Consider the following 72,089-nt stretch of genomic DNA (forward strand, 5'->3'; position numbering starts at 1 on the left):
ATATGAGAGGAAATAGGTGTTTTGCACGGTGCCCCTTCTCTCAAGGTTGTCCCCAAGGCACCTGCTGGTTCTGGTGAGTCTTGAAGAATACCCCCTCAGCCCAAGGCAGCTTCGCGAGGTTTGGTTGTAGTAAGGATCCCTAGTCCAATGCGACCTCAGGGCATGTGTAGGTTATTTGATCAGTTGGTCGACTGATGCTGGATCCCTCGGTGGTTGGGCTTTTATCTGTCCTCTTCGGGTTCTTCCGTGAGGTCCGCCTTCTTTCGGCGTTCGTCGGTGTCTTTCGTGTTGGCTTCTCGTCTGCTAGGCTGTTTACAATTAATAGCACGTGTTGTGTTGACATGTGCTTTTGTCGTGATGTGGAGATCCTTACAATATATTGGATTGTCTAATAAGAGTGATTTAAGTTTACTTTTAAAAGTATCATTGTATAAAAGCAGGGTTGAAAAAACATATTAAAAAAACAAAAAGAACGTTGTTAATGTTCAAAGCACGTTTTTTTGTATAAACGTTTTTAACGTTTAAAACAAAGTACTTTGTTTTTAACAAAAACATGTTTAAAATGTTTATTTTGTTTAAAACAATAATCTAAATAAGCATATATATTACATTTTTACACTCTTAGGTATTGCTTGTCATCTATATTCAACCACTAGATCAAATTTCGGTAACTTCCCTAATCTCGATCCGCCCAAATGTTCAATTTCGGAGAAAGAAATCGGGATTTTCCCGATCTCCGTTCACAGAATATGTAGTTTAGTTTCTTTGTGTTGTGTTCTACTGGTTGTCTGCATTCTTAGTCTTTAAACGCGCATTGATGCAATTGCTGTATCAGGGCTTTAAACCCCAATGGCTCAATCTTAAACCTCAAATTAAGGCTGGAAGATGGTTTTGGTACCAATTTATTCCTGAAAGATGCAGCTTTGCTGGTGTGCATTTTATGTATGTGGGAGGAGGGTAAATATCGTTTTTTTTCAACAGTTTTTTGGGGGCCATTCCCTCTCTTGGGGGATAGATTCATAAAAATTGTTACGTGAAGCAATGAAGTAGTCCCCTACACGATAGTAACCTGTATGTGTACTTGTTGTTTATAGAGGAAGAGGGGGTTAAATTTGGTTAATTTACATTTATTTTCGGGACGGTCCCATATAACACAAGATATATTTCACTGAAGTGGTCTGGAAGCATAATTCTTGTTCGTATACATGATGTGTGCAGCAAAAATGACTCGCATATGGACGTGGCACTATAGTGGGGGAGGGGAGAGAATGTCTAATTCAATGAATGTTTTTCTGTGCATAATTTTAAAAAAAAATATTTCCTACATAAAACGAATTCATTACGGAATGGCAGCAATAGCTACCATTTCTTATATTATTGTCACAAGTATGTGGCCTACACATTAGCATCATTTTGTCAGCGTAGGGTGACTGCAAGGGCCCCGCAAAGTCAATATTTTCATATTTTTAATGATTTTTTGTCTGTTCTTTCTCTATGAATACGGCGGGAATTTCACTAATGTTACTTCGTTGGAATTTGTGGTCTATTGTGATAATTAGGGGGTCACCAGAGTCCCGAAAGAGAGAGTCTACCATTTTGTTAAAATCCCTGGCGGGTGTCTAGAATTAATTGTGTTGTTGTGCCGTAGACACTAATCATTATTAGCTACCTATGTTACAGATAGAGATGTGTCTTGAAAACTGTTTAGTTAAAATGTCATTTGCTCCTTGTGGGCTAGTCACTGCTCTTTTCCATGTGTTGTATTGAATTTGTCAGAGCATTTCTTCTAGCTTATGATGGGAGAAGTGTTGATTATTATGCAAATGATAGTGACCAAAAAATATCCAAGTTTTGAATTTGTGAATTTGGATCTTAGAATAGTGTATAGTGTGTTGAACCTCCGTTATTCTTGCAAATTAAGAAATGTTCAATACTTGACTTGAATTTCTGTTGGTTTAGTTATACGCACACTGAAGTGCAGAATTTCGTTCAGTAATTGCTGTTATAATAAGTAATTTACTCCATGCACAAATCCTGCGGATACAAAGGAGGGGAAGATACATTTTCGGGGGGGGGGGGCGGTTATTTGCCATACCAAATATGACATATTTATTACGTTTGCCTTATTTTACATTGTATTGTGTATTTCGTTGCTGTGTTCATATTAGACCTATATGATTATAAATTAAACTTATTTCAAGTAAAATTTGTAACTAACAAATAAGTAACGTCTGCAGATGAAGTATTTTTCAATGAAACTTTTGAAGCCTAAACTTAAATTGAATTACTTTCGCATATGCTAATAGTAACACATTCGTCTAGTACTATATGCTACGTATCTCTCTCTCTCTCTCTCTCTCTCTCTCTCTCTCTCTATATATATATATATATATATATATATATATATATATATATATATATATATATATAGAGAGAGAGAGAGAGAGAGAGAGAGAGAATTTACGAGGAGCTGCTGAAAATGTCATAGTCCAATCCAGAAGGAGTGTAGGGTACTAGGTAGACAAATGAAACCGTAGTTTACAAAAACATATATCTGTATGTACAAATACAAATTTTCATATTAATAATGAAATCCTTATTGTTTCTCAGGCCTCTGAAGTGATTATGTGTTCCCAAAGAGATAATTTCACGAACATCCACATCCTAACTGTTATAACATTTTTGTTCCACCAAGGAAAGTCACCGAAGTAAATTAATTAGGAAATCAGTGAAACATCACGGGACACTCCTCCGTTATATACAGTGGTGAAGAAGTAAGTGGCTTAGTATAAACGTGGCGATTTCTCAATAAATTACGCTTTACATCCAGGATGATTAAAAGCAACGAAATCACTTTTGCTATTGCTCTTCCCGAAATCACGGATGCAATTTGTGACATTATTCTTGAAAATTGCAGCATTTCAGCCGATGGTGGATATAGCCCGGGGCCAGCCTAGGCCACCCCAGTTTTTGAGTGACAAAAATAATTTAAGCTATTATTTATATAGTTTTTAAAGTGTATAGTAAACTCACGATATACTTATTATAGTCTGAGGTCTGGCTGTACCCCGCTTTCTCAGTTTTTACCTTCTCAGCAAAACTTGTGTCAAGAGGTTCTGGGCATTTCTTTGGAAATCGTCGGTAGCATGATTCAGAATGGCTTGGGTATGCGCAAGTTCTCGGCATATTGGGTTCCCAAAACATCTGTCAGGAGAAGAAAGGAGTGACGGCATTAAGAGAAGTCTTCTTCCAATTTGACCGTAATGCTGATCAATTTCGCTGACGAATAGTAACCATAGATGAAATATGGTTGTACCACTATGATCCTGAATCGAAAGAACAGTTAATGGAGTAGTAGGACTCATTTCCCCATCGCCGCAAGAAGTGCAAAACACAGAAGTGGGTTGAGAAACTGTTTGCAACATTCTTCTGGGATAAGTATGGAGTCGTACTCATAGACTACCTCCGCAACGGTCAGATATTTAATCCAGGATCTCTATATTACTTACAAAACTGAAAGAAAAATTCAAATTTCAACGCCGCGGAAAATGAAAAGAAAGGAATTCTGTTCCTTCAGGAGAATACACGTCCATCAAGCCCCTGCGAACACAACTGACATTGCATAATCTAGGATTTCAATGTCTAGATCATCATTCTTATTCCGCAGATTTAGATCCGTCTAACTATTACGTGTGCTTATTTCCCAAACCTAAATAACACTTGAAAGGAGGCCATTTTAGACCTAATAGGGGTAGTGCTATTAACAGTGGTGCGAGGAAATCTTCAGATTTTTTAACTTTTCTACAAAATCTGGAGCACTGTACAAGGTAGTATATTGACTCTCGGGGGAAGTGTAGAAGAAGTAAAAATTTACCATTCCACGTGCACTCCTGGGTTGGGCTACGAATTTTTAAGCAGTTCCTAATCAATATGGTACACGTCACGTCAGTACTTTGAAACAAAATAAGTAAGGGAGCACTAGTATATACCAATTACTAACTAAAGATCAGCACTCTGACAATATGTTTCATTGGGAGTCAATTTAACACGTTGGCCGCCATGTGCATAATTCTGATGCACAAATAGTAGGGTGCAAAATACCCCCAAAATATGGCTTGGCGGCTAACGTGTTTCCATAAATTTATTATTATCATTTGCAGGAAGGGAAAATACAACTCTTTTTATCCCCTTCAAAAAATTAAGCCCTAGTAGTCGAAACTAAGCTGTTATAAGCACATCCTCTGAATATTAAATGCCGAGAATAATGTTTTAGAAAAGAGAAGTATAGAACCTTTAAATAAAACAAAATATGAAACTGAAAACTTCAAACCTGGATAAATACAAACAAGTTACGTAACTGGTTTTACCTTTTTTTTTTTGTTTCCAATCCAAGTTGATGCACTGAGAAGAAAACAAGTCGACCAAATCTACTATTGTTCGCTAGGCACAATAATTAAAAATCATAAGAAAGGAGTATAACCAAAAATTACCTCAAAAGGCGCTAAATTAGAAAACAGAAATATGCGTGCATACCCAGACGCTCAAAGAAGAAAGCTTGAGGACTAATCTACCACATAAAAAATGCATGGAAAGTAGACTAGAATTTGACAATGAGATTGGTTTTGATATTGATATAAAATACTACATGTAGAATGTTTAAAAATTGTAGGAGTCTCGGGGGGGCAGTCTAGGTGGCCGTCAGGGGGCGGAAGTAACTACTAGGGGGGCGCTCGCCCCCTTGCCCCCCTCTGGCGTCGTCACTGCTCATCATCACCGTCTCCTTTAGCCTAACCGGTATAACCGCGGGACGTAACACTCAAAGATTTCATTTACAGAGAAACTCTCCAATGGTTTTTAGTTAGTATGTAAATTGAAATGATTTTATTTAGGTAACGTACCCTCACTGTATCTCAGCATTTAGATAGACGGTATGTCGAGTGAAAATCGAAACAAAACATACTGCCTCTGCTTCTTTTCCACTTCGAACACTGCTCCTACGGGAATCGAACTCGGAAGAACGTGCAGAAAGACGCACGCTTTAACCAGTACCCAGTAGATCAACAGCAGGACTGAAGAGAATACAGAATAGTTTGCTAAATACTTAATAATTGATTTTCGTTCATTTTTCTACGCTTTTAACAATCTAAACGAGAATGACCTACTAGTGAGTTCGTAATGTATATATATCTCCTTCTCTGTATTTACTGTCAATAAAAGCCGAATTCATTTTCTTTCATAATGTTAGAGGCTAATATACAGCGAGAACTCATTGTTCCTTTACAGTCACAAAATTTGCATGACCTGGTCGCAGTGTGTACACACAAAGTTTTTGTTTACATGCTCCAGGTCACGTGACAAATGATCTTAAGTGTTTCCATAACAAGAAGCAAGGTCAAAATTAAGAAGAATGTCCTCCAAGGCTAAATGTTACGGATGTTTTTTCACTTCCTTTGTGGCAAGCAAACAGCTGCCTGTCTTTTCGTAAATGTGATTTAAGAAACAATAGCTGGACAGGAACTTTCGAAATGAAATAGATAAGATATGGCTGACGAATTAACTTGTTTCTCAGAACATTCATTAGTGCCTTTTTGAAATATTGTGTATATCCGTGTTACATTTTATTGACATGTCAAACACTACCGAGTATTTCGCTGTAAGAGGTAAGTGAGATGAAATATAATGATATTTCCTTATCCGAACGTTCAAATTGAGTAGTCCAGATTTTGATTAGCCGGAAGTAATCGATCCAGTAACTACACCTTACATTTAAATCACTATGTAATTGCTTATCGTATAATACTGTTAAAGAAAATTAATACACTATCATTCTGCTGTAATATCTAGTAATACTAGTAAAGAAAGAAAGTTACTACAGATTAACAAATAAAACGTAATGTGTAGTAGTTGATGTCCGTAAAATACTAAAGTAATACACGTAATTGAAAACCTGTTACGGATGACAGATTAGTGTGATACAATTAACTATGATCTAGTAATGTTACTAGTCGTCGTGCAGATTGATTATACGGATCCATACATAAATTCATAAAATATATACTTCTTTCTCTGTGCATTAACGTTTTTGTACCTTAAGCAACCATTTTTGAGGTGTGCACTTCCAATTCCCGGTGCAGATTCACTTTAAGAGGTCTTGTGCAAAAACACCAACCAAGTTGTGCATGATGGACACTATAATCCGCGTCACCCGAAGTAGCGTGTGATATTAGCTTATAATCTCGCAGTGCCATGTTGCTAAACCTTCAGGGAGGAATCTAATCTAATCATTCATAATTGATTTTGTTCGTATTTGTGGACAATTATGAATGGTTAGATTCCTCCCTGCAGGTTTAGTAACAGGGCACTGGGAGTTTATTGACTGATGCCACACACCTATTCGGGTGACTCAGACTATAAAAAGCACGAATGCTATGTAACCGAGTCAGGCCAGGAGGGCCCGAGCGAAAGCGAAGGGGTGCGTGCATACGGAGTGGGTAAATCAGCGATGGTGGGGATACGCTGAAACGAGGATTGTGGAAGACAACTGCTTTCACGATACAATGATATGTGATTGGTCCCTTCATTTACACTTTCACTTATTATTAAGTACTTACCTTTTGGCGGGTCCTAGGACTAATGAGTTTTTTTATTATTATTATTATTATTATTATTATTATTTTTCTTCTTAATTTTCAGTTTGGGCCTGGAAATATTTCTTCCATGTTTCTCGATTTTCAGCTTCTTTTAACTCCAAATATTTTCTTCTATTTTTCAAATCATCGATCATTTGTGTTCTTATTCCTATTCCTCGCTTTCCTTCCATCTTTCCTTCTCTGGTGATATGTATCCAATCCAATAGGCCTTTCTACGAAGGATGGTGGCTAGAAGCATCCTCTTCTCTTCTATCCGTTTTAAAACGTCATTGGTTACGCTTTCTGTCTATTTTATCTTCCCCACCTTCCTCCAACACCACATTTCGAAGCTCTCTAAATATTTCTTCTCTAACTTCCGTAATGTCCAAGTCTCTGAACCATAAAGTCCAATGCTCCAAATATAGCACTTGACCTTTCTCCTTTAGTCTAATATTAAGGCTGCTAGTTAGGCGTGGCCTTTTCTTGTTGAATTCTTCTTTGACTATGGCGATTCTCGACCTGATCTCTCTGATGCACTACGCGTCTTCCGTCAAAATACTTCCCAAATGTTTCAAATGGTCGGCCTCTTCAAGTATTCTTTGTTGTACTCTAACCCGTAAGGGCGCTTATAAACAGGAAAATTAGTTACCTTATACTATTCTCCACATCTTCAGATCATACCACTCTTTCGTGCTGGCGGTTTGTAACAACTTTATAAATTTGGAAGAACATCATCAATACCTGAATGGATCCGCTTCTTTATTTCTTCACCTTAGTATACCTTGAATAACTTTGGATTAACTGCTGTATCGCCGGACCAATTTTAAAAAATTTACCAGATGAATTGGAGGATTTATTTTGGTTCCTGAGGCAGAGGAAATGAAAGTAAGGTGAAGGGAACAGTTGAAGTTAAGAAAATACTTGTTGTTTGTTGTTTTTGATGTTGTAAGCGGAAGGGACTATTTGGCGGAGAGGTACACTTGTGATTTATGGCAAAACCAGTGTGGAAATGGTGCCTAAGTGACAAGATTGCATCATATCGTATTTGAGTTTTATCGAGTTGTACAAAAATATAGAGTGTTAATTGTTGAAATTGCGTATCATAAGTGTGGAAACGAATTGAAACTACAAAAAAGAAGATAAAGTTCTAACCAAACCTGATCGAATCTAACCTTATTTAGTACATTTTGGTACTTTTGGGTGGCATTTAATATCTCTCCCAAAGCTATGCAACACATAAACCATGCATTTTATGACATGTAAAGGGTTTTCCCACTATGCGTATTCCCACCACTGCTCATGCGCCTGCACCCTACGGACGTAAACCTCGCTGCCGCTCGCGCTCCCCTGACTCGGTTAGATAGCATTCGTGTTTTTTAGTGGGCGCCTAGCACAAAGTAGTTCGTGTTTTATGCCGTATATCTACATTGTATTTCGAATAATAATCACTATGAAATGAATCGGGGTTACAACCTAGTATTTTTGGGGGGAAACTCAATAATAATATTGTTTCCCCCTCGATTTTCGTGTGGTACGGCAATATAAAGATAATGCCATAACTTTAGTCAATGGTTCCGCTTTTTAGCACTTTATCTTCTTATACCTTGAATCAATCTTCCTTTACTTTATACACTCTAGTCAATTGCTATGTAAAAGAGAATGTGTGCAACAAGTTACATTTCAATTTTTGTTTTTCTGCGTACAAATCCTTGTCAGGTGTCACAACACAGCGTACTTCGATTATCCAAATACTGGTCTATTAGGATATTATTACTAATTTATTCCGTAAGTTTTAAAAATTGTCCATATGCCAGGACTTACTTTATGCGCGAAAGCATCAGTGGTTCAGAAATTATTGCATTTCAAAAATGAGAAGAAAATCAATTTTTAACAGTCGCGACACGACATTTCCCCGTTTTGGAAGAACACTAAAACAGTCATATTTCGGTTCCTATTAATGCCAGAAACATAATTCTTTTTCTATTCAGATTGTCTTTAAGTTGTTTAGAAAACTTTCGTTAGAGCTGATAGAAAATTTCTATAGTCATTTGAAAGGTAACATTTTGAGAAAAAAACTAGAACACCATTTTGTAAACATCAAACCTTTATTTTTCAAAATTCCCATCATGGATTTCAATCAATTTGTTTTTGTTTGAAAGCTTATTACATCTAGTTTCAATATACAAAAATTGTGACGGGCCATCCAAGCACTGAGGAGATATCCCAGTCAGTGCTGCCAACTGATTGTGAAATAAACATCTTCCAATAATTTCCATACGATTTAACATATCCACCCCAAAATTGGTATAAGTACTCTTCGGTATCTTAGAAACACGTCTGTGAGCATTACCATTCCTCCCAAACAACCCAGCTGTCAGGGTTGCCAACCAATTTCATGGTTCCCTGTCACAGCGTTAGACGTATCTGTGCCACATTTTGCAGTAATCATATTACATCTATTTTCACTATAGAAAAATTGTGATGGGTAATCCAAGCACGGAGGAGAAATAGGGAGTTTCGAAAATTTATAGGTAAGGAGAAAAAAACAATAATCTGAACAATAAATGAGCATTAGAATTTTTAAATGTTAATCAGAATAACTACCAAAGAAGCAAATATAATAATCTTGACAGTATTATAAGGCCTACATGTTATGGCACATAAAATGAACATTCGGTTTTGCTATAATTAGATTTTAACATCAAATAATTTTTGAAAACGTTTCCCACATTGAAGTAACTACTTGCAGAGACTTTCGAGATAACTTGTATGTTCTGCCAGTAGCAGTTGTTATATCCACTTTACATAAGATGTGAGTAAACGAAACGCAACAGGAATCATTTTCAGCCCAATAAAATTAGGGAGATGGACCATGCGGATGTAGGAAATTTACTAATGCATCACCTTCATCACTATTCACCAACTAAAATCTTCATTCAGACTTGTACGCTTCGATCCAATCTTAATGGACCAGTTTTTACAATGCATTGCTCGTGTTCCCGAAATTGTTTTTGCTCTCAGAAGTCTTTGTTGAGCCTTTCCTGAGCTGGCCCTCAATTATCCTTGTTTCAGTGTATTGGGTAATGGTCCAATGCTCGAACATCGTGCTGATATTCAGCTTTCTCAGGGTTTTAAAACGTACGATAGTGATTTGCCAACTTTTAGACAGTACGACTGTGCCACCCGGTTCTCGTTTATATCCCACTTTATTCGACTCGTATTGCAATTCACGTTTTCGCTACCACAATCACACAATGATACTGGTTGAAATTTGCTCAAATATTGTGGGCTTATCTTGACAATCAGTGTACCATCCCTTTCTAAACTTTCTAACAGAATTTATGAGTAAAATGTTAAAAGTGCTCACAAATGTTCCAGAATTTATAATTCAGCTTAATATTTCCGATAGAGTAAGGAATGCTACCATCTAAATCCTTATTATACTGGATATAATTAATAAATTTGTAAGAAATTAGAGCGTTGAACTTAAATGTGCGTGGTTCCGGATTTGATTCAGGCGTTCGCTCAGCGTCATGAGGCAAGTTAGAGAATCACATGAATAAAGACGTGACTCGGAAGACACTCGGCCTCCAAATATAAACTACTAACTTCGAATTCAGGCATTGTCTTTTTGATATACAACTGCATTTTCTTTGGTATGTTGTAGAACAAGACGTCGGTAACTAAATCCTATTTATGAACGACAAACGTGTCATTGCGTCACTCTAATTCCTAATAGTAAACAGTAACGCTAATAGATATCGTTATCGGAAACTGTGCGGGCAGTTTGCCAACTTAAGACTTTGTGACGAATTAAAGAACTGTATTGTTTCAATTTAATTATTTGAGAAAAGGACAAGGACTGTAATCATGTTCAGATCTGAGCAATAATATTTGTGTGATCGCGTATTAGTAGATGAGGAAACCGAAAAATAACCAAACCAAAGGCGTGACAGACGTTCGGAGGCCTGAGCCTGCTCTGTCACCATCTGTTAGCGACCGATGGAACTATGTCCAGTCTAGCGACCAACACGGGGTCAACGCTACACATTGCCCTGCCTCTAACAGCCGTATCGTATGTGGACCTAAAGTATATTCAAGGAACGTTCAGTACCTCATGTAAACAAATACACGTGGCGATTGTTTGATTTTATTGGTTAGAGAGCCTTAGAACACCCATGCGGCAGAAGAAAATAGTCCTTGCTTATAAGGCTCATTACCAGAATTTCTTAGAATTAAACAACACTTTATCTAAGAATTAAATTGAAATAATGCAATAAAAGAGAATACGCATGCATTGAAAGTGGTTTTGACCCAACTTTAGCGTGAATCACAATTAACAATATGGTCACATGCGGGAATAAGTAAAACATCGACAGGGTACAAGCACGTGCTTCTCGAAAGAAGCGCTGACCGATAGCCAATCATCCGATGACTGGCGGAGTAATACAATTCTGCAATGTTTACATCAGGATCAGAAGGTTCGTTGAATGAACTTTAGTGATCGTCACGTCTTTATTCATGTGACTCCCTAACTTGCATCATGGCGCTGAGTGAACGCCTGAATCGAATCCGGAACCACGCACATTTAAGTTCAACGCTCTAATTACTAGACTATGGAGTCCCGTAAAAACAATACTTAAATATTAGATGTAAAGAATTAAAACTTTTAATTAAGCACGATTAGTTATAGTGTACAGCGAGTCGAAGGGTCAGACGGAACAACTGGCATTGCTTTAAAAAAAAAAAAAATGTGTCTTCACTTATAAATGCTATGGAATATATACTGCATTGAATATATGAATAGATTTTTTCTTACTTTTGGCATCCAGGTCAACAAATTATTAAATCATTTCAACGTAATGTAGTATGTTCTTCAGTTTAAGTTACGGATTGCTAAAGAAGACACCAGATGTAATGATTTAATGATTTATGTTGTAATGATTTAATAATCGTTGTATCGGATACTAAAGGGTAAGACATTCTATTTGTTCTTTAGTATTATTGAATGTACTTTTTCAGTTATAACGTTATTAATTAGTGCCTCCTTACACTAGTTAGTAGTACACTACTTTCTGGAAGTATTTTCGCTTTAATAGAAAAAAAATACCCGAAGCAGCTCTACAGGTAGCTGGAGAATCTGGTATTATTTGACTCCTTGTAAAGTAAGATAATGATAACTAATACATAAATAATAATGGTAACATAGTGTCGATGTTACGTGCTAAACGGCGAAGACTTGTCGCGTATACTAGTTAAAAAAAATAAAATAAAAAAAAGTGGGGAAGGCTAATTCAAATGACTAATTTGCAATTTTTGTATTATTTGCATGCAGTAAATATGTTTTTTATATATATATATATATATATATATATATATATATATATATATATATGGTAAAACATCCAAAATCTGCGAGTAGCGATTCCAAGGCACTACTCACTGTTCAGTGTTCAAGCCACTTGTCCATCATAAAAGTGATAGGATGAGTTTTTAATCTGGTAGTAAGATTTCCTTCACATTCTACGATATGGATAATGAATGCAGATTTTGTGCTTTTGGATGTTGTAATGTAAGAATTTTTATGCACTGTTAATAGATATGCAACCGACCGTATCAATTGGTCATAATTTGCATAAAGATTGGTCAATAGTACATATACGGAACCCTTAGAACAAAGTGTGATGGAAATGTCTCAATGTGTTGTATCTTCGATAAATTTGTACGAACAGTTATGACTGACAGACGGAGATCTGCTTCATTGAATTTAATCACACTTTTATTTAGGAGTCATATTCTGTCACTAGTAAACACAAGCATTCTTGGCCTAGTTATGTGTTCTTGTATTATTTTATGTATTTATTTATTTGCTTATTATATAATTATTATTATTTTTTATTTCAGATGAGTTCAAACAAGCACCAGAATCACCAATTCATCCTGTTTGGAAAACAAATTGTAAGTTCCAAATTTAATGTTATTCTCTATAACAACATTCAACGATTTAGTTTCTATACCATGCCACAGTATTCTCAAACACATATTAATCTGTATATTATTTGTTTAAAAAGAATTAATACTTTTGGGATCGCATCCTACTAACACACCTGATGTAATTTGTTCCTACCCACATAGACGTGACTCGGAAAAAAAATAAAAAAGGTAGTAACAAAAACTGTTTTGATCCAAAATTCAGATTTAATTCAAAATCTGGATATCGGATTTCCTCTGATATCTAATTTCCTCCGAAATCGGAAAAGTAAATAGTATTTTTTCTGAAAATAAAATATTTTTTTTTCATCCCTGTTACATATGTATATATTTTTTATTTTAAAAATTTCAGAAGCTACAGCGCGGGAACTTGAACATACATTTCCAAACGGAAGATATAATTTTAAAGTCAATTATTATCTTTTTTAAAAAAGAAAATCTTCAACCGTTCCAGGGATAGAGTATTTTAATATTTTGCCGAAATTCACACATGAGAAAGGGCGCCCGAGACGCCATTTTGGCGACCCGTATCTAGAGCAAGGGATTTTTTGTACAAAAAAAAAAAAAAAAAAGTTTTCTTACTTTCTCCTGAATTTTAACGTCATTAAATTCAGTAACATCTGAGACTATCAAAGTAAGATTTTTTTTCTTTGCCTGCCTGATCTCATCTGTATCTTAGAACTTAATATCTTCTGATATAAGATTTGAAATATGTCCCTGTAAGAAAAGTTAGGTCTCAACGTGACCCATGATGTATAAATTATGTTCTCTTAAAATCTTAGGACTCGCCAATCTGAAGGAAACGAATATTTTTTAATCAAAATTTTCGTTTACCTTTATAGTTTGTATATTCTGTGGGCGAACTGTAAAGCTGGCTGATTTATAATTATTCAACATTGGTTTGAAATCTTACTTGTTATACTTGTGTTATCATTTTCACTTCATAGTGAACGTACTTAGGTTAACAAAAATTTTAATCTGTGTCTTGAAAGACTTTGGAAACATTGAAATGAATAGAAACAAATGAGAAAAGTGAATTGAGAATAACAGGTTAAAGAACTTTTCAGAAAGTACCATTTGAAAACGAGTATAAAACCTTCCATTAACGTAGAGAAATGTTTAACAGGTTAAAGAAAAAGTACCTTCAAGAGGTAAAGGAGCAATCAGATGTACGAAGCAATGTGGAAGTACAATGGAACCGACTAAGCATGACAAGAAAAATAACATGAATTAAGGAATGCACCATCATCATCATAGTCAACAATTCTCAGTCCATTGCTGAATGAAGGTCTCTCCAACTTTTCTTCACAACTACTTATCTGGCTCAATTCTTTTCGAAGTTACTTCCAAGTGCTTCTTGATTTCGTCACACCACCTTGTATGAGACCGTTTCTAGACTTTTGATATTCAGACCAGAATTATTATGTGCATCGATCATTATTTCTTCTTACAATATGTCTTAACTCATTGCCACTTCAGTGCCTCTATTTTCATGATAATATCCGTCATTCCTGACATGTCTTTTGATCCAAGTGAGTATTTTGTATCTTTGTGTTAATTCCTAACATACATTTTTCCATGTATCGCTATGTACTCTGCAGACGGTGAATGTCTGATTTTGTTAGTCTCCGATCCACTGTGAAACAGGCAGAATACATTCATTGAAAATTGTGTGCTTTAAATTTGATTCGTTTTAGTACAAAGCTAATGCTTCTGAATGCACTCCAGTCCAACTTAATACACCTTCAAATCTTCTTTAAGGTTGCAAAGACTACACAAAAACTGTAAAAGAATAGGCATGAGTGTGTGATTTTAATGTTCGTAAATAAATATGTAGGCCGTATTTCCAGTAAGTTCTTCACAGGTCACAGTTTTACCACAAGGAGATTTAGTAACATATTTCACTCACCTTTTACAGTAAAATAAATAGATACAAGAAACGGACGTGAACGTGTCATCCGGACATCCGAATCAAACCTAGTCCATTCGATAAGCATAACTAAGATATGTTCATGCACAAAAAATTAGGTGCCATAGGCAATAGAGAAAGTCCCTGGGGCCCATTAACCGTGTTTAAATAAAATCGTAGACTCGCAATGAAACAGCTATTGTATCAACACTGTTCATTTGAAAATCATCGTTTATAGTTCATTCTCTTCTGCATGAAGCAACCTTTCTAGAGATACTGTGTATTGGGGCTCATAAGGTACTTGAACAGGGAAAATCTGGATAATGTAAGGACATTTCCTTCCGAAAGTCCCTCCCATCAACTTTGGTGCCCTGTGGAGCGGCCCCAGGGAGAAGCACACAATCCAAATGTATTTCAAAAATACAATAGGAGATAAGAAATGTGTGTACCATGTTTTGTATTGATAACCAGATTAGGTATGAGGGGAAAACGTGTATTGCTCTGGAAAGCTTGTTTCATGCTGAAGAGAATGAACTATAAAACACGACTTTCCAATGAACACTGTTGATGCAATAGCTATTTTACTGCGAGTCTACGATATTCTTTAGGGTTAATGGACCGTAGGGACTTACTCCGTTGTCCATGGCATCTAATTTTTTGTGCATGAACTTATCTTTGTTACGTTTATCGAATGGACTAGGTTTGATTCGGACGTCCGGATGGCAGGTTCATGTCCGTTCCTTGTCAGAAAAGTACATATGTTTACATTCCCGTTACACTGTGAAAATTCATTCTGAGTATAGAAAATTATAGAAGAAGAAATAAGCTATATACCTTGCGAGTATCCAAAGTCACTGCAACTGTGTGATATCTGGCCTAACAGAAAACTGTTTTAAAGTAGTAGTGAACGTATAGATACATCTCACGAGAACGTCACGTAACCGGAACTCGGATATTAATAACTCTAGTGTGTACATGTTCGAATAACGTAAGAAAGTGTGCTTTCTAATTCCGTGTTTTTGAACAGATGAATTTACATTCGGCCTATACACGAAACCCAATTTCAGTTTTTAGGATAAGGAAAGCGCTTAGAAAGACCTGTAAACTAGAAATAATTCAGTAATATGTCGCATTTTCACAAAGATTAAAAATCGCTGCAACGATCAATAACAAATAGGAAAAAAACGTAACAGCAACAAGCAATACTAAAGATACACTATGTGATCAAAAGTATCCGGACACCTGGCTGAAAATGACTTACAAGTTCGTGGCGCCCTCCATCAGTAATGCTGGAATTCAATACGGTGTTGGCCCACTCTTAATCTTGATGACAGCTTCCACTCTCGCAGGCATACTTTCAATCAGGTGCTGGAAGGTTTCTTGGGGAATGGCAGCCCATTCTTCACGGAGTGCTGAACTGAGGGAATGTATCGATATAGGTCGATGAGGCCTGGCACGAAGTCGGCGTTCCGAAACATCCCAAAGGTGTTCTATAGGATTCAAGTCAGGACTCTGTGTAGGCCAGTCCATTATAGGGATGTTATGGTCGTGTAACCACACCGCCATAGGCCGTGCAGTATGAACAGGTGCTCGATCGTGTTGAAAGATGCAATCGCCATCCTCGGATTGCTCTTCAACAGTGAGAAGCAAGAAGGTGCTTAAAACATCAATGTAGGCCTGCGCTGTGAGGTTCCACGCAAAACAAAAAGGGGTTCAAGCCCCTCCAAGAAAAACACGACCACACCATAACATCACCACCTCCGAATATTACTGTTGGCACTACACATGCTGACAGATGACGTTCACCGGGCTTTCGCCATACCCACACCCTGCCATCGGATCGCCATATTGTGTACCGTGATTCGTCACTCCACACAACGTTTTCCCACTGTTCAAATTGTTCAATGTTTACGCTCCTTACACCAAGCGAGGCGTCGTTTGGCATTTACCTGCGTGATGTGAGGCGAGCAGCCACTCGACCATGAAATCCAAGTTTTCTCACCTCACGCCTAACTGTCATAGCACTTGGAGTGGATCCTGATGCAGTTTGGAATTCCTGTGTGGTGGTCTGGATAGATGTCTGCCTAATATACTTTACGACCCTCTTCAACTGTTGGCAGTCTCTGTCAGTCAACAGACGAGGTCGGCCTGTACGCTTTTATGCTGTACGTGTCCCTTCACGCTTCCATTTCACTATCACATCAGATACAGTGGACCTAGGGATGTTTAGGAGTGTGGAAATTTTGCTTACAGACTTCTGATACAAGTGACACCCAATCACCTGACCACGTTCGAAGTCCGTGAGTTCCACGGAGCACCCCATTCTACTTTCTCACGATGTCTAATGACTACTGAGGTCGCTGATAATGAGTACCTGGCAGTAGGTGACAGCACAATGCACCTAATATAAAAAACGTATGTTTTGGAGAGTGTCCGGATACTTTTGATCACAGTGTACATTAAATCTTGAAATAAGTATCTTCTTTGGAAAGAAAGAAAGAAAACAGCATTGAAATCAATCTCTTCTGCTTGACTTTCGTTTCTACAGTCCGAAGAAGCCGTGTAAACTTTTGAATCAGGAGTTATAATTTCGACTTCTGAACGTGGAATAATATTTAAAGGCAAATAAATAAATACTCCCTATAATAGTACAATAGCTATAATAGTTGTGTAGTCACCTTATAAACCGCCAATTTCTTTTGTATGTGCCACCCACCCCACTTGTTTAATAGTTAATGCGCGCGCCTGTAGCACAAAGGGTCCCGATTCGATTCCTGATGGGAAAGCTTTGATATTTAAACATATTACGATGGTTTAGATTCCACAAAATCCACGTCTCATGTTGCCTTGGTGCTGAGAGGGTCGCTAAACACTAATCAAAGTAATCTTAGTATTGACATACAAAAACTACATATCTTATCTATAGGCTTGGAAAGAAACTTTTTTTCTTTTTCTGGTGGGAAAGCTTCAGCCTCTTTTTAAAATCAGATTTTTAAGTGAAAAATAATAATTCATTTAACACACTTATATATGTAGGAAGTACATAAACTTTGTACTTAATGGGGCATGACTGATGAGAATCTCTTGTAAGAAAGATTTGGATTATTCTACACTTCTACCCCTCCTGAAAATGAACTAAAATCTTTACTCTTTCAAATTACAACGATTTGTAGTTGATTCTAAAAAAAATAGCATGTACAGCTGTAGTACTTAATTTCTAGTTGTACAACAGAACACCAGTAAAAGTAAATACATATTGAAAATTTGAAGTAGATTTTGTTAGAAATTGTGGTGCTTTGTAGAAGTGGATGTGTCTTTTGAGTTTCAAATATGTACTCCAAAAATTGTCTCCATATCAAACTTTTTGACAAAAGAGATTTTATAGATAGATATTAATTATTTGCTTTAGCAGCTGTACCTGCTGTCCAATCATTGGAAAATTACTTCATCTGCAGCACTAATTTAATTCAATTCCTGTACTCGCTAGACTCTTTGTAGTAAAATATGATAGTTCAATGTTAAATATAGTTCCATTTGGTTTGTTTTCAGTGTTCTCTTCTTATTACTTTGCAGTATATAAGCTTCAACAAGAAGCTCCAAAACCACATCCGGTTGTTTGTGAGAAGGACATATTCTACTGCCGTCCCGAATATGGACCCATATTTCACGGTTCAATTTCACATACCGAAGCGGCAACTCTCCTGACACAAGAAGGATCTTACCTCGTGAGAAAAAGTGGATGTGGAAGTGACTTCTACACTTTGTCTTTGAGGTAGATACATGTTTTGTTATAATTTGTTTAAGATGTAATAAATGTAGCAGATCCATGACTGTGAGGGCTAATTATTAGACTGTGAACCATACAATAGTTTTATATTCATTTCATTCAAAATGTATTTGCGTTTGTAAGTTCTTCGTTCCCCATTTATAATTCAAAGTATTTATCGAGAAACTAATGTTAATTCTGATCAATCTCGAACGTATAACTCTTTAATATTAAATTTTAGAAAAGTAATTCGTAGTCTAAATAATTTAAGATACTCTCATTTTTTCTGACATTAAGGATTGAACGAATCTTGGGAATCTGTAGTTCGGAGACCTGTTTGTGCAAGAGTAATCTACTAGCCACTTTAAACCTGATTTAATTCAAATACAAGGTGAAACTTTTGCTCAAATAAAGTAGTCTTCACTGTTTTATAGAAAATTTTGTTTTCTTCAACTTACAAAATACCTTCAGACCGTCAGTTTCTATATCGCAATGATTTTATAGGTAGAGTATAAATGATGGTCCGGGCGACTTTTCCCTTCACCAAATTTTATTACAAAATAAAATAAATATAAATGTCTTTGATTTAGTGTCTCTTTCTTAATGACCAAGTGAAGGAATATTGGTGTTTTGCCGGGTGCCCCTTCCACTCATGGCAGTTTCCAGAACACAGCAGGTTGTAGGTGAGATTGGGATAACCCCCTCAGCTCACGGCGACCTCGCAAGGTTTTCAGTTGAAGATGGGATCCCTAGTCCGGTGCGACATAGGGTAAGGGAAGAGGTGTGCTCCTAGTCCACAGTGAGATAGGAAGGTAATCAGTTGATTGACTGATACCAGGTCCCTCGGTGGTTGGGCTTTTATCTGTCCTCTTCGGGTCCTTTCGTGAGGTCCGTCTTCTTTCGGCGTTCCTCGGTGTCTTCCGTGTCGGATTCTCGTCTGCTACACTGTTTACAATCAATAATACGTGTTGTGTTGACATGTGCTTTTGTCATGATGTGGGGATCCTTACAATATGGTTACTCTTAGATTGTAGAAGTGAACTAATAGCTTAATTTTAAGTTGGAGAACTCATCCTACCCTTGGCCGATATCAACTACAAATAATACTTAAACCTTAAAAGAAGTACACGCTTATAAAAAGTTACTTTTTATTTTTTTAATTTAATTTTTTTTTATTTTTATTTATTTATTTTTGAAAGTTGGTGAATTTACCTTTGTTAATAATATAGTTTCGGAAAGAAAATCGCGCTGTGGGTAATGAGAATTGGATAATTAGTAGAAAAGCTGTCATATTTATAAGATGTTTGTGTATCATATTTTGTAGATAGGAAAACTTTCAAGTTTGAGATGAATTTACCCCCATTTTATCTTTTCTTCCTAACTGATTTCAGCGCCAAGTAATGGGGTTGAATACCAAGCCCCGATTAAAATTAATAGCCCATACTTGATGCAAATCGAACTTTTTTTTTCAACGTCATTGTGGGAAATTGTTTTACCTTATTAGGTGTATTATCTAACTTTCAAGTTGAGAGTGAATTTATCAGTTTTTTACCCCTAGTTCTTGACCTTTCAACCCCAAAAAATAGAGTTACAGTATTTCTGAAACTACAAAGAATGTACATATTAAGTTTCATTACAATTGTACAAATATTACAAAGGTTATTGTGGAACATATAGACGGACAAAAATACAAATCCATTTTGTGTCAAATGTTAAAAGCTCAATAACGTTTGCTTCAATGACAAAGCATGCAGCTTCCATTTCAGCGGATAAACGTAAGTCCTTAGCCATTAAATAATTACAATAAAACTTGTGCAACTCCTGTGGCCACCTACTTCAATGAAGAATGCCTGCATACAAATTACGAACAAACTTTTTCCGTTGGTCTAGTGCCTGGCGCAAGTGCGCCTGTGGTACTCGAGATCCTTGGTTCAATTTTCGATAGAAGAACCTCGAAATTTGAACGAATTACATTGCTTTAGATTCTACCTTAAACTATTGTTCCAAATCTCGTATTGTCTTGATGCTGAACTTCACGCTAAACTTCAACAAACAAACAACAAAACATAAATTACGAATGTTTCTGTGCGTACAAATGGGAATTATTTTGAACATTTGCCATAATTGTATGTGCTAACGGTACAATATATGTAAAAGAAACGAGGTGCACGTTATTTTGTTTGTTTGTTTCTTTTTTTTTAGCGTTTTTGTATTCTTTAATACAGTGGATTACGGGAAGAAACAATGCATATTACAAAAGCCTTTTCCTTTTATATTGACTTTTAGTTGTATTTTGCGTACTGATGCAGCGATGAGATCTACGTGGGTGATTTAGTAAGTAAAGCCTCCAAGCCCACTACTTGACCAAGAGTACTGCAAATATTGAGAACTGTTTATCATTAATGCACTGATGGTAAGCTATAGAGTAACTTGTTTCACCATCCTATCTCTTCTCGTTCCGGAGTAATGGAGCAGTCCGTGGCATCCAGTGGTGACGTCCAGTTGAAATAGCGGGCTGTCATTAAATTTCTGAGTGCGAAAAGTTGTGCGTTCGGAACATTCATCGCCGGCGACGAGTCATGGATACACCATTACGACCTTGAAACGAAGCGGCAGTCGATGGAGTACCGCCACAGTCCTCTTCTCCGCCAAAAAAAAAAAAAAAAAATCAAAGTTGTCTTTCTGCTAGCAAAGTGTTGTTAACATTTTGCCTCATCCTGTCTATAGTCCAGATCTTGCACCCTGCAACTTTTTGCTCTTCTCCAAACTTAAGGACCAACGCTAGAGTTGTGACGCGGAGGTGGAAGCAGCAATTAAGCAATGGTGTCGCCAGCAGCCACCACATCGCCGACGGCATGAAAAAACGTGTTTCGCGTTAGCGCAAGTTTGTTCCCCGTAATAGGGACTATGTTGAAAATTGATGCCACCATTTGTAGCTGACATTGCAAGCTTTCCACTGATACCTGTATGGATGCTGTCTGTCAAACACAAATAAAGGTATGACCTTGGAGAGCATTACTTTCTGAATCACCCTCGTACCATTAACGTGGGCTTCGAGCCATGACCGGGTTTGAATCCGATGTAGTGGGTGCACAGATCATCATATAAGATCAACTCTCACTATAATTCGTTCCACATTATACTATCTCGCCTCTAAGAGAGCAGGAATAGAGGAATACGAAACAAGCCGCTTCATTTATTTTGATTTAACGATTCTGTACATACAATATTTATTAACTTTTAAGGGAAACTATGTGTTTGAAAGAATAAGGCTTAATTCAAATATGAAACATTTTATAAACAGATGCAGTGAACTAACTTCGGTATGAAGTAACACATTATGATTTCAGCGTTAACTTCAGTTCATTGGCTTTAATTGAGAACATAACAAGGTACAGCTGCGCTTGTTTACAACAACATCTTTATAACAACTTCTTTCTCTCTCCTTTCCTGTTCTTTTTGTTTTTGATATGGTAAGGGCTGGCAAAGTGCCAGTGTGTTTATAAGCTATAATGAAAATACAAACTGAAACATACTGAAGACAAGGATACATAGCAGAGAATAAAGTCAGTGATACTAATAAAAATTGTTAGATGATTTTTTTGTGTGTATGTGTGTGTGTTATCCAAGGTTGCCAATTACTGAGAACTTTAAAAAACTGTATACACCCTATTATTTATTTATTTATTTATTTAACAATCACCAGATACAGCTCAGAGGCCATTTTACACTGGATATTCAACAACAACAATAACAATGGAAAGGATTTGGGAAGGTATCGGCCAGGGCCTGTTTAGTAGGTACCATCACGGCATTTGCCTGGTAGGACTGAGGGAAACCCTGGAAAACCTCAGTCAGGATGGTCGGCAGCGGGATTCGAACCCACGACCTCCCGAATGCGAAGCCAACGCTCTACCACTTGAGCTATTCGACCATAATTTAGCTTCTAGGACAGTGCCGATGATGTTAAATATCGCTGATAAAAAACACTCAAGTTTACGTTAGCCACAGAAAGGTAATACATACACCATATCATTGAGGATAGTTTTAGATTTCTGATGGTGAAAATAATTGATGGAATATGTGGGAGAAACCGTAGAACCTTAAAGAAATCTGTGAATAAATATTGTATTGTGGCACGCCTATCTGTACGTTGACTATCTAAGCGTGGTGGCTACAAGCGAAAACTCTGGAGATTGTCAAGAACCCACGAGAGTTACGATTGAAGTTAGTGGTTGTACAAAGTGAGGTGTTAAAGGTTCACAAAATGTAGGTTGAATAAAAATTCCACGGGTTCTTGCCTGCATAAGCATGAACTTTTTGTTATTTAAGGATATAAATTGACGCATGTTTATGATAATTTGTAAACGTACTCTTTTATTTACTGCCTCTAATATGTAATGTAATATTAACTTGACACTTTTCATAGCAGATCCATGTAACTCACGCGCAACTCATGTTTAGTATACAAGGTGTTTCAAAACAACACCGACTTGGGAGGTGATTTCTGACATCAAGATAAGACAAAAAGTATAGACCAACCTGGGTGCACAAATGCTTCCTCTCGGAGTTATAGGGTACCGAAAATCTTAAAAAATATATATATATATAAAGGTCTATATCTCAAAGAGTAAGTGACCTACCGTAGTCGGTTCAATACTTCACGTAGGAATTAGTATGTGCCCTATCGAAATATCCATGTTTCAGAATCAAGCGGAACTTCCGCATCAATTTTTATAGAGGTAGTTGGTGAGTACTTCAGATTATATGTCCATAGCCAAACTCCCTCCATAAAAAATGTTGCGTGAGTACCTTAGGATTCTGAAACATGTATTTTTGGACAGCGCACATATCGGTTCCTAAGTGAAGTCTTGACTCCACTACGGTAGATCCCATAGTTTTGGAGCTATGAACCTTTAAAGTTAATTTTTCATGTTTTGAGCAGCCTTCAACTCCGAAAGGAAATACTTGTGCACCCAGGTTGTGCTATACTTTTTGTCTTATCTTGGTGTCAGGAATCACCTCCCAATTGTCGTCAGTGTTGTTTTGAAACACCCTATATATGTTTTGAACAATACAATAGCAAGCTAAAGAAGCGTGCAATTTTGAAGTTTAAATGCACGAGGGCTTTTTTTTTTTTCGAAGTATAGTAATTGTAGTCGGGTTTGATTCTAGGTGGGGATATTAAGTCTTGAATTCTGTTTTAAGCAGTAGAGTCCGTCTTATATAGACTCGGTATTGAAGAGGGAGATATCAAATCCATCTGACTAATTTATCAAAAGTTTTTTCCTTATTAATTTCCATTAGAAGCTGTAGGCCGCGGATGCCTTCTTATTCATTTATTATTTTCAGACTGTATTTGCATGGAAATGTATTTCAACAGCAAAATTTTAAGTTTCGTATGCCCGCTGTATAAAATTGCAAGTGTTTCCGCTCGTTATTATTTTTACTTTGCATATTGTCCTTATATGCATATTAACGTATGTCTTTATTTATATATTTCTCTTTACTGACCTTACATACGTTTCATGTGTACACAAATCATCTCAGTACAGTTACTTATAGATTCCTCTCTCCACATGTTTTAGGTTTGATGGGAAGATACGACATTACAAGCTGTATTATGATGGGCAACATTATGTGAAAGATAAGAAGTTCGATACTCTATACGATCTTGTGGCCGACGGTTTAGTAACCATGTATATCGAGTTGAAAGGTGGTGCCTACATTGAGTTGATGTATAGCTTTACAAATTACGAGAAAAGTCCGTACATGACATTAAATAGATGTAAACGTCGAGCTCTTAGCCAAAGGAAAGATACCAAGGGTAACGATGAAAAGGATAGTAGAACCAGTGAAGTTGTAAGTTAAAAATTTTGTATGTGTTTGTAAAGTAAATAATGTATTTTGTTTCATTATTTCAAATACTCTTAAATGAGATGGGACTGGTAACCTATCATCTAAAATATTTCATATTTATTGCAGAAACTTGCAAGAATACACCACAAGAAGATTACTAGTAATGCCGTTAGTAATGAAATTGTTTTGTCACAAATTTCAAAAAAGGTACACATTCGACTACTGCCATCAATCAGCAGAATTTTTGTTGAAATGCGGTTAAAGAAGAAACAACCTTCTTACCTTTTTTAAAATCTTGTTATTCTTTCTACATTGAGCAATCGAGTGCTTACTCTTTAAAGTTCTTTACGATAGAATTACATAAATAAAGTAAATATTAGTAGTTGTTTACTGTTACCGTTCCGGTATCGAAGTTTATGCTATTAATTGTCATTAAAGAAAGAAAAAACAACCAAGTTTGTTGTGTATTTTTGATTGATTATTATACGTGGTTGATCTTAGTTTTGTTTCTATTTTGTGTATTGTGCATTACAATGAGACGTTCACTATATAAATTTGTTCTATAAAAGGTAGTAAAGAAATTAGAGTAATCTTGTTTTCCAATATAATTTACAATGAATGACCTTAAAATACTTTAACTAAACCCACTTAAAATCATCATTCACCTCTTCACTCCAAAGGAATCTTTGCGTTGCGCAAGAATTCAATAAAAAGTAATATATAATGTGGCTTATGATGCGTGTAAAAGGCTGTAATCATTTGCTCTTAAAGGCTCTTGCTTGAGGTGCATCATCACCAGATTCAGTCGTAATGCATACAGATTTGTGTGAATAATAATAATAATAATAATAATAAAGTTACCTTGTACATTTAACTGGTAGCGGCTTTCCTTCGCAGAAATATGCAATTTCTGTGGAATGAATTCAATCTTTTCTGGATAAATGCTAAAGCTGAATTGCATTAAGACTACATTTCACAGGCATGTAAAACACGTACTTCCTAATGAGAAAAAAGTGTAGATACATATATGTTCCTTTGCAACTGATATTATTTATATTGATATACATTTCTTAAAATACTTGTGTCAAACATTTGATTCCTCTCTAACGATATTCAACTTGATCATGGGAAAATTTTAGCATTATACACGTACACTTGGTCAGAATAAAGGAACCCAGCTTGGTCGTATGATAGTTAAAGTAGTTACGAATATAAGTACACTGGAGGAATCATAATAGTACTTTGCTTCCAAGACTAAACATCTCATCAGAGTATAGGTAAGAATTAAATAAAAATACGAAATAAATAAATAAATAAACCGTGTTATGTTACTAGCGTCCCTATTGAATGGTGTGTTAAAGGCTGTAGGATGTGTGTTCAGGTCAAGATCTGAGTACGTATCACGAGAGGAGGAAACACTAGAAAGGGGAGACAGTCTGCAGAAAATCATTGTAGAGAAACTTGCAGATATCCAATAAGCAGCGTAGATTAAAAAAAAAAAAAAAGAAAGAAGAAAAGAAATGTGGTATCTAATAAGCAACGTAGATTTAACAAAAAATCTGGCTCAAGGAGGGAACACTAGAAAGGAGAGATAGTCTGCAGAAAATCATTGTAGAGAAACTTGCAGATATCCAATAAGCAGCGTAGATAAAAAAAAAAAAAAAAAAAAAAAAAAAAAAAAAAAAAAAAAAAAAGTGGTATCTAATAAGCAACGTAGATTTAACAAAAAATCTGGCTCAGTTTAATTGCTATAATCCATAGGTGGCAAAGGAAGGGAAGTAAGATTGCCGCCAAGGATAACGAGTGGACAGATGTACTATTAAGCACAGTAGAAGACATAAGCGGGAAAATATACTTATTTGTTTATTAGACATGAATACAGGCTTACAGAAGGATGTTTCCAGGCAGGAAGGGCTTATGGTAACCAATTCAATCACTATGTAGCATCACACCCGAGAAAGTATTGCGGGTACTTCAAAATTGCTGTGTGATGACTTGCAGAGAGGACAACTGTTGTGGGTGTGTATGAATGGTCGTATGGCCCCCAAAATTACGCCCGTTTGGGAGGGCTGCATTTGTGCTCTTTGCGACATTCAATATAGTTATAGTCAGTGGTTTAACAAGTTTAAGAACGGTGACGGAACACTCGAAGACGCATCACATGCCGAAAGACTAACACATGTACAAAATTAAGATCTTCAGGCAGCAGTTGAGGCGAGCAGTGGCCAAACATGTGAGAAACAGGGACTACAATTCAATGTGAGTAGAGAAACCATTCGACAGCAACTCATCAACTTGGGAAGCACTACAAGTTGGGTCGATGAGTACCACATGATTTAACTCCGGAGCAGAAGGCAGCGCGAGCAGACACCTGTGTTTGCTGTCTCGTCTGAGGAAGGAGCTATTTTTGGACAGGGTGTTGACATGTGATAAGAAGTGGATCCTGTAGAAGCTCCACGGCGCCGTCATCATTGGTTAGCATCCTATGAACCGGTTCCAAAACAGCCGAAACCAGCACTGCACCAGAAGAAGGTCCTCCTTTGTGTTAAGTGGACTCCTCGCGGCAGCGTGCATCGGGAACTGCTACCAGCTGATCAGAGCATCAATGCAACTATCAGCAGTTGAGTCTTGTTCAAGGAACTCTGAACTCTGGAGTTAGCACCGCAAAGGGGTTCTGTTACAGGACAACGTGGCTAGGATGACCCGGGACACCATTCTACGCCTTGGATGGGAAACACTATTGCATTCGCCATACTCCGCGGACATTGCACCGTTCGATTATCACCTGTTCCATTCCTTAAGCAATCACCTTAAAGGATGTCAGATAAAATCCCTAGTAGAGGTGCAAAATGCAGTTCATACCTTCGCTTCACTGCCCACCAAGTTCTACCGCGATGGAATCCATGGCCTTCGAGATGACAGAAGGTCGTCGATGCTGATGGGAACTATTTTTGATCTTCCAGGTATTCCTTAGGTGGCATATCGATGTTCGAAGGTGGTGGGTGAAAAAGCGATAGAACTTTCTTGTTTACCTTTATAGGTATTGGAGGCCTAGTTACCCCCCGAAATGTTGCAAAAAGTGCATTCCTTGGTGTAGCGTGATAACTTATGGCTGTAAATTATTCATTGTAGCTTTGGAAAATTCGAGGTTACTAATAAAACTCCAACTGACCAAAGCAGTATATATATTTTAAGATTATATATTTCTGTTATAGTTTCGGCTATGTAACACAAATATATATACTGCTTTGGTCAGTTGGAGTTTTATTAATAATAACTTATGGTCTCAAAGAATAATAACAAGAGCAATACGACTTCTGCCACAACTGTAAATTGCATAATTGCTTTAGATTTACATCAGGTTCGAGTTCATATGCGTTTCGTTCGTTACATGTGCAGAGGAAAGCATACAGTTGAAATTTGTACGAACACCATCTTGCAGGGAACAGGTGGAAATTTGTAATGACTTTGGACGAGGCGTGGATGTATCTGTCGGAATGTGATGAATGGTATCTTTTAACGTTCCCGTGATTTCAGAGGCCATTCTGACTGGGTACTTGAATGTGCGAAAAATTTTCCGCACGGGTTTATGGTTGTTGGTAGTTACAGTTATAGTCCAGAGTAGACAAGAAGACTGAAATCGATCCAGCGTATCACCAGACGAACATTTTGAAACTACCATAACCCCATTATATTGCATCCCTATATGGCAGCGACACTTCTCGCATTGCCACTCTTTAGGACGAGGCGTCGAGTCATACAGCAAAGTTAACGCGAATGTACATGAAGCGGAAGACAAGTGAAAGTAATTTATGCAGTCCTTTCTACAGACATTCATGTGAAATTCCTTGATGTCTCTCCGATCGATTTTTGTGGATTTCAGTTGTTAAGACGCATGTTGAGCCGTCGAGAGCCGCGCAAACTCGATCGTCTTGGAAAATTTGTCAAGAGGAATGGAACGGACTTGATTAAACTGCTTCAACACAATCTCTTTCAGTGTAAACTGAGATCCAGGGCGATAACTAATAGACAAGATGTGCATATCAAGCACAACCGCTGATGGCGTCGTGGTATTCCTTGACCTGGTAAGGTGTCAAATTCGTTAATATAAACCTGAAACTATCTTCTGTAATCTTATCAGCTAATTTTCATTTCCAGAAGGCTGTTGTATTTTATATTTTAATTCTTTTTCTCTTTCCCTCCCTCTTCAGGCTGAGAATCAAATTAATCAACAAAAGACTGCTAATGCCGATGATCTCGTTGAATATGAGAAATCTCATGCATTTAAAGTACATACATTTAAAGGTCTTAATTGGTGTGAATTTTGTGGTAATTTTTTGTGGGGTTTTACAGCTCAGGGAGTTAAATGTGAAGGTAAGTAATACATTTAGACTTATTTATATTCTGACAGCTAGTATATTTCGTGAAAATGAAATTTTTTGATGTCAAAATTTTAAAAATATCATTATTGCACAAAACTTACGTAGATCGGGATCTTTTCTCATATGGTGATATGGGCTTTTAGTTACACAGAATACGAATGAATCTTTCGCATGCAGAATTTAATATGGTGTGAACATAGGGAAAAGGGATTTTTAGTACTGTCTATGTCGCACTTTTATGCATGAACTATTCTGTGGATCGTAAAATGAAAATGAAATGAAATTTGTAGTTTTACATTCTTTTAGTTCCTCATGGATATGCTTTTTAATCTAAAAAAGACGAATGATTAACGAAAGTAAATTATTATAAAATAATTAGTGCAACGAGAATGTTGGAGGAAACGGGAGAATCTCAAGGAAACCGACGGATACGATGTTGTCCACCACAAACTCTGTCGATAAGTTATTGGAATTATTTCCAACGTTGATATGTACTACTTGTGGTGTCTCAATTCTAAAATCTCGACCTGTGCAGAAAAATGTCAGTTTGAGAGAAATACATTCATCAACATAAGTAACTAGGAAGTTTTTACAGTTTGTTACAATTTGTTGCATACACAGTTTTACATAACGGAAATTATACAAAGGAGACAAACAACATAATTTATATATGTAGGCATAAGGCTTTTTTTTTCGGCTGTTGGTGCTGGTCCAATGATTCCTCCTCTCGACGGGCTACTGGCTGAGCGGTGTCTCACTGATGGTCTCTCCACTATACGAGACGATGGTTCGAATCACGAACAAGCTGTAGTCTAAGCTGTATGCATTGAAGTTCTGCCAACGGCTAGCATAATGACTATTCTTCGAGATGTATTATAAACTTTTAAGAGTTCGTCTATATAAATGTTAAAATCGCGTGACTTAAGACATGCCGTTACTAGACATACTGATTCATAGAATCTTTCAATTTCAATCTTCGATTCACTCTTTTATCGCGTTCTCACGTAGAACTCTCTTCGACAAACGCGCTATGGAAACTCTCCATCAACTCTCCGTCAGACTCTCCTCGTAAGACTCTCCCTGAGACCTCTGGTCCTCCTGGTTTTATCGAACTTCCTCTCAGCTGGAATCCGCCGTTTCTCCATGACGTCAGAGGTGTGTGCTCTTTCTTGTCTAGGAAACGTAGTTGTTTCCTCATTGTGGCCGACGACTGGCAATCCTTGGAATGCTTCGTCTCACGATTCCTGGCAATTCTAACATACCCGTGAAAGTGTCTGGTGTTCACAAACATCTTACAAATTTACTTACAGTGAATTTTGTTAATTCTTTCCGATCAGACATTAATTAGATTTTATCTTTAATTTCCAGACATAAAACAATTTGCTAAAGACGGTGTTCTAAATACCATTGTTACATAAGTTTTTAAAAAGCAATGACTACTACGTTTTATGTAATTTGTTTTGCCATTGATAATAATTTCCGTGTTATTTTGTTATTTTTACAATTCTTAAACTCAAAATATAAATCTTTAATAAATGAAATTAACTAAAATAGACTTGAAAATAAATAAGATATATGGGCTCTGCCACAATATGGAAAGCGCAGGGTTGAAATTTTATAGTACTGTTATTACATATTTCACTTGAACCCCTGAATTTATAAAGGTAACTAAGAAAGTTGTGTCGCTATTTGTGAAGGTTTGTGTTCAATTGGCCGTCACACCGTGAGTTAACGCGAAAGTCAGTTGTTGGTGTGAATATTTCCAACATACTACCTGGTTGTTGCAGTTCAGTTATACCTCGAACTTGCGTAAGGACAAAGTGAAAGTGGGACCTCCACAGAGCGTCATAAGGTGTGTATGCTGTACGAGTTCAAACTGGAGTCAAACGCCGCTGCAGCGCGGCGGAAGATATGCCAGGCCTTTGGTGAGGGTGTCGTGTCTACGCGGACAGTGCAGTGGAGGTTTAACGAGTTTAAGGACGGTGACGAAACACTCGAACACACATCACGTGCCGGAAGACCAACACATGTGCAGAATGAAGATCTTCAGGCAGCAATTGAGGAGAACGGTGGCCAGACACATGTGGAACTAGGACTACAATTCAGTGTGAGTGAAAAAAACATTCTGCAGCAACCCCATCAACTTGGGAAGCACTATAAGTTGGGTCGATCGGCTCCACATGATTTGACTCCTGGCCAGAAGGCAACGCGAGTAAACACCTGTGTTTCTTTGCTGTCTCGTCTGAGGAAGGAGCCATTTCTGGACAGGATGTTGACATGTGATGAGAAGTGAGTCCTGTACAAAGTTCCACGTCGTCGTCATCATTGGTTAGCTTCCCATAAACCGGTTCCAAAACAACCGAAACCAGCACTGCATCAGAAGAAAGTCCTCCTGTATGTTTGGTGGACTACTCGCGGCGTCGTGCATCGGGAACTGCTACCAGTTGGTCAGAGTATCAACTGCTGGGCTGTCAGCAGTTGAGCCGTGTTCAAGAAAAACTCAAATCTCTGGAGCCATCACTTCTGAATCGCAGAGGTCCTCCTGTTACAGGACAACGCTAAGCTCCACGTAGCTAGAATGACCCGGGACACCATTTTACGCCTTGGATGGGAAACACATTGCATTTGCAATACTCCCATACATTGCACTGTCCGATCATCACCTGTTCCATTCCTTGGAAAATCACCTTAGAGGACACCAGTTCAAATCCCTAGTAGAGGTGCAAAATTCACTTTATACCTTCTTCGCTTCACGGGCCAACAAGTTCTATCGCGATTGAATCCATGGCCTTCCAGAACGTTGGCAGAAGATCGTCGATGCTGATGGAGACTACTGTTGATCTTCCAGGTACGTCTTAGATGACATATCGATGTTCGAAGGTAGTAGATAAAAAGCGATAGAACTTTCTTGGTTACCTTTATACTACACGAAGTTTTGTATAAGGCTCTTCCTGCTACACATATCGTATATAATTGCGTAGACTATGAAGCCACGAAATATGTTACTTGGCAGGGCATTTTGCTTAGATGAGTGCGAATAACAAAGTCACTTGCACGCAGGGAGAGGGTGGAATCCGGAAATTCAGTAGTAGTGCGCTAAGGTCCCTGGTTCGATCCGAGACCATGTGAATTGTGGTGGACAACATCGTGTCCATGCATTTTCTCGATGTTCTCCCATTTCCTCCCTCCAATTCTTTCATAATTATTCATTTTCATTAATCATCCGTCTCCTTTAGCCTACAGAGCATAACCATGGAATGTTAAATTAAAGATTTCGTTCATTTAGAGAACGCAGAGGAAGGGCTGAAATATTGTCCTCGATAATAAGTGAGTGTATTTACTAATATGTTATACATATTATTTACTAATATTATTAGATGTTATTGATGAAGCTTAGCGTCTCTTTTCATCACCGAGGCTATATGAGACGTTAGGGTGGAAGTTAAGGTGGAAACCGAACCACCGTAATGCTTTTAGATTTCAAGGCTCTCCTTGCACCAGGAATCGAATCCGAGACGCGTTAGCCACTAGACCAGACGGGAAGACTAGTAAAATTAGATGTTGGTCATAGATACTATTTACAAAAGTTATATATTTGATGTATTACAGCCAGTTGAAAAAATGTGCCGTAAGAACAAAAGCAAGAACACAACAATGACGAAAAAGAAAGGAAATTACAATATTATGTCTTTGATTTGCAGTATTTTGTCTTTTCTTTCTACATTATTATATCTGAATAATATAGATTGCTTAGTAACATTTTGAACCTCATAAGTGCAGGATGTGACCTAAAAATGCCTTTTTCATTATGTTAGGAGTGAAAAACTAACTTTCATTACTGCATTAGTTTCCATGCTATTGTATTTAATGTAAGTTTTGTACTTTACAAGAACTGAATAAAAATGGGTACATTAGTCAAGAAGCAAGGTCCTTAACATACTATAGTAAGAAAAAAAATCTTATGTCAATTCGTTATGTTTGTTATATAAGTGAGAAATTACTGTATTTAAAAATACACGAAACTGCGATATATATATATATATATATATATATATATATATATATATATATATATATATATATATATATATATAATGAATTATTTACTTACTTGTTTTCCTGTGTCAGTTGTTATATCATACATATGCACTAAGTCTGTGCGATACATTCACGTTTGCTGTATATAGAAAAAAATAGCAGTTGCCTCCAATTTTTCTGGGGGTTGCAGTTTTATCACTAAGTATTGATATTATTTAACAGTTATTCTTTTAATTTCCTACCCGGGTTCGATTCCCGGCGGGAGCTCGTAGTTCGGATTCCACGTTAATTAGTAGGTCTACGTCTCATATAGCCTCGCTGCTGAACGGAACGTAAAACTCAAAATCAATCAATCAATCAAATCTTTTAATTTCCACTGTGTTGATATAACTAAATATGGGAAGTGTGATATGACTGAAGCTTGTGTTTGTTGCTAAAGAGGAGTGCCCGATTGTAGGATTCGAAATATTGAACATTACAATTGACATAGAAACACAAGTAGAGGAATAAATTGTTATATCATAATGTTTTCTATACGCTCCATAAGTAATTTATGTATATAGTCTACACTGAATATACGTTGCTTTAAACAACATGTTTTGTCATACTGAATAAAAAAAAGCTGTAAATGGTTTGACACTTAAATTAAACGAAAGATATACATGACAACTCAAAACAGCTGAAGAATTGACTGAGTGATAAATTCTTTAGTTACTGAAAATAACATTTAACTTTGCAGATTGTGGTTTCAGTGCACATAATAAATGCTCAGAGAAAGTTCCGAATGACTGCTGTCCAGATTTGAAACATATTCGTGGAGTGTTTGGCATTGACCTCACTACCCTTGTTAAAGCGCATCACACTGTGAGGCCGTTTATTGTGGAAAAGTGCATTAAAGAAATAGAAACTAGAGGTTTAGATGCCGAAGGAATCTACCGAGTTTCAGGCTTTGCGGAGGAAATAGAATCTCTTAAATTGGCGTTGGATAAAGGTATGTATTGTCAGCTTTGTTGAGATTTTGTTTGGTTTTAACTAACTTACACGTTAAGAGTGTAGTACATTGGTATCCAAAACTTAAGCATATTGCGAGAAGTTGCATATAAGGGCCAGGAAGAGTATTCAAGCACGGGCAATGTGGACGGCGCGCATTGATTGAGAAGCTCATTGAACGGGTCATGACAAGTGTCACCCTGGCCCTCTATGAGAAGAAATCGAACACTATGCTTGAAGCGAAAATGTGCGCATTCTGTGTAGATCTGTTTTAATGAGTGGAGGGTACTGCCGAGTTGAATGTGGCAATAGATAGCAGGAATATAGCACAAAGATGTAATTTGGATTCGTTTACCAAGGGTTGCATTATCAGATGATTAGAACGAGGTAGGGCACAGACGGCAGTAGCAAGAGCTATCCATGTTTCACAAAGTATCATGTTCAAGTTGTGAAAACATACAGGAGACGTCAGTCGTAGGCCTAGTGGAATCATCCACGTGTGACAACTCCATAATAGGATCGATATCTGATCATAACTGTGCGGCGCAAGCGAACTATGTCTGTAAGAGAACGGTCAGTAGAACCTGCATCTGCCTCTCTGGTGATAATGTCGCGCCAAACTGGGTACGGATACGGGGTCGCAGTGTAGTATCTGTATGCCCATGGCTTGCAACATGTGTATCGACTGACTCCAGCACACAAAAGAGCCCATTTACAGTGGTGTCGAGAACATTGCCAGTGACCCGCAATAAAAGGACTCGCGTACTTTTCACGGATAAATGATGATACAGTTTCCACAGCGATTCCCATCGCACTCTGATCTGACGCGAACAAGAAACCTACTTTGATCCCATGAACATTTTGGAAAGGGATCGGTATGATGGTAGTGGCGTACTGGACTGGACATTATGGTGATGGTCTTACAGACTTGAATATTTTCAATACAGAATCCATTAGCCCAGATATACAGTGACAAGGTTTGGCATGCGTATATACAACTTTTCAGGTGCGCAGTCAGCTCACAATTTCTGGTCGTGAATGGCAATACCCGTTTTCATTGTGCCAAATTAGTGGATGAGTACCTAGCGATGGAAGACATTTAGCAACCAACGCGACTTTCCAACCTAAGTGCAATTGAATATATATGGGAAGCACTAGGAGGACGTGTTGAAGCCTGACAGCCGCACTACAAAATACACGGAGTAGAACTCTGCACTTCTCTTGGTGAGGATGGAATCAGCTGCCCCAAGAGCACCCGAATAACCTAGTCTTCAACATGGAGCGTCAGTGCCAGACATGTGTGGCTATTCGGACTAACCATACTCCATATTAACTTGTTTCCGGTGCCAGTACTACATCTCACAACCTACTTTTAGCGTTTACGTTGTGTGACCCTTGCTATCATGGTTCTTGCAAATATAGCCTATTCCGTGTGCTGTATGTGTGGTATGTTGCTATGGTAGTGTGGTGTTTTCCTTGGTGCGATTTATGTACGTTCTTCGTGCTCTTTGTCCTCGAATATTCATTTTGCTTAAGTTTTGGACACCAGTGTAGTATAATTCAAAGCATTATATTGGTAAATTTAAATAACTAAACAAATACAGAAACATTCCTTTGAGTGCCGTGAATCAAACGTAAGTTGCAGCACCAGTAAGGTATTCGGTTGAATTAAAATATTGACTACGATATAGCACCTCGTGGAGTCACTTCCAAACGAAATGGTAGTTAACCAGGCGAGAGATAGTGATACCTGGTAAGTTCTGCATAAGGGTACTTTTTTAAATGTGCTTTTATATCTTACACAGCGAATTCTTTTAAATTCTAATTATTTGAATTTCTTGTTTGAATAATTCAAAGTGAGACAGTGTTCAGCAGTTCCAGGAAAGAATGTACAGTATTAAAAGACTACTAATTTACCGACTGACAGTTTCCAGTTTCTAAAAGAAAATAATCTTCCCAACAACTTGTGAACAACGTCCCTTCATGCATGCTCATGAATGCGCATGTTGGGAAACAAATGATTTACTACGTACCCAAGGCACGCTGTGTAATCGGCACGCTTGATAACTTTCTAATACGTTTAATATACCCAGAACACCCATTGTATTAGCACGTATTAAGTTAGCCAACTACCACCGTTCATGTATGATATATATCGCAGCGTATAAACAAGATGTAATTAAAAGTAACTGAGGGCATTGGCAACGATCATCTATATAAAAGAACAAAATTAATAGTGTAAATTTTCTGAAAAATTCTTTTACATCAAGTTAACATACTAATATACAGAAGAAATGATTCAAAAGACTTCAAAAACTAAAAATAAAGTTTCCATTCAAAACTATATACGAACGTAAATATGTATTAAACAAAACCTTTAACTTTTACACTGCAGCCGACTTAAATGGATTTGAGATTACGTATATCAAATAAATTGTCCTTTTTAATCAATCAATGTACTAACTGTTTTACATGGTAGAGTTTATTCATCATTGTTCCTAGTGAGTGTGTAGCTACGTACTGTGTTATCTTCCGAAGGTATTTTCACCTTCTTTGTTTACGATGCCCATGGGATTACGCAGCTGTCGACCAGTTCTCTTTCCCTTCTCACGTACATCTTACTATAGGGAACCAGCTATCCAGAATCATTTTTGTTCATTTGCGAGATGCATGTATTGACATCCTGCACTTGCGTGATACTGCTCTCGTGTTTCCCATGGTCACAGTTTTCATCGAATCCGTAGCTATGCCTTCGCAGGACATCTTTCTACTCGAAACAACTTTGTTGCGTACAATTGACGATTTTCTCGTTGTATGTTTTGTTTTAGATGTACGAAATATCCTACTTTCCTTTAGGGGCTACCCTTTGTGCCGGCCGTGCTTCCGATCCATCCCTACAATAATGAAATCTTAGGCACGAATAATTCATATTGCATTTGACCGGACCTCAAACCAACATTTCGTTTTCGAGTTATAGCCATTTTTGTCCTGTTGCGACAAATTTTGGTGGCTTTTATATCCGAAACGAGGCACTTCCAGATACTTGTTCCTATTCTAAAATTGCTGTATATACAATAGGCATGTGTCGTTGATCTAGGTACCTAATAAATGCATGTTTTTGAATATTGCCAGTTTTGAATAATTTGATTTTTTCGTATTCTCTTGGAGTTCGAACTAAAAAGAGCCCGTTGTGGATATGTAATTAGGTGCCAGAAAATAGTGTTAACATAATTACAAAAATAAAAAGCTGAGTGCACTGAGAACACTTTCGCTAAAACACTTTATCAAACAGGGTCAGAGAAAAGAGGGAGAAAAGAACAGAACAATAAAATGAGAAGTATCCGGGTAAGCAGCATGTTACAGTATAATGTCACGTGGTAGTGTCAGATTGTAAATAGATGGAGTCTGTGTTGTGACGACGTGACTGCGTTTCAACATGGCACTCACGTGGATGTCTTTTAACCTTTTCGTAGCTCTCTTATTTTCACTTTCTTTTCTTCCTACTTCTTCCCCTCGTATTCAATTTTGTATTCCTCTTTTGGGACTATTGTTTCAATTTTATATATATAACTCCAAAAGGAAACATTTGTGCTCTCAGGTTGGTCTATACTTTTTGTCTTATCTTGATGTCAGGAATCACCTGCCAAACGTTGTCGGTGTTGTTTTGAAACACCCTATGAAACTGGCAGGTATACTTAAAAATGTCTTGATTTTCATTAATTTATTCTCTCTCAAAACTCGGACTTTTTCAGGAAAAAAGGTGGAAAAAAGTGAGAAGAGGCATTACTGATATAGACCCACATCACTTATATAGATCGTTAGTTCATGATCTCTTTCACTCAAAACAACGAGTGAGTTTCATATTCGAACAAACAAATATTCACGATATCGGCGAAAAATGAAAAATGCAAATGTAGAAATTGTACCACCACCATTAAAGATATAGTATTTGCGATCTGTAATGTGTATATAACATAATCTATTCTCTTTTTGTTATTATGCCTGTCTTTGAGCCGCTAGTACTTTTACAATGAGTGCATGAAATAGATCGAAATAGATGTCGTATAGTTGTAGAATCTTCTAATCTCTATTGGGAGGTATTTTTATTTATATAGTTTTTATTGATATATATTCAATTTCTTTTGCAGACGGAGAAAACGCTGACATAGGTCCTAATGTTTGTGATAACATTAATGTCATTGCAAGCATATTAAAACTTTACTTCAGGCTGTTACCGATTCCGTTGATAACGTTTGAATCTCATCCTCCTCTTCTAAATGCTGCAAGTAAGTACAAACATTTATTCTATTTTCTTCTGTACACTCAACTATGTTTACAGTAACTATTTACAATAAGTTAACTTCACTTTCACTGGAATTTATTGTGGTTTGTATATGTCTCAGTAGTCGCATATCATTTGACAATGTTATATTTATAAAAGAGTATTTTGTTGAAACTGTATGTATGTGGTTTATTTGTAGCATATATATTACAAAATACTACATAACAGTCATCATAGATGTTAGATTATTATTTGTAACATCTGTTTGTAACTTAAGTCTCTCTAACAATTATTTGTAACAATTCTTAACTCTTTCTAGCAACGGAGTTGGACTCCAGTTTTTAATAGTGCTGGAAATTTTCTGAATAGATTTTATTTACTATAACTCATATCGTAACATTAATCAACACATTCTGGTATTATTCTCGCCATTCCGCTATGTATTAAGTTTACTCAGAAATCTAGGTAGCAAATTTTCTTTTCTGGAAGTTTAAGTTTAGTTATTATTGATATACATTTCTGATCTGATGAAGTGTCTTTCCCATAGAATTGTGTGCAACTTAAGAAAGCAATAACTATACCAAAACTCTCCCCCCCCCAAAAAAAAAAAAAAACATATGTGAAAGGTGCGAATAAAAGACATACTTAAAATAAGATATTGTAACCAGACAAAATTAAAGCTGCTTAACATCAAAATCTAACGTAAGTTTTGAAACTTACTTTATTACAAAAGAAAGGAAGAAAGAAAAAAACTATATTGAACAGCGATAAAGATATTTTTGGTAAATCCAACCTCATAAACAGCCTTCTAGAAAGACCTTTATCATCATCGAATATCCTTGTATGAAAATTATAGTAGATATCAAAACTTCCTTCTTTCTCCCCTAACATATTTACTGAGATTCCTTTGTAATGTGTGAAATGCATTACATATAATTTTTATCTTTTTAGTGATTCTTCATATAATCCCAACTTATCTGTTTCAACTTAATTTTGTTGTCCTTTTTCTCATGATAATGAGAACTGCATAATGTTGTCGAAATACTGCCATCTCGTGTAAGAAAATTTTCAGCTAAATATCTAAAATACATATGCATATTATTGATTTTATTACATTAATCACAATCTAAAATTTTAGTCAGACTCTCTTGTGTATGTACAGAGTACGTGGTGTCTCGAATTTCTTAATTGACAAATATACTTAATTTTTTTTTTCCATTTCTGAACTAAGAGAACATAGTTTTGATTTTTGAACATTTTAGTCATCCACGTGAATCATTCCTTTTACAAACATACCAAAATACTAAAGAGATTAGTTATTTATGACAAAAGCTAGACGAGGAAGCTGGGGTTGTTCTCTCTTAACACTTTCAGCCCCAACTCTGTTTGAGTAAATTTCATCCCGGGACCAGACTACAGTTTGCTATGAACACTGTCAGCCAATGTGTATCTATTTGATACACGTGGTCCATCAGTAAACCCTCACTGTGTATCAAAAAGATACACATGGGGCTGAAAGTGTTAATGTCGTGCGACTAAAAATGGTTAATTGGGAAAACCTGAAAGTCTTTTTGTTTTTCATGTCCCATCTCTAGACGTAGAACGTTGAGGAGAGAGGAAAACACTGACCGACTGGGTAAATTCACTCTGACATTTTGTTAGATTTTATTATTTTTATTTTTATTTATTTATTATTATTATTTTTTATTATTTTTTTTGTCAAAACAAATGTCTAACTATTGTAATGTTATCCCGGTTCTTATTGTATTCAGGTAATATATAACAATGTATAAGTTATACATACTTTTTGATTTGCTATTCAATACTTCACATTTCTGTTTGTTCACCCATCTCTTTTTCTTGTATATTGCATTGTTTGTTTTCCGGTATACTTGTAAAATCATTATCCAATATGGTTTATTTATTTCTGTTTACTTATATCTATCTGAAACCATACTAAAACACTCGCATACTAAAATTAACTACTACCCATTCCACGGTATCACTTAGCAGTCTCCATTGTTAAACTGAGGGGGACGCGGTGGCTCAGTGGTAGAGCGTTCACCTCCGGTGCTTGGGGTCCCTGGTTCGATCCCAGCCACGCCGTGTGAACTTTGTGGTGGACAAACAGCGTGCTCGTGGGTTTTATCGGGGTTCTCCCGTTTCCTCATACTTTCTTCATTCCACCATTTCACTCATTTCTCATTATCACCGTCTTCTTTAGCCTAACCGGCATATTCGTGGGACGTTAAACTTAAAGATTTCATTTTTTTTTCATTGTTAAACTGAGTTTTTTACAAGTGAATAAGTGATTGTACATGTGTCTTCGTCAGTTGCTAAGAATGATTCACTACGTTCACGTTTTTGGCAAGTGATTCCTGATTGTTCCATTTCCTGTGAATCCAAATCACGTATTCTGTACCAAAGTATTTGAATTTAGAATAATAAACAAATCAGTTATTGTCAAATATGAAACCATTTATCTCATCTCCAGTTTAGGGCTAAATTAAGTCGTGTTATAATAACAGAGCTTTCGTAATAAGTGTGTAGGAGGGATTTGAAAAATATTGTGCGTAGTCTCCACGCTCTCGCCTTTGGTGTGAGCGCTTCCGGGTTCGATTTCCGAAGGGGTCACTCAATGGAGAAAGTGTAAAAGATTTTTCAGACCAGCCATCCTGACTAAGGTTTTCCTCATTCATACTAGACAAATGCCGGGATGGTACGTGTACCTAACGAAGGTCGCAGGCCGCTTCCTCCCTTCCTCATTCATTTTTGCCTCCCCAGTTCCCTGGGTAGTGTAACCACCGAGGGACATCATCCTTCATACGTGACGAGCTAACATGGCCATAGATGCCGAAAGCCAGAAATCTAATTCTGAAGTCGAATCCTAAAAATATTGTTAGAATGAATGTACTTGTAATTCACTACGTCAGTACACTACACAGTATTATTTTTATTCCGAAGTGCAAAGCAGTGAAGAAGTTTTTGAACAGCATTAGACTGACTGTTCTTCTCGGTTAGTTATGAAAAAGAATATGCCCAAAACTTAGTCGTTTGATCTGGTTCAGCTCAAATATACATCACTATACGGGTGTTAAAACTTATATGTATATGGTTTCTGTTTGGATCCCAAGTTAATATGGATTTTTTTAAGAATGTCCGGGTTCCTTTATTTTCATCAGCCCAACAATCATTCCATCGTTCATTTATTTACATATATTGTTGTCTGCTTTAAGCTGTAGAGAGCTAACAATAGAACGCTAAAAATATGGTTTAGAAAATTTCATTCACGAGTATTTGGAAGTCAATAAAAAGTTATTTCCTTTAAGTAAGTTATATGTAAACAAATAATGGTTACGTTGCCATATTTCTCATCTCTGTCGTTTTTTCCCTCTTATGTAGTGGTGAAGACATTGCCAGAGAGAATAGACTCTATTAAAGATGCTTTAATGTTACTTCCCCCAGCTCATTATAATACTCTAAAATATCTTATGGAACATTTAAACAGGTAAGTAAGATATGTAACACTGCGAATGGAAATAACACAAAATAGTTTAAAAAATAGTACGGTAAATAACGAAATACTTTTGGATTAAAATGGAGATATTTCAACCATTTAAAACAGTTGTCTTTATGAAGGGAATTTAAGCACAACATTTTATGGTGTGGATTAAAGCTAAGCCTAAGATGTTAAAAGCAAATGTTAGGAACAGTATCACACAGCTTCAAACGTAAACCGTAAATTTTTATAATATGGTTAAAAGGAACAAGTGATATAGAGAAAAGATAATGTGAAAACAATGTCACAAACTCAAGAAGAACCCTCTTCACTGGTCTAGTGGCTAGCATATGCGCCTTAGGTGCACGTGGTCTTAGGTTCTATTTTCAGTGGCTTGAAATTTGAAGGTATTACGGTGGTTTGGATTCGCCTTAAACTATAGGTCCCCGTCTCATATAGGCTTGGTGCTGAAAAGAATATTAAACTCCCAATTCAACCAACAAATTTAAGACAATAATTGTTTATCTGTGGTGTAATCGTCTGAGCTCAATGTTTGATAATTCTCGTGTCATAAATTGTAATTCCATATCCATTTTATTATTATTATTATTATTATTATTATTATTATTATTATTATTATTATATTATTATTATTATTATTATTATTATTATTATTATTATTATTATTATTATTATTATTATTATTGTTTATTTATTTATTTATTATTTTTATCGTTTAAGAAAGGAAAATGCTTAAAGTATAGTGACATTCTCTATCTATAGGAATCTATCATACTAATGCACGTATGTATATATAATGTTTGTATTTTAAAAATAAAACTGCAGTTGTGTACACCCTTATCAACAGGTGACAGTAAGCTCAAATCGTAAGAAGAAACGTTTTAGTGTAAATAAACTATATTATGCGTGTAATTTAATTTTCATTTAGAAATAGATGCAGGGGACACGTGTTCGATTCCCGGTAGAAGTTCATGCGGTGCGGATCCCAATTTAGCTGTAGATCCACGTTTCATATGGGCACGGTGCTGAAAGGAATGCAAAACTCGAATCCAACCATCATTAAGAAATAAAACTTAACAGTGTTTTGGTTAGGAGAATTAGACTGAAGAAAATAATGTTTGATTTGATTTGATCTTTGGTTTAGCGTCTCCTTGAGCAGCGAGGCTATATGAGACATGGACCTACAGTTTAACGTGGGATCCGAACTACATGAGCTCCCGCCGAGAATCGAATCCAGATCTCCCACGCCAAAGGCGCGCGTACGCTAACCGCTTAGCCACGAGTGAGCATAATGTGTTGAGATGACATGTATTTATACTCTATACAGAAAACATACTTTTAAAAAAGGTACTCACTTTGCTCTTCTGTATTCTGTTGCGGATTTGTTTATATATATAGGATATATATTGAACATCGAATTTCGCTGATTGCGTTCACCATTGTCAAGACAGATAAGAGAAAAGAAGTTCAGAGAGCAGGGATTATGTGAATTGATGCCGTAGGTGGTAACTATATACACTGACATATAGTAACTACACTAGTAAATATTAACTCCTTAAAGATTTCATTGCAAGTTTCATAATATACAAATTTTAAATTATCGTGCTTCGTTTGTGGTTGATACGATGGTGTCAGTCATATTCTAACTTTTGCTCAATGCGTCCATATCGGAATTTAATTTTAATTCTTTGGTTCGAATAATAATAATAATAATAATAATAAAACCTCATATGCCTGTCTGTCTATAGAGAATGAAGAGTTTTTGATCGCTTTCAGTTTATTTATTTATTTATGTATTTATTTATTTATTTTATTGTATTCTACTTCTTTTATGACCTGATGTTGGACACGTGTTTCGAGAATTGTAGCCGGTATACTGTAAATACCAAAGATTTGTGGACAATGCGATCTATTTATATTGCAGATATGCTCAGTTAGTACTTCCATACAACAGCTTGTTGACTAATTAATTGTATGTTTAATGGGGACGTCAGAATCAAGGAATATACGACAATCTATTCTCCTTATAACCTCAGATCAACGTAACAAAGGTAACTCAAATTAACAACTATATAAACTCAATGGACCTAACAGAATATAGGATATTGAACAAATTCCACATCAAGATATACCGCAAAGACAGCAGACACCTAATATATTGTTCCAACTTCTGCATGCTGAAATAAAATTAAAACAAATATTGTAATTATTTCTCTCGTAGAGCCTCAACCCCAGTGTTCCAATGGTAGTAACAGTACAACTGAAATCACTGTTTATTAAACTCTTGCTGTACTGTACTGTGGGGTTACAACCACAGTTATTTGCTCAATTATCAGTTCTTTACTGAAAGAATGTGGGGATAGCACTTCGCATGGCAAGAGAGAAAGTACGTGGGGATCTGAGCAGTACAGCGTTGAAGTAATTAATTGAGGATGAATGAAATGAAATGCATGTTTTCTAATAGAAGAAATCACAGAGACGCAAAGGTTAGGAAAGGAAAGGGTTTTACTGTACCTCAGCCATTTCGATGTGAAGAGCCTCTTCAATTATCGGGTGAAGCCTTATCCTCCAATTCGTTGAGTGTTTCCGTCTGGTATCGATCCCGGACCTCACGTTCGAGAGTGAAGAACCTCTCGACCTCAGGGCAACAGCTTCCAGATGTCCTGGCCTCTTCGGAATGACACCTCTGTCATGCAGTGGATGGTGAGGGCCCAGGCGTGCCGACCGTCTCTCAATTGCTGCTACGACGACTCTTCTGAATAGGGGTCCAAAGTGTGTTTCTGGCGGCTCCTGTCACACACTTCTCACCTCGAGGGTTCCGTGTCCCCTGGTTTTGTTCTACTTCCTAGCTTTCGCTTCTTCCTGGTGCTCCGCACGTGGATGACTAGCTCATCACAATTATCTTGGTCAATAGGGAAGTTTAATTGCTGAAACGGCGTGGCTGAGTTTGTTTTGGTGAAGTTACGGAAACTAGGAAGAGAATGGTAAGCATGAATTTGTATTGGGATGAGGTGACAACATAGGGAAGTCTCTTCTTTATTATTTAATAATTACAATTTCTTGTTTGAAAAACAAAATAACTACATACAGGGAGAATTCAAAATAGGCGCTTAGCCTGATATCCTCTACAAAACATCAAAACGAAAAATGGTTACAGTATTGACACTGAAAAAATGGTTGAAAACGCTCAAAATGGACAGTAGCAAAACAAAATATGATACAATGATATGAATTGATATACCTTTATTTCATTCAGTTTTAGACAAATTATTTGAAAAAAAAAAAAAATTAAAAAATCAGTAAACGTGATTTTTCACAGTTATTCTACCTCGAAAGACCATAGAGGAAAACATAACACATTAAGTTTCTTCACTAATTCTCAGAAATTCGATGTGCCTATGAAGTCTCGTGCATGTGACTTACACAGACATGACGAAAACTGATACACTAGACTGAAGGATAATGTTCGTGATTCCAAATTCAGCGTTGCCCCAACATCAGGTCTTTCAAAACGCGTAAAAGATACAAAACGAAATATTCATAAAATGAAAATAATAATAATAATAATAATAATAATAATAATAATAATAATAATAATAATAATAATAAATAAAAATAAATAAAAAAATTTTTTTTTTTAAATCATACGAATCCCTTTTCATTCGAACAAAGGAATCAAAATTAACGTTCAGGGAAGGCTTTAGGGACACGTTACAGGTGTGTTTATGTACCACGCGCGTCTTGAAAGGGCTAAATTCTGATATGGTCACTCTGGAAAAGAATTGGAAAAACACAATCGACATTAGTGTTCACCAGTGTAGTAATGTCAGTGTACTATTATTATTAACTATTCTGCCTTTTGGCAGGTCCTGGGACTAGTGAGGTTTTTTCTTCTCCTTTCTTATTTCTTTTCTTCTTAATTTTCAGTTTGGAGCTATAACTGTTTCTTCCATGTTCCTCGATTTTCAGCTTCCTCTTTTAACTCCCAATATTTTCTTCAATTTTTCAAATCATCGATCACTTGTGTTCTTCTTCTCCCTATTCCTCGCTTTCCTTCCATATTTTTTTCTATGGCTGTATGAAGAAAACAATTTCTTCGCAAGATGTGTCCAATCCAATTGGCTTTTCTACGAAGGGTGGTGGCTGGAAGCGTCCTCTTCTCTCTTTCTCGTTTTAAAACGTCTTCGTTTGTTACTCTTTCTGTCCATTTTATCTTCTCCATCTTCCTCCAATACCACATTTCGAAGCTCTCTAAATATTTCTTCTCTAACTTCCGTAATATCCAAGTCTCTGAACCATAAAGTCCAATGCTCCAAATATAGCACTTGACCAATTTCTCCTTTAGTCTAATATTAAGGCTGCTAGTTAAGAGTGGCCTTTCCTTGTTGAATGCTTCTTTGGCTATGGCAATTCTCGACCTGATCTCTTTGGTTCAGTACGCGTCTTTCGTCAAAAGACTTCCCAGATATTTGAAATGGTCAAACTCTTCAAGTACTCTTTGTTCTACTCTGACCTGTAAGGGGACATTTCCACGGGATATTCTCATGATTTTCTATTTTCGATGTTGATTTCCATTCCATATAGTTTCCCAGTGTCAGCTATTTTGTCAATCATCTCCTGCATTCATTCTTCAGTTCTAGGTATAATAACCGTATCACCTGCATACCTGATCTTGTTAATGATCTGCCCTCCAATCTTGAAATGTCCAATTCCCATTAATGCTAACTAAACTAACTAACTAACTCTATGGCCTAATGGTCGTTTTCCGATTGGTCTTCCAGTTAAGATTTTGAAAGCGTTCCTGGCTACATGACCTGCCCACCTGAGCCTCCTAGATTTAATGATCCTAACAATGTTGGGTAAACCGTTTAAATTATGTAGTTCCTCGTTATGAAGTTTCCGCCATTCCCCATTCCCGTTTCTCTTAATCCGAATATTCGTCTCAGAATCTTATTCTCAAATACTTTCAATCTATGTTCTTCCTTCCGAGTAAGCGGCCATGTTTTACAACCATACATAACAATCGGCATGATTATCGTTTTATATATTTTAAGCTTCAAATTCCTCGACAGAATTTGCGACAACAAGAGATTTTGAATTGAATAATAACACGAATTCCCTGCTTTTAGTCGACATTTAATTTCTTCATGAATATGGTTTTCGTGTGTTAATATTGATTCTAGATATTTGAAAGTATCCACTTTATCAAAAGTATTATTTAATATTTTAACGCATCCAAAATTTGCCGTATTACGATCCCGACGAACTTCCATGTATTTAATATTCTCTGCATGTACTTCTAAACTCATGTCCCTGCAAGCGTTTAATAAGACCTCAGCATTCTTTCTATTGTTCTCCTATCATCCCCTATTAAATTTAGATCATCAATATATGCCATAACCGGTGAACCTCGTTCAACTCTAGGCCCTGGTTGCTATCTTTGATTTTCCTTATAGCGTATTCCAGAATAAAGTTGAATAATAATGGCGACAACGCATCTCCTTGTTTCAAGCCATTCTCGACGTGAAAGCTCATGGGCAAAAATTTTCCTACCCGATCTTTTCTTTGGGATTCATTTAAACTTATCTCAATTAATCTAATTAGCTTTTTCGATATTCCAAATTCTGTAAGAATGTACAATGCTTCTCTCCTAACTGAGTCGTTAGCCTTTCTAAAATCAATAAATAGTTGATGTACCGGGATATTGTATTCCCACTTCTTTTCAAATATTTGTCGAATGGTGAATATTTGGTCGATAGTTGATCGATTTCGTCTAAGTCCGCACTGATAATCTCCAATAATTTCATCTGTGTATGCGGTCAATCATGCTAATAGAATGTTTGAGAGGATTTTATAGAACGTTGACAGAAGAGAAATGCGTCGATAATTATTACAGTTAGTTTTGTCGCCTTTCTTGTGAATTGAAACAATGATCGATTCTTTCCACTCTTGTGGTAATTCTTCCTTGTTCCAGATAAGGAGAATGAGTTTGTGTATCTTGTATTTCCATTAATGTTTCCTTCATTAACCATTCACTGTAAATATTGGATAATTGGGGCGACATACTGCATCTTTGTCTGACTCCTCTTCCAATCTCTACACTATTGGTTTCTCTTTCATTCAAGCGCAACTTGACTCGTTGTCCTATGTACAGGTTGCGAATGAGGCGTCGGTCTCTCCAGTTGACCCTACTTTCTTTAAGTATTTGTAAAAGTTTCGTCCAATTGACCCTGTCGAAAGCTTTTTGCTAGTCTGTGGAGCACAAACACAACTCTTCCTTTACGTCCAGAACTCTCTCTGAGATAATTCTCATCAACCCAATGACATCTCTGGTGCCTTTTCCTTTCCGAAATCCGAATTGATATTCGTCCAACATCTCTTCTATCTTGTTTTCCAGCCGTCTGTTCAGTATGCGTGCAATTATATTTCCAGTGTGGGAAATAAGGCTAATGGTTATTTAGTCGCTGCTCTTTTTTGCTTCCTTTTTGTTGGGTAATGCTATCATTGTAACATGAAGAAAATCCTTTGGCCATTCTCCACTCAGGTAGATCTTGTTAATATGTGAAGTCAGTACTTTCACTTCATTGTCTCCTAATCCCTTGAGCATATCTGCTGGTATGTCATTATCTCCAGTAGCCTTCCTCCTTCTCATGTCCTTGATGGCTTGTACTACTTCACTTTTCAATATACTGGGTCCTTTTTCTTTATCATCCACCTCTTCCTCTGCTTCGATCGCAATATCTTTGAATCGGTTCTTGTCATACAAACCTTTTATGTACTCTTCCCAAACTCTAAGAATTATTTTATGGTCAGTGACTACCTGGCCTTGTTGATCTTCGATTCAAAATGTGCGGAATGCGTTTGTTAGCTTTTCCTCCTAAATCTTGTGCTTTTTGATACATCAGATCATACCTGCCGCGTCGTTGAAGTTCCATTATTTCTTCACATATCCGTTCCATGTACTTTTCGTTGGCTTTGTCCTTCTCTCTTCTCAATTCATTATTTAGCCTTCTGTATTCTTTCATGTCCGTGCTTTTCGCCCTTCTGCGTTCTTTTATCTTCTTACGCATTGCTTCAGTTACCCACGGTTTTCTTGGTGATTTTTCCATCTTGCAATGTTGTTGTAGAGTGTGTCAAGTAGAATCTGTTTAACTTTTCCCGAACTATTTTCTACATTGTCCACCATATCACCAATTACACACAATTTTTCTTCAATCTTTTCTTTTACATCATTGTCCATACTTCTTAGTCACTCTAACTTCCATTTTCGATTTCTCTTCCCATTTTTCCTGATTGTCTTTAACAAGGTTTGCAATTCTGCCTCTAGAAAGTTGTGATCCAAATCGATATCCTCTTCCGGTAGTGTCTTTACGTCTCGTACACTATTCCTGAAACGCTGCTTCACAAGAATGTAATCGATTTGATAGCGTTTCTTATCTCCTGGACTTTTCCATGTGTACAACTTGGTTTTTCTTTTTTTAAATCACGTGTTCGTTACCATCAGATCATGTTGCCTACAGAAGTCGGTAAGCATTTGGCCCCGTTCATTTCTTCTACCTAGTCCAAATGGTCCTACTACCTTATCCGCGGCTCCTTCTCCTACTACGCTGTTAAAGTCTCCCATTACTATGGCGTTGATCTTACCTCTTCTCTCCTGGTGCAATATGTTGCTAATCTCATCATACAGCACTTCTACTTCATTGTCATCATGGTCGCTTGTTGGGATATATACTTGTATTACCACAATATCCACTGATTTTGCACTTAGTTTTACAAACATCAAGCGGTCACTGCAGCGTTCCACTTTGATTACTTCTTGCTACTTCGTTCTTCATTCGCGGTGTCGCGGCACCGTTCTCGGCCTTAACGCCACCAGAATAGAATATTGTGTAATTTCCCGACACTGTCTCATCTTTTTCTGGTCATCTCGTTTTACTAAGCCCATTATGTTCACTTTACATTTGTCCATTTCCACTTTTAAATTTTCAAGTTTATCCGTACGTCGTAAAGTCCGTACGTTTCAGGTTCCTATACTAAAGTAAAAGTTATTATTATTATTTTCTCCTCTGATGTCTCTTCCCGGAGTAGTCTCCACCCGGAGATCCGAACGGGGGACTATTTTACCTCCGGATTTTTTTTTTACCTCAGGAAGAACATCATATTTATTCTCCTCCTTCGTCCATCTTGGGAAAAAGATAATGTGGTAGTATTGTCATTTCCTTTCCACATCTCCATGCTGTTGACCACCTTGTGGTTCATCCGCCTTTTAGAACAATTTTCCCTCCTAAGGGCAAGAAGGTGCCATGACCTCCACCCGCTCATCCGCCCTCCGAAAAGGCCGTTGGCATTTGGTAGAGGCTGACACCTTATCCCGGGAGTCGGTCGGTCCCCACCTACGTTAGCCGCCTATGACGTTGCCTGCGTTCTCCCGCGAGGAGGTGTAGATTGGGATTTTCCCTTCGTTTAGGTTGAGACCCGAAGGCTTTTCTCAAACCTCTCCAGTACTTTTAGAAAGCATGTCAGTGTATATAGCTTCTTATATGGAACTCCCATTACTATTCACTCTAATCCCGTTTTCTCTTTCTTGTGTTTAGAAAATGCTGACAGCACTTAGCAAATATTCGACGTTTAATCTGGTCTTTTAACAAAACCGTAACAGAAAACAGGAGGGAGATTGAGGTTATTTATGAAACAGCTCTTCAAGGAGTTGGCATTAACAATGTGTTTGTGTAGTTTGAATTTTAAATCTCTGTAATATAGTTGGTTAATGAAACTTGATCGAAAGATTTTTGTAGCTGTGATCTTGTGTCGTTTAAAATCTACCGAACCTTAATTGAACGAAATGAGAAAAAATTGTTAACTGGCTTATTTTGTGCTACTAATACTTGTTTAATTTTCAGAGTGGTGCAGTTTCAGGATTTGAACAAAATGACAGCTCATAATTTAAGCACTGTGTTTGCGCCGACACTAATGCCTTCTCCAGATTTGTCGAAAGGTATTCCTGGAATGACTTACGAAATTTGTGCCTTGGAGACTATGATAACACATCAAAATGTGATATTCAGTTAAAAGGTGTCTGGAAACGATAATTCTTTGTCACTGTTCGTTAGTATTTGGTCTGTGATATTTATTTTTTTTTCTACACGATTACGAACTGTATCACGTTTCTCGGCATATTTTATATATTTTTACAGGAAATATGGATGTGGTTTTAGTGCACGAACAATATTATCATTACAATATTTTATTGTTATTTTCCTATGTATATTTTTCTAGTTAATTATGCAATTCATGCAAGGTGTGTTGGAAAAGTATATTTTTAAAAAGTAATTGGAAAGAAAGATCTGTCGTTGTGATATTTGTTGATGGGATGTGACGAGTTCCATGTCATAATACAACTGTGTTTTTAAAGATGTCACAGTTGGTTGATGTTATAATGACCTAAACGCCAATCTTGAAAAACACTTGGTATTAGTATAGTTTTTTGTAATTAACAGATAACAGACTCCTTATGAAATTTGAATTTGGATAAATGTTAAGGTACGAAAATTGTGCTCTGAATTACTGAACTATTCTCCAGATATGTATCCGAATTGTTTCATGTCCCTATTTTTTTTCCTCCTATTAGGTGATATTTTTGAGTAACAGCTTGTAGTCTTTTTCGAAAATTCGGAATATCCGGGTTGTGACTTTCTTCCCTCCTCTCTCTCTCTCTCTCTTTCTTAGTTATACACATAGACACACACACACACACACATACATTTGTAAATATATTTATTATTATTTGTTTTGCTTTTCTACTGTAGCGTAGATATTCATTCTATATTACTCTAAAATAGCATACGAAGGGCAGTGAAAAAGTTCTCGGAATGTTGTAGTTCTGGCATTTGTGGTGCAATCACAATGAATCGTGTGCAATACTGTCCCTAGGTTACCTAATTCTGAATTTAACAAGTATGAACACGTGTTAATAGTAGTGTACGAATAGTGTAGCTAAACGGAGGAATGCGTAGAAATCAGTTGATTTAATTTCACAGATCGAGCAACGCGCAAACATCAAGTTCATGTACAAATTGGGAAATATCTGATTCAGAGAACTTGATAGCTTTAAAAACAGTGAAGCACCATCAGATGTTTGGCTCTTCCGAAAGCTAAAATGGACCTTTTTCGTTTCGTCAACATAGAAGAGATCAAAATCAATACGACGGCTGAACTTCGGAAAATACCAAAAGAGACCTTTCGTCGGTGTTTCCACCAATCGCAGAAGCGGTGGAACAATTGTGTGTGTGTTCCGAAGGTGCTAATTTTGAAGGCAATTAAGTAAATATTTACTTTTATTGTGGTAATAAAGAGCTACAACAGAATTCTGGAACTTTTTTACTGTCTCTCGTATGTAGTCAATATTCGAGGTGGAAGAATCAGAGGCAGAATGTTTTTGCAAAATTTTGTGTAGGTACAGTGACCAGAATTAACATAAGTACAGCTGTTTAATATTGTTTTAAACTTTCACTGTGATTTTACAATCACTTCCAAAAAAAATCAGTTTAATTAGATTTTAGCATCATATTTGTTTAATGTTTGTATCCTTGTTACCCATATCATAAAATAAATAAGAATTATTGCGTAATATGAATTCTTTAATATGTAAAGTTTAGAAATACGAGTATAGTAATTAACCAATGGTATTTTCCAAAAAAGGGTACATACGCTCCCGCTGTAATAGAAAAACGTTTCAATTCTGAATACCAGTGACTGTGGAGGCAGGTCCGTATCCAGCCATGGTAGTGTGGGGTGGTGAGGGAGAAAGTCGGAAGACAGAGCAAAACTTACGGGGTAATTACTATGCTGTATTTGTTAAAATTCATACGTTAGGTTTACCAGAGAAAACTTTGATGAGCTAATGGCCAGACCATTGTCCTCGACTGCATCTGAGTGCTTCAGCTTCCTTAGTGCTTGTTGAAAGCACAACTGTCTAGCAAACATATACTGTAATTCCAGTAATCAAAAGAGCATACTTTCATTCTATCCACAAATGTATTACCTTAGAAAGATAAATAAATAAAATAAAAAAAAACGCTGCGAAATTTAATATTGTAATAAATATCTTCTATTCGATTGTAAAGAGGATCTCCTTTAACTGTAAAAATAATACTTTTCTACAAATCATACATTTTGAGCAGTCACTGTCCCATGCTTTTGAAAGTATTTGTAACTAGAATATTGTGCCTATATTTTCTTACTCTTAATGCGCATCGTGAATATTGAGAGCAAATTCTGCGCGCTGCGCAGAGCCGATCATTTGAACTAATCCAGTGAAAACACTTACTATTCTATTCGCTCTTCCTATAGTAAGATACTATCTTATTATTTTCTTTCCTGTCTACACGCGAGTATCTGCATAATATATTCCTTATAAATCTTCGTTTTATTGAAACAGAACATTCAGTAAGTTTTAAGATGGTTCAAGCGCTTTCAATCAGATTTAGACGTGCATTTCTGTTCTTTTTCTCCTTTGCATCTCTGAACTAAGAGTCGAGGCCTCACACACTATATGTATGCTGTTGTTAAATTTTCAACCATTCGTACCTTAATGACTTTTCCTAGTACCCTTTATCTTCAAAACAATCTTCAAATGTATAGAATGATCTTTTACACTTTCGTGTCATGCTGCTGATTTCTCTGTACAACCATACTTTCATGCCCTCACATGGTCCTTTATTCGTCTCTTATGCAGTGCTTTTTATGCCTGTCCAATGTAGAACTATCGCAGTTACACATTATTTTATGAATCTAGAGAGGTTTTAAAATGTTGCTACCCTTTAATCTTGATCTTAATCTTTGCTGTACTTTATTCCAAGTTAATAAATACACTACGTATATTGTATGTACTTTATTTTGTTACTTTCTCTTCTTACATAAAGCAGGTCGCCATGTAATTTAACTCTTGTTAATCACGCTGCGATTAGCTGTATTTGTGCTGTGTTTCTAAATGTTGCTGTATTTCTAATTTTTTTTCCCCTGTTCTATATCTGCTTTTAGAAAAGTTTCGAAAATATGTGAAATTTCCTTTTCTGATCTCCGTCATAAGCAGTTTTCACTATTCTATCAGCAGTAGTTCTAATGACAGGGTTTTTATATGTCAGATCAGGGTTATATTTGTTACAACATTACTACAACTTGACTGACCTGAAAATTACAATCTTCCATTGTGGAGCATAAAATTATAGGGTTAAATATAACATTATAACAAACATGACAATTATTTCTAGATATATATTGATTTATTTGCGCATCTGGTGGTATGTTTTTCTCAACTTAATGCGTATCTAGCCATGTTTTGTATTTTTATTGTTTCTCAGTTTCCAGTAAAAGAAAAAGTATGTAATGAAATCTTTCAGTTCTACATCCGACAGTTATGCTCTGAGACAAAAGCAGACGGCGGATGATTAATGAAAGTGAATGATTATGAAAGTATTGGTGAAACGAAAATGGGTGAACCCAAGAAGACCCATGTTCGCGGTGTTGTCCACCATATATTTATATGGACTGGGATCAAACCAGATATCCGTCGCACCAGAGAGGAAAAGAGATAAATATTTTCAAGTTAAGTACGGAATAAGGAGTTATACTCGAATTGTACGAAAGTTCTTATACACTAAGTTCTAATCATTTTATGTTTAATCATGCATTTCTGTTACAAAATACATAACGTGCATTGCCTTGGCTATTGAATTAGTTACATAGTACTGAGTTCGAACGTTGGTAACACTACTATTATCACGTAATAATACTAATAAATGAGCACCTACATAACCTATATATATATATTCAGAGCAATTGTGAGACGGCTTGTGTGGCATATGCGCCAGCCATCCTGTTGAACCCAAAGCTTCCTCATGTCTAATGCAGCAATTGGCTGGAGAAAAGAAATCTGCGAGCCTGACCGTAGCGCTCTTCGTTGACCGTGAACGTTGTGTTATGTTCATATTCGAAGGAAAAGTAATATCACCACTCTGCAAACCACACCATACAGTTACACGCTGAGAATGTAGTGGCTTCCTGACGACGACATGTAGATGTTCAGAGCATCAATTACAGCAATTTTGCTTATTGACAACCGCCGAGATAAAAATACGCCTCATCCGAAAATATACAAAATCGGCGCCTAATACGAGCTGCTCTAAACCCCAAATAGAGAAGCAATAACGAAGGGATGATTATTTTGTTTCAATTCCTGAGTAAGTTAGTCCTTGTAAGTGAATAATCTAATACCTTTATGCAGAATTCGCTAGAGACTAATGCGGCTAATATTCAGTTGCTGCGATCTGGCGATTTGAGGTTCTCTGGTTGAGGCGCATACTTTCGACAACAGCAGCAATATTTCGAACTGAGCGCACTGATGCACACGAGGATACCTTGTGTTATCATTTAACATACCAATCTCACGAAGTTTATGTGCAAACTTGAGTACAGCAGGCGCGGTTGGTGCATTATGTCGACCGAACTTTCTATTGAAATTTCGCACTGTTTTGGCAACGCAACACTCAATTTCGAAATAAGTTTCCAATATTTCTCAACGTTATTCAAGGGTAAATCGATTAATTTCGTAACGTAGAGATGATATTGTGTTTGTTTCACTTGTTTGGACACTAATGAGCTGTCACTTTCAACATAACATGTACTTTAAAAAGAAATTAGCCGATGGCCCACCGTTTATCAATAGAAAAATGTACATATGTGTTTTTGATGACGATTGCGGCTAAGTACACATACGAAGTGCGACATGAAATTTTGCACGAACTTGATTATTCCATGTATTCCAAGTTGAGATCTAAAAGAAAACATAATTTTGACTTTTCAACTTATCCAATTCAGTTATATCTGTATTTAGAAAAGAATTATATTTTCATTTATACGGAAGTTGTTCTACCTTACACATGTTAATTAAAATATCTTATTTCGAATTCAGCTATAGATATCATATCACTGAAAGTAAGAAAATAAAAGAATAAAATTGATAACATTAAGACATAGATACATTCAAGTGAAATACAAAATTTGGAAATGCCTTTGACACATAGTTCTATATTGTTTTACTAATGAAAAAAAAAAAAAAAGAGTTCTTCAGCCACCAAAACATTTTAGCCAAAACAGTGCAAAGTAATCTAAACAATGATTTATTTATTTATTTTCTGGAAAACACAATTCTAACATAAGTGTATAGCTGATTGTCAGACGAAATTGACTGTAACTGAAGAAAATCGTAATTTGCTTTCAAAATGTGCTACAGTTCTTCGCACTACAATTTTCCCGCGTAGCTATTTGATTTTATGACTGAAAACAAGCAAAAAGTGGACAGTATTATATGAAAATCTAATGAGACACATTGTTTTTGGATCCGTCTCTGTGAAATGGTCCAGCATAATCATGCTTTTGTATTTATAATTGTTATGTGATTTATTGGAATGGAAGAATTTAAACATAGCCATATATAAAGTGAAATAAAAATAATAAGTGGCTTTTAATAGTTAATGACAAAAACACACTGAAGAAACTAAACTTAGGAGTTTGTTTTACAAGAAATAATAGTCGATCAAGCTCAAATTAATACCTAGATATATGACAAAAAAGAGTGTGACCAGAGCAAAGTCTGAGTAATGTATAGAAAAAAGAAAACAGTAGAGAGAGGGTAACGATAAACAATAAAAATCATTATCGAGAAACTTCCAAATATAATTGTAATGTAAACCAATGAAGAAAGAAAAATATAGGATAAATGAGTGGTAACAAGAGTAGAAGCAGCGTGATGAAGAGTGAAAATGATCAAGTAATAATAGATTAACATATGTATATCTAGTTTCTTAGAGTGCCTTCGTCATTAACTATCATATACGCATCTTTTATTTGGACATATTTAATGAAACAGTGGTATTTCTAGATTTTAAAAAAAAAAAAAAAAAAAAAAAACTGAAACTTACGTATTGGTAGGAGATATTTCTAACATTTTTACCGGCCCGGCCATTAGAAAATACCACCTCCTCAATATTAATGTATGATGCCAAATTTTTGTAATCTCCAGTATTGGGTATGAAAGAGCTGGTCCGAGAAAATTTGGCGCCTCCTGAAAAGTTGCCACCTTAGGCCAAGGCCCATGTTATTTCTGCATGTTCGAATCATGCTGAATCATTTCTATCATAATATAAGTGAAAATACAGTTAATACATTGCACGCCTTGCATGAAATATTATAGTAACACTGCAGTATTTTTAAATATCTCGAAGTTACTGTTTTCAGAATCAGCTGGTCTGAATGATAAAATAGTATATTTCTTGATGGTCTGTCTTGTCTCAATGTTGATAACACATACTCAAAAGTGTTCTGCATCTCTGTTATATCTAAACATTATTATTATTATTATTCGCTTATGATTTTGTGTTATACAAGTTCTTGTTGTGATTTTCATTTTTTTAAATAATATGTGAATAGACTGAATAATTCTTGCCCATATAAAATACTCTAAATGTTCCAGTATAGGCAAATTTGTAAAAAATGTTACAAAATCTTAAAATTACAAAAAACTTTTTTTTTATTATTATTTATTTATTAGAAAACAACACGGACCTTTATAAGTCGTTATATATTAGTTACATACCTACGTTCTATTATTAAAAGTCAAAGCATTAGCAAGTTAAGCACTATTATTTTGTAAATTATATGATTCCCTTAACAACATTGTAAGATTAAGGTTTCTCTAAATCTCTGCCTTATAATGAGGTATTTCGAAAGATGTTCAAAGAGAAGAATATATATTCCGTATTTGGAACTTACAACAATTTAAGATTACATGAAGGATTTCTTTCCATTTTTAAAAAAGTTTTTAATGGACTAATATACCATAATTTTTAGTATATGTTGTTACAAAACAAAATATTTTGATTTTTTATATATATTCGATTATATATCTTCATAATAGAAGTCAATTTAAAGTTCCTTTATAGTAGATCTAAAGTATTTAAATGTAAGTTTTTTACTTTAAAAATGCACGTTACTTCCGTTACTCAATTCGGAAGTAACAATCTAGTTTTCGAATTTTAAATTTCGATGACATGAATACAATCATGCTTACAAGTTCTGGAGAGACTTACATAGAAATTAAATGTATAACTCCCAAGAAATTGTTAACTATGATTTTCCATTACCTCTTGATTTAAATTTCTGTATGCTTCTGTCAGAGCAAAGGGTGTAACTTGAACTAATTATGTTGCATCGGCAATGTGCTTTATTTCGAATGGTATTGTTGGCAGTGACGTTTTCCAACATCGACCGTTTGTTGGAGAAGCGGGAACACACACACACACAAAAATCAAGTTATAGTGTTTATAAAGCCAGTATAACCCATTTATAACATGTGGAATATGAAATATTGATTATCATTTTTTTTCGCGTATGTATAGGATAGTAAAAGTTGTGCCTTGTTTCAAAATCATTTGTCTGCTGATAGTCTTGTGGTAGATTCCGTATAGTTTGCAGCTATTTCATAGTGTCAAGAGATGTTGGAAAAGAATACTCATTTGTTTGTCGGAAGCTGTGTTAAAGGACCGTTATATGCATCGTCGTCGCTTGAGTTGACTTGATACTTCCTGAACACAATTATTCGGAATAAGAGAGTTTTTATGATAAGTTAATTTTCAGATCAACGTGGGTGACTTGATAAATCGTCAAAAAGGAGTCGGATTTCGATTCACATTGTGATTTTGTATATATATTTGCATAATCAAAATTGGAAATAAAGATTTCTATCAATTTTCTAACGTTGGAATTATTTCATTAGTACTTCAGTGTCTTATCCAAACATATTTTCTAAATAAAAAAAAGTATTTTATTTAATGAAATTCACTTTGTACAGTATTATTAATTACAATAATGTGACTGCATAATAAATTATAATGCTACATATTGTAAATATATAACTATGTAGTATGTGTGTATATAATAATCATATATAATTAATTACTGCAATGGCATATGTAGGAGGCCTAAATGATGGAAGTTTTCTTCTTAAAAAGCTGTATTGCGTTCGGTGTTTTTAACTTGGAAATACACAAGTGTTGTCACCGATTCTACAGTCGAAAATAATAATTTTGCCCATTTAGGAAATTATCCCTAATAACTCCAACATACTTTTAATAATTCCTATGCAAAGTTATATAAGACTGCGAAGGTAAGTTTTTGTGAAAAATATTTTATGAATGTAGAAGAAATTTTGTTGTTGACTGTACAGTAAACTACACAAATAATTTGTTTTTGTGTACTCTGGTTTATATGCTAGATTTACGTTGTTTTTGTATTCTGTATTGTTTCTTTGCTAAAATACAATAAATTCTGGATTATTTGGATGTGTTTTTTTTAATTTATAACAATGTTTCTCATTCTGTGGTCCGGAACTCTCAAGATGCCGCCATTGACTGAAACGGGGTCCGCGGAACATTTTTTTCATGAAACTGTATCATAATGTAGCTCACACTTAGGATATTTGTAATATACACTACCTAGGTTTCAACCAATTGAGAAGATTAGAATACCATTGGACAGACATATCCTTAAAAAAAAAAATCAAATATTGAAAAGTAAGCTCTTACTGATATTTCAAAATGTATATAGGAGCGCATAGTTTATATATATATATAGGCGGGATGGCGTGGGAGATCTGCCGTTCGGATCTTGCGTTAAGCTGTAGGAGCTGAACTCATATAGGCTGGCTGCTGAAAGGAATGCTAAACTCCAAACCAAATCAAATATTAAAATAAATCTTACGTCCAAATATTAAAAGCAAATAATAATAATAAATAACTCTGTTCTAACAGACTACTTTATCCGCCAGTTAAGCAACATTTTCAAGTAAGGGTGGGTAAAACCTTTTTCTTATAAAGAATGTTTGGCTACAAACTACGCTAAGCTTCACACAAATACCGTCGTTTCCTCTTAAATCCAACGTTCGGTTTTTGCACTCAAGTATAGGGTAGGATAGGGAAGAGTAGAGAATATTAGGGTAGCGTTGCGTAGAGTATTGCAGGTTAATTTAGATTACGTTTGCTCAATCCTTTGCCATTATTTTCTAATATAGGGTAGGGTAGAATAGGTTAGGGTACATTAGCTCAATGTTTAACCATTATTTTCAAATGTAGGGTAGAAAAATTAAATTAAATCTTCAAGTTAAACGTCCCACCGTCATGCCCTTTAAGCTAAGGGAGAAGCAAGTGAATGATTGATGGAAAAAATGGTGGAATGAGAATGTGGGAGGATATGGAGTACCCTGAGAAAACCCACTCGCATGATGTTGTCCACAAACTTTCTTGGCAGGCAATCGAAGCAGCGACCCCGCGCATCAGGGGTAAGTGCTCCAAATATAGGGTAGAGTAAGTTATGTTACGTTACCTTACATTCAAAAATTATCCATTATTTGAAATGTAGGGTAAAGTAGGAAAGGTTAGGTTAGCTCATCATATTACCACGTCTCACCATGACACTTTATTTAACAGTTACTTCAGCAAGGAACCCCTCCTCACGACTATTTTCGGACAAGATCTTTACAACTCAAATTTTTACATAGATTTACATTTACCTTGCCCTGCCAATTCCGCTCAAATAGCAAAGATCTAAGTTCATATTTGCGTCGCCAGTTGGTTATGCTTCATTCCAGAAACTAGCACTGGTGTACGTAAATATGATCCTCTTAATTAAGCAAAGTATTGTTTGTTTTAGTAATTCAATGTCAATTTTGCATAATGCTGTCAATTGGCGATGCGATGCAGCTTTATGTACGGATTTAAGAACAAGTTCCATGCATTTATATGTCTTTTCCAGCGAATCGACTTTTTGTATCTTAAATAGTCACTCTTGGGGTGTGGACTTACATTTCCTTGTACAGATCCATTTTAGGGGCGCTTGAGTGTATGTACACGATAAGAAATGTTGCGCAAAAGTCACTGACCAACTTGTGCTAGATGCTCATTAGAAAGCATGAATGCTATCTAACCGAGTTAGGGTAGGACTGCAGAGAAGTGGCCAAATTTATAGCTAAGGTTGGTGTAACTACATATAAACAAAGAGAGTCCAAACACTGTATATGGCATCAAATTACCTTACATGTTGAATAATGTATTTGTACAGGTAATACGCCGATGTCTTCATTGCCTGTATATTTGTGTTCCAAATTAAGGGTTAAGTGCTGTATCGCTGGATCTGTTTCAGGAAATTTACGGGTAAATTGGTTAATTTATTTTGATGTCTGATGAAGAATGAGTGAAAGTCATGTGATGGCAATAGTTTAAGTTAAGAAAATGTATCTTTTTGTTCGTTGTTTTTATATAAGCAGCATTACATATGGAAGCGGATGGATCTATTTCGTGGAGAGGTACACTTATTATGATTTACTGCCGGGAAAGCACTGTGAAAATGGCACATATATGTCAAGGTTCTGACACTCGTGTTTGAGTTTTATTGAATTACAACCTAACCTAATGTAACTTAACCAACTTAACTTGCTTGGTAGCCACTACGACTGTGTATTTCTGCAAACAATGCAGAAAATGTACTTTATATTTACAAATGGGCAGTTATTAGTATGAAACCATGGCAAGAGCTATTCAAACTCGTATCATCACCAAAACCTGTTCTCAACGCCGTCGCTGACGCGCCTGCTCAATTCGGACGCACCTTCACCCTATCTTGCGGGTCCACTAGCTTCACTCTGCCTTGACTCGGTTTGATAGCATTTGTGCTTTTCAGTGGCCACCTAGCACATGTTCGTTTTTGCACTAGTTTTTATGTCATATATCCGAACTCCATACTTATACGCATATAGTGATTTTATATTCCAAGTTCTAGAAGTTTACATGTCTCTGCCTTCAAGGTAAATGATTTGTAACTCAACCTAATGTAATCTAATCTAATCTAACGAAATATAATACATTTTTATTTATTTTCGATTTTCCTGTGGACCGGCGATACAGCGCAAATGCCCAAAATAACATAATACATTACTGATGTAAGTTTCACAATTATGTGGAATTGTTAACTCTCAGACATTTGTCTAGCTGCACGTTATGAGTTAGCACATTTTCAGATACTTCACTTCACATACTATGGTTACTAGCTTCCTTATAGGCACTTAATGGGATCCGATTCAAAATTCAACATAAACCAAAAATGGCTAGATATTGACCATGTGAATATCGGTTCAGATCGATAACCATATGCCCGTAGCTATTTACCTGCAGCATCAAAGGAATTATCCATCAATTATCCAATTATCCAGCTTTCGGGTTATTTAGAGAGGTATTACGTTCCCGAACAGTACTCAACACAGGTCATTATTCTTGTTAGTCCGTATGGATGTTTCTAAATTTATATTGGCTATATTGATACATGTTATTTTCATTCCTTTGTTTCAGAATTGCTGTTACATAACTTATTATGAAAGGGAGGAATATATTTACCTCTCACGATATTTGTATTAAATCTGTTATGAAACATAGTGACACTGTTCACAATCTCTTCACACACTTTCAGCACTAACAATTTATCAATAAATTCTTTTTTCTATTTCAATTACGCAATTCCACATGTCTGTAACAGCAATCCTCAAACAAGGGAATAAAAATAACTTGTATCAGTGTAGCCAATACAAATTTAGAAACATCCATACTGACTAACAAGAATAATGACCTGTATTGAGTATTGTTCGGAAACGTAATACCTCTCTATAGTACTCGCGCCGAGTCGTGAAGCTTGACCTAGATCTACCGATTTCACCACCCAATAGAGCGCGAGGGTGTGTTCCAGTCGTCAACCCCCACCCATCAAACTTTGTCAGTGTCTTCTCTCGCGCTAAACTAAAAACATCTCCCGAGAGTACAGTGTTGTCGGATTGGCGTCAAGTTCCATTTTGTTAGATGTTTCTTTGTTGCGTTATATTTTCGTTGTTACTATTTGTGCTATTGTCACCATTGTAGAATAGTTGCTACCAGTGGCGGCGGTTGAACGTTAAAAGTGAGGGGGCAAGACATGATCTGAATATTTGCATATAAATGTTAGTTTTCCTGCTTGTTTCTAATATTTTGTTTGACGAAAGATTGTATAACTAATAGGATACTATATTTTTCAGTTAAAATATCGTATATCGTATTTCATAGTAGGTAGTAGCCCTTCGTACTCGTAAACAACAAAAGTGTAAGAAAAGATTTGATTCCTTGCTCATGAACATCTTAAAATTCTGTCTGGAAAACTGTGAGATCAGATTATTGAATAACAAATTTGCAAAACAAATAAATAGAAAGGATAATATTAATCATAGTAATAATAATGTTGCTTGTTTTGCAAAAGTCATATTGAAACAGGGATTAATGAACAACTTAATTTTTAATTCCACACATGCTATTAAATGTATGTTATTACTCTTAGAAAATGAAAGACAGTAAATATTACAAGCATATGCTACGACATTTAAAGAAATATTTGCTTTTGCAACTTCCCGAAACATGTTCGTTGCCATTAGGTGCAGTTTCCACTTTCTTGGAACACATCAAAACGCAATACTTGGAATCACTTCATACTCCAGTTATACAAAATAACACTAAAACCTAGAATTGTGTTGAATTCACTAAATTTAATTGTATATACACTCGTATACCACTAGCACACCACTTCACTCATTGAACTACAAAACAATGGAAAAGATAAAAGTTGTTTTTTATTACGCTTTTTTCTCTTACTTTACAAAGAAGACATTTTAGGAACTGTCAATTTTTGCGCAATTAAAAAATAACTTGTAAAAGGCTTTTTTTTTTCTTTCGCGAAATGCTCTCTGAATTAGTTTCAAAGCGGCTGACTAACATATCGAGCCCTTGTAAGATGTGAAATTATGCTGAAATTGTTGTGCTCCAATAGGTTAATTTTAGGTTATTTTCTGTGGCAATTAAAACGCAATTCCTGTAGTTTTCTTTACTCCACGGGAAGACAACCAATACATACTCACGGCAAATATACGGCATCATTTTTTCTATGAACCAGTAAAAACATACAAAAATTTTACTTTTCTAAATGAAACTATATACATTAATGGGTTACTTCAAAAAAGTGCGGGGGCAACTGCCCCCCTTTGCCCCCCCTAATCGCCGCCCATGGTTGCTACAGTAGTTATTGTTGTACAGTGTTATTATTGGTAATATTTAAATGCTTTTTTAAATATTCATCTACTATGTCTTCAAAGTTTGGCAACATTGTTGATGAATTTCAGCTGTTTGACGTTTCCCCAAGTATGCGCTCGAGAAGCGGCTCCAGGAATTGTACTGAAGTTTTCCGATGGGTTGGAGCTCAAGCAAAATATCTCTATGATTGGTTTAGAGCCCAAGCTTCACGACTCGGCGCGAGTACTATAAATAACTCGAAAGCTGGATAATTGTGTAAATTCAAATGAATACATCAAGAAACAAATGAAGTTGAATATAAATTCCTTTGATGCTGCAGGTAAATAGCTATAGGCAAATGGTTATCGATCTGAACCCAGATACTCACATGGTCAATATCTTGCAATTTTTGGTTTATGTTGAATTTTGAATCGGATCCCATTGAGTGCCCAAAATGTAACTTTGTGATGTTTTAGTACACATATGAGACTACAATCTGGACAATTTTGAACAAATTCCCAGGGACATTTCTGTGCGAAATTCAAATTTTAATTTTAATTCTTGAAGTGTTATTTTTTATTGTACACATTTTTTAAATATAGTACAACTTGTAGAGCAATCTTTAAGCTTTCCAATGGTGTTTGTTTCATGTCTATAGTGCACATATTAACCATTTTATGACAATTTTTAATAATCACTGTAACAAAAAAAAATGCCCTTTTTCGTAATTTTTGAACACCCTGTATGGGGACACTCAGGAGGAGAGAGGTAATATTTGGGATTTTTCATCTCCCACAGTAGTAAAACTGCACCAATTTTTACAAAAATCTAAGATAGTCAAGCCGATGACTTGGTGATTTGACATGGACTGGCTCCATATATATATACGGTGTGTGTGTGTGTGAGAGAGAGAGAGAGAGATTATAGAACCTTTTAAGCTGTGGCTGGCCTTCCTGGGAAATGACTTGGTGTTTTTATGAGCTTGTCTTCTCTGTTTTAAAGCCGAAACCTTATCTCCTACTTGTTCTCGTATGTATTTCAACTACTTCGTTCAATGCTCACATCCCCCGAAAATAGTGGTCTACGTAGAATTTCATCAAGGGAAGGAGGAGAATTCGGGCACTTAGTCATATCTTTTCAGAACAAGTGTAATTTATATATATACAGACTTCCATAATTCGTGTTATTTTCTACAGCGCTGGGAGAAGATGAAGTTTATACACTATTAATGTAAAATTTGACAGTCTTATTGAGAAATATATTAATTTTTCGAATTTCTAAAGAAAATAAGAGAAAATTGCTGTTTAGCCCCCCTTTCAGGGGTGTAAACACGAAAGTTCATTTTCCTTATGGGACATTCAATGTTAAATTTTAGAAGCAGTTTTCTCCAATAATTATTCGTGAAGATTTTGGAGCAAATGAGCTGTATTTGTTACAAAATGCAAAAACACTCATTCACAAAGCTAGTAAAGCCGTGTCAAACATTATTTTGCGAAGGTTTCCCTTTTGAGGGCAAGGGGCGTAAAAAGGTGGTGGGTGATAATTACCAAAATCCCAAAATTTATTTTCGGAATGCCAGTAAGCGTGAGATTAATCACAAATGTTACAGAATTAATGCTCCAATGTCCTTACATGTAAGTGACTGATAATGGGGCTACAGCCCCCTTTCAAAACACCATAAATATCCTTAGTAGGGATATACGAGAAGAAGGTATTTTTTAAAATTAATGTAAAATTAGGCGTCATTGTATCAAAAGAGTATGCGTTTTTCACATCTGGAATGTTATTTTGATAAGGCACCGCATTAGGGGGGCACAGGGGGCAAAGCACTCGATGATGGGTCTTTATAAAAATTCAAAATTTTGTTCCGGAAATGCCAGTGAGCGTCAGATTTTTCACCACTGTCACAGAATTAGTATTCTAATTCTCCTTGCATGCGCCAGTGACTTATATGGGGCTATAGCCCCCTTTCAAAAATAAAAAAATCACCATAAATATCCTTAGTAGTGACATACAAAAAGAAGGTACTTTTTGTCAATTAATGTGTAATTTGGCGTCGTCGTAGCACAAAGGTATGAGTTTTTCACATCTGAAATGTTATTTTAGTAACCACTGCCTTAGGGGGCACAGGGGGCGAAGCATCAGATAATAGACCTTTATAACAATTCAAAATTTTGTTCCGGAAATGCTAGTGAGGGTCAGATTAATCACAAATGTCACAGAATTAATATTCCGATGCTCCTTGCATGTGTCAGTGACTGATATGGGGCTACAGACTCCCTTCCAAAAATCATATTAAAAATTGACCATGAATATCCTTAGCAGGAACATACCGGAAGAAACTATTTTTAAAAAAATCAATTAAGTTAAATTTGGTGTTATTGTGCTAAAAAGGCATGTGCAGTGGCGTCGGAAGTACTTTTCAGCTGGGGGGGCAAACTGCTGTCTAGAAAATAGACACGGGAATGTAACATAGGTAAGATAATACGAATATATGTTTGTAAGGTAACAATAATTTGATTTGATTGGTTAATAATAATAATAATAATAATATAATGAAGCTGTAAACAGTTTCGTGAGAGTGAAATTTCCATCTATTAGAGGCATCTTAGTTTACATCTTTAGATTAATTAATCCCGTGTCAGTTTTGTGCTGGATTTTGGTCTGGTGCAGAAATTTTCAACCACTGAAAACAAAATTAAAAACATATAAAGTTGTAAAATTTGTACTGCTCACAATGACTGTTTGTAAGTACAAATTTTACAATTTTTTATACTGGTACATATTTTTAACTGTATTGGACATGGGTCACACGAACACTATTAAAGAATCTTAAAGCTACTTAAATCACTTGGAAATGAGGAAATTAAAATTATATTTTTTAAAATCCAGTTCTGGTGTTGCAGTACACTGTAATATTAGAAATCGCTATTTAGGACTACAAACTTTGTAGCACTTTGTAGTAAAAAGTAACTTGTACATTATAAAACAGGCTACATAATTAAGTAGAAAATAAGAAAAAATACATGTATTTTTTCTACCTACTTGATTTCGTACTAGAAATGGAAAAATGGAATTTTCACTAAAGACTTCATAAAATTTATATAGAAAATTCAATTACACTAATTATCCAGAGTTATTTGTATTTTTACTACACTTACTTCAGTATATCCAGTTTGTTATTACATTCACCTCTCTTCCTAATCCCATTATATTCACTTCATTTCACACTAATAAAGTACGACACAATTAATAAGAAATAATTCAAGTTTATGCTGAATTTTAAGTGCTATTTTGTAATTTAAATAATTGGTTATAATACGCATAATATTTTCACTTACGTAATTCTACATTTATTTCTTTTCAAAATTGACCAATAGTATATTTTCTTTCGCTTGTCTTTGATATGAATTCTTTTGCAATGGTGTTTAAATCTGGTCGCTACACATATGCAACAACAGCAGATAAGCCAATCTTTCCTGCGTCATGGACGTCCTCAAATATGTCTTTAGACTACGCAAACAGTAACATCATTTCAGATTTGGCTTGAGGGGGGGGGGCAAGACCCCTTGATATATGTAAAATTTCGCGTTTTTCACTGACTTACTACTATTCTATTGATAAAATGTATATAAATCTCACTCGGGGGGAAATGCCCCTCCCTGCCTCACCTGTACGCAAATAGCTGAATGATCTTTCGCAAATGCTCAAGAAGCTGGCATAGTGAGAAGTCCCTAGACGAACAACTTGGCCGAGAAGACTGCGAACAGTTGGGGTTTCAGCACTAATAGTTTTTAATATTCTGATGGTCATCAGTGACTCAGTCGTCATCAAAGTGGGAGGAAGCAGCCTGAGCTGAGCTCATAATCTATCCAGGTTAAAATCCGACAAGTGAACTCCCAATTCCTGCTTCAAATATTCTCTTGAGAGAGACCACCGGCACATATAGCTCCTCCAGAAAGTATCTTCTAGAGTTTTATGATTTGTTTGAGGCCTGGCTGATTGAAACGACACTGCACTTCATTCAACAAAGAGTCAATGATTTCGAAGTACATTTATCGAAGATCTGATACAGGTTCTAGGGTAGCTGCTATAGAAGGATTATTCAGTCTCCTCCAATCTAATTGGTGTTCTCTTTGATCTTGATGAAGTGGGCAATTTTAAGTGTAGTATGTCTGCATTTTCCTTTGCCTCCTTATAGATGTTTTCTAATGCACTGTCTGTTCGTAGGTTTCTCAGAGTGTTGCTGCTCTTTTAGCTCCAGAAGCAGAAGCTTCAGAATTTTGAAGCACTTTCGCCAGTTGTCCGCAAGGTACAAAAGCAGGTATACTGACTATCAGAAAAAAAAAATATCATTCCGAATTTGTTCATTCTTTTCAAATGTCCTTTTAGAATTACTTTTTGATCATCGTTTGGACCACTTGTATTACTGATGATTCTTTTCGAACGTGATTTGAATTAGTTCGTAGTAGATTGAAATCTGATTAGAGATTTTCGCCTAACACACCAACGAGTAGGACAAACAGGCAATAAATGTTTAGGATTACTTTTGTTGATAGTTTTACAGGGTTCAAGAACAATGTCGGCGTGCGTATACGAGGCGCTCGTATTGTCTATCGTTTTGCAGAATCCAGGTTGATGTTTCAAACGTCTTTCAATATGGCCCGCAAGTCACACAAAGGTTCGCATTTTCGTGCTACTTCTTGCAATGGAAGATTTAATGCTTGATTACTGCAATGAATGTATACAGCTTTCGGATGTTGAGTCGAAGTTATCTTCTACACACCACTCACTCGTCCTGACATGATAGCTGCACCATCATGACACTGTTCGCGTATATTTTCTGCATTCAGGTTAGGTTTCGTTAGAATATCTTGGATCGTGAATTCTGTTTCCGATTTTGTGCCATGTGGGGTGATCATTTCCATAAATATTTTGTTGGGTTTCATGAATCAGAGTCAATACAGCGCGCACAGATACAACTGTTCTTTCTTTGAAATATCAGTGAAGTCGGCTATGATTGCATAAAATGGAGACACTTTAACTTCTGCTACCAAGTCTCTCTATATTGCATGTCCCATAATCTTTAAAATTCTTTCAATCAGCACTAAGCCAATTATCCTGTCGATTAATCCATTGGTTGAGAACAGGCACATCCATTTTTCTTTCATCCAGGAGTGACATCAAATTACCCGTACTATGCAAATGTCCACTGATTGCTTGACCACTGCGAGCTAAATATCTAACACTACTAGTTATTATAAGCAGTGATTGTCTTTCTTATTCTTGTTTACAAACTTGGTCTGAAAGGAGAGCTGAAATAGAGGTTCTGTTTCTGCACTCATATCTGAACCCTTTCACTACCACTGGGATATATGTGTCCCACGATACATTCTCAGATAACCCTTGTAATTTACCACATTTTATTGCTATGAATCGATGTTCCACTGGTAAAGAGAAGCCCGCTAATGGTTCACAAAATTCTTATTAATATTATCCAATAGACAGTAGTGGATGTGAACGTGAACAATGAAACAGATGATAATGGAACAGATGAAAGTGAGGAACAATGCACTAGTGATAAAGCAGTGGTTGCATGTACTGTAATTTGGAAAAGGATTCCGAAATGTAAAATATTTGTAATCATAAATACGACCCAATTGTTTTTCTGACAATACACATTTCATAATTGAAAACACAAGATGATCATTCATCAATACCACTGGGACATAAAGGTCCCACGTAAAAATATCAGAGGGATACATAATGTTCCACCCTTCCCACATCGAAAAAGAAACGGTGGAAAATGTTTTTTATATATATTTATACGTTTGAAAATAACTTAAAATAGCCATATATTAATGTTTTTCACTCCGAAAAAAATGGTAGTGAAAGGATTAAACGAATGGAACGACAATAGAGTTCGCATTTTTCATATGCTCTGAATTATTAATCCTACCTTATACATTTTTCCTCCTCACTATAAATCTTACTGCACTCTGCATATTGTTTGTAAGAACATTAATTTAACTTTATGGAAAATGTATTTAGTTCCTAAATGTCCTGTTACTCACTTAAACTGCTATATTTTTCAAACTTTAAAATCTCGCTCGACGACTCGTTTCATATTGCAGACTTACGATTACTTAAACAAAAATTTTAAAAGAATTTACAGTGTTTTGAGAATGTACACCAATGGAAATAAAGAGAAATTTCAATTCTTTTTCCTAACTCTTTCTGTCTAACATGGGGCCAGAAAAAGCGCCCGGTCTCTTGTTTCAAAGAGAAAGATGAATCTGGAATACATAATTTTTTTCACATTACTATAAAAAGCAAAATTTAGTTCATATAATCAGTGTTGTGTGATGTTTCTACAGTCTGAAAGTGAGGGGGCAAAAAGGGTATCTTGCCCCCTTTGAAAATTTCAGGAGGGGCAACTGCCCCCTTGCCCCCCCCCGGTTCCGGCGCCCCTGGGCATGTGTCTTTTAATATGGGATGTTACTTTGGTACCGCACCGCCTTAGGGGCCACAGGGGGCGAAACATAAAATGATGGATGTTTTTTTTAAAAAAATCCAAATTTTATTCTGGAAATGCCAGTGAGCATCAGATTAATCATAAATTTCGCAGAATTAATATTCCGATGTTTTTTGCATGTGCCAGTGATTGATATGGGGCTACAGCCCTCTTCCAAAAGATCACATAAAAAATTAGCCATAAAGTATTTAGCAGGGACATCCGAGAAACCATTATTTCTTGTCAAATTAATGAAAAATAATTTATTTTAGTAAAAAGGTACGCGTTTTTGAAATATAGAATGTTATTTTGGTGACACCGGATTAGGAGGGCACAGGGCGCGCAGCATAAGCATTTGAATCTTTATTTTAAAAAAATCTAAATTTTATTCTGGAAGTGTGAATGAGTATCAGATTAATCACAAATGACATAGAATTAAGATTCCGATGCTCCTTGCATGTGCAAGTAATTGATGTGGGGCTACAGCCCCTTTCCACAAATCACGATAAATATCCTTAACAGGGACACACCGGAAGAAGCTATTTTTTTAAAATCAAGTAATGTGAAATTTGGCGCTGGCGTTTTTTTTTTAATTCGGTATAATTTTGATAACGCACCACCTTTAGCGGCAAAGGGGGCTAAGCATAAGATTGTGGATCTTTATGAAAATTCCAAATTTTATTTTGAAAATGCTAATGAGCGTGAGATTAGTCACAAATGTCACAGAATTAATATTCCGATGCTCTTTGCATGACCCAGTGACATATGGGCTACAGCCCCCTTCCAAAAATCACAAAAATTCACAATAAATTCCAAAATTCATAATTAATATGAAAGTTGTCATTATTGCAAAACAAAAAAAAATATATATATACAATAAACCTGAAAATTACTGTAAATGAATAACTTCTGTCAGTGTAACTGATTATGCATATAGCTTTGTTGTTATGGTGTCACTGGAATATAATCAAAGAATTTTATATTTTTAAAAATCAATTAAGGCTCTTTTTATAGCAGAAAATCTCACACACAAATCACCTACGTATTTTCTACACACTTAAGCAGAACCAACTCGAAATAGAACACAAAATGACAATGGAAAACGTAGCAGGAACAAAAAAAAAAAAAAAAAAAAAATCTTAATGAAAAGTAAGATCTTAAAAATTAAAAGCGAGCTTTAAGTTTCAATATTGTTTGCTTTATTCGTAAAAAGAAAAGCATGTATTTTCATTACTTCTTACACAATAACCGTATTATCCAACTTTCCATATAACAACTTACTCGTATGTACTGCAGACGTAATACACACGGACACACGGTTGTATCACTAATTGTTTGAAAAGATCATTAACCTAAGTGTAAAACCCATAAAATCAACTTACTTTTACTCAACATGCCCTCCTGAACGAGCAAGACATAAATTAATGCGATTTACTAAAGAAACTGTGAACACCTTCTCCAACATATCTGGAGTGATCATCTCTATACTGTGGACAATCCTCTGTTTCAAGTCCTCTACACTGTTACATGATTTTTGGTAGACAATTTGTTTTAGGAATCCCCACAAGAAAAAATCGCATGGTGTAAGATCCGGACTTCTTGGTGGCCATTCGACACTTGACCCCATAGAAATAATCCGTTCCCCAAATTTCTCTCTCAAAAGATTTATAGTCGTATTTGAGCGATGCGCTGGCGCTTCATCTTGCATAAACCATATTTCATCACTTTGACCTAAATTTAAACGATCAAGTTCAGCAAATACTTTTTCTCTTAGTAGCTTTTGGTATGATGACGTTGTTACATTTTCATCAAAAAAGAAAGGTCCTATCACCTCAGTCGCAGTTATACCACACCAAACCATTATTCCTCGTTTGTCCATTGACACTTCTGATCTCACGTTCGGCTGTATCGATGACCAATATCTTGCATGTGATGAGGACACAGAACCATTTAAGAAGAATTTTGCTTCATCGGAAAACATCACTTGAAATAAGAACATAGGGTTTTCATTTAACTTCTCGA

The 72,089-nt window shown here is 36.1% G+C and overlaps 1 protein-coding gene across 1 annotated transcript; it reads left to right on the forward strand.

Moving 5' to 3' along the window:
* The first annotated feature begins 5,334 nt into the window (after window positions 1-5,334).
* RhoGAP5A (Rho GTPase activating protein at 5A) lies at window positions 5,335-58,756 on the forward strand. Its single transcript, XM_081748706.1, has 9 exons — window positions 5,335-5,660; window positions 12,534-12,587; window positions 18,103-18,301; window positions 23,884-24,157; window positions 28,366-28,528; window positions 33,314-33,565; window positions 37,713-37,850; window positions 41,249-41,354; window positions 50,267-58,756. Exons 1-9 carry the CDS (start codon window positions 5,627-5,629, stop codon window positions 50,433-50,435), a joined length of 1,389 nt encoding a protein of 462 aa, XP_081604832.1. The 5' UTR covers window positions 5,335-5,626; the 3' UTR covers window positions 50,436-58,756.
* Window positions 58,757-72,089: the final 13,333 nt, after the last annotated feature.

Source organism: Thermobia domestica, chromosome 2 (genome assembly GCF_964235325.1).
Source record: "Thermobia domestica chromosome 2, izTheDome1.hap1.1, whole genome shotgun sequence".
Classification (NCBI taxonomy): domain Eukaryota; kingdom Metazoa; phylum Arthropoda; class Insecta; order Zygentoma; family Lepismatidae; genus Thermobia; species Thermobia domestica.

Coding starts and splice junctions, on each gene's coding strand:
- RhoGAP5A (XM_081748706.1), top strand. CDS start 5,627: ATGTCAAACACTACCGAGTATTTCGCTGTAAGAG. Junction 5,661..12,533: donor CGAGTATTTCGCTGTAAGAG/GTAAGTGAGATG, acceptor TTTTTATTTCAG/ATGAGTTCAAACAAGCACCA. Junction 12,588..18,102: donor TCCTGTTTGGAAAACAAATT/GTAAGTTCCAAA, acceptor ATTACTTTGCAG/TATATAAGCTTCAACAAGAA.